The sequence below is a fragment of the Hordeum vulgare genome, chromosome 2H, assembly GCF_904849725.1.
Source record: "Hordeum vulgare subsp. vulgare chromosome 2H, MorexV3_pseudomolecules_assembly, whole genome shotgun sequence".
Classification (NCBI taxonomy): domain Eukaryota; kingdom Viridiplantae; phylum Streptophyta; class Magnoliopsida; order Poales; family Poaceae; genus Hordeum; species Hordeum vulgare.
This window is the reverse complement of record NC_058519.1, coordinates 606,402,244-606,474,332: the sequence shown is the minus strand read 5'-3', so window position 1 is coordinate 606,474,332 and position 72,089 is coordinate 606,402,244. Positions and strand designations below refer to the sequence as shown.

The 72,089-nt window shown below is 44.7% G+C and overlaps 1 protein-coding gene across 1 annotated transcript; it reads right to left on the bottom strand.

Moving 5' to 3' along the window:
- Positions 1-52,381: 52,381 nt before the first annotated feature.
- On the bottom strand, positions 52,382-53,749 carry LOC123430757 (xyloglucan endotransglucosylase/hydrolase protein 24-like). Its single transcript, XM_045114596.1, has 3 exons — positions 53,388-53,749; positions 53,086-53,285; positions 52,382-52,990 (listed from the first exon to the last, which is right to left on the bottom strand). Exons 1-3 carry the CDS (start codon positions 53,670-53,672, stop codon positions 52,636-52,638), a joined length of 840 nt encoding a protein of 279 aa, XP_044970531.1. The 5' UTR covers positions 53,673-53,749; the 3' UTR covers positions 52,382-52,635.
- Between the last annotated feature and the right edge of the window lie 18,340 nt (positions 53,750-72,089).

Below are 72,089 nucleotides of genomic sequence, written 5' to 3'. Positions count from 1 at the left end.
AACAGTTGCACACGCAGAACACTCGGGTTAAGCTTGACGAGCCTAGCATGTGCAGACATGGCCTCAGAACACATGAAATCGAAAGGTAGAGCATGAATCGTATAGTTGATATGATTAGCATAGAGATGCTTACCACTGAAACTATTCTTGACTCACGTGATGATCGGACTTGAGATAGTGGATTTGGATCATGTACCACTCAAATGACTAGAGAGATGTACTTTTTGAGTGGGTGTTCTTAAGTAATATGATTAATTGAACTAATTGTCATGAACATAGTCTAATGGTCTTTGCGAATTACGATGTAGCTTGCACTATAGCTCTAATGTTTTTATATGTTCCTACAGAAAATTTAGTTGAAAGTTGATAGTAGCAAACTTTGAAGACTGAGTGTGTAAAACCGAGGATTGTCCTCGTTGCTGCGCAGAAGGCTTATGTCCTTAGTGCACCACTTGGTGTACTGCACCTCGAGCGTCGTCTGTAGATGTTGTGAACATCCGAGATACACGTTTCTGATGACTACACGATAGTTCAGTACAAAGTACTTAATGGCTTAGAAGCAAGGCGCCGAAGACGTTTTGAAACGTCACAGAACATAAGAGATGTTCTAAAGAGATGAAATTGTGATTTCATGCTTGTGCCCTTGTTAAGAGGTATGAGACCCCCGACAAGATTCTTTGTTCACGAAGTAAAGGAGAAAAGCTCAATCGTTGAGCGTGTGCTCAGATTATCTGAGTACGACAATCGCTTGAATCAAGTGGGAGTTGATCTTTCAGATAAGATTGTGATGGTTCTACAAAGTCACTACCACCAAGCTGTGAGAGCTTCGTGATGAACTATAACATATCAAGGATAGATACAATGATCCTTGAGCGATTCGTGATGTTTGACACTGCGAAAGTAGAAATCAAGAAGGCGCATCAATAGTTGATGGTTAGTAAAACCACTAAGTTTCGAGAAAGGCAAGGGCTAGAAGGGATACTTTGTGAAACGGCAAAGCAGTTGCTGCACTAATGAAGAGACCCCAGATTAAACCCAAGCCCGGGACTAAGTGCTTCTGTTGTGAGGGGAACGGTCACTGAGGCGGAGCAACTCTAGATACTTGGTAGATAAAGAAGGCTCGCAAAAGTCAAAAGAAGTATATTTGATATACATGATGTTGATGTGTACTTTACTAGTACTCCTAGTAGCACGAGGGTATTGGATACCGGTTCGGTTGCTAAGTGATTCGTAACACGAAATGAAAGCTACGACATAAACGGAGACTAGCTAAAGGCGAGGTGACGATACATGTTGGAAGTGTTTCCAAGGTTGATATGATCAAACGTCGCACGCTCCCTCTACCATCGGGATTGGTGTTAAACCTAAATAATTGTTATTTGGTGCTTGTGTTAAGCATGAACATGATTGGATCGTGTTTGTTGCAATATGATTATTCATTTAAAGAGAATAATGGTTGCTCTATTTGCTTGAATAATCACCTTCAATGGTTTATTGAATCTCGATCGTAGTGTTACACATGTTCATGATATTGGTGCCAAAAAATACGAGGTAATGAGGATAGTACCACTTACTTGTGGCACTGCCGCTTGAGTTATGTTGGTACAAATTGCATGAAGAGGCTCCATGCTGATGGATCTTTATACTCACTTGATTTTGAATCACTAGTGACATGCAAATCATACCACATGAGCAAGGCCTTGTTTTCATTGAGATGAAACAAGATAGTAACTTGTTGGAAGTGATACATTTTGATGTATGCAGTCCAATGGGTGCTGAGGCACGCAGTGGATATCATTATGTTCTTACTTCAATGACGATTTAAGTAGATACAAGAGTATTTACTTAATGAATCACAAGTCTGAAATATTGAAAAGTTCAATTCTGTTTCGGAGTGAAGTTCGTCGTAACAAGAGGATAAACTGTCTACGATATGATCATAGAAATGAATATCTGAGTTACGAGTTTTGGTACGCAGTTAAGACAATGTGGAAATTGTTTCGCAATTCATGCCACCTGGAGCATCATAGTGTGATGATGTGTCTGAACGTCATAGCCACGCATTATTCGGTATGGTGCATGCTATGATGTCTCTTATCGAATTACCACTATCCTTTATGGGTTATGCATTAGAGACAACCGCATTCACTTTAAATAGGGCACCGCGTATTTCCGTTGAGATGACACATTATAGACTGATGTTTAGAGAAATCTAAAACTGTCGTTTCTTGAAAGTTTGGGGCTTCGACACTTATGTGAAAAAGTTTCAGTCTGATAAAGCTCGAACCCAAAGCAGATAAATGCATCTTCATAGGATATCCAAAACAGTTGGGTAAATCTCCTATCTCAGATCCGAAAGAAAAGTGTTTGTTTCTAGAAACGGATCCTTTCTCGAGGAAAGGTTTCTCTCGAAAGAATTGAGTGGGAGGGTGGTGGAACTTGATGAGGTTATTGAACCAATACTTCAACCAATGTGTAGCAGGGCGCAGGAAGTTGTTCCTGTGGCGCCTACACCAATTGAAGTGAAAGCTGATGATGGTGATCATTGAGCATCGGATCAAGTTACTACAAACCTCGTAGGTTGACAAGGTCGCGTACTACTGAGTGATACGGTGACCCTGTCTTGGAGGTCATGTTGTTGAGCAACAGCGAACCTCAGAGTTATGAAGAAAGCAATGGTGGGCCCGGATTCTGACAAATGGCTGGAGGCCATGAAATCCAAGAGAGGATCCATGTATGAAAACAAAGTGTAGACTTTGGAAGAACTACTTGATGGTCATAGGACTATTGAGTAAAGATGGATGTTTAAAAGGAAGACAGACGATGATGGTGATAAGTCACTATTAAGAAAAGCTCGACTTGTCGCAAAGATGTTTCCGACAAGATCAAATAGTTAACTATGATGAGACTTTCTCACTCGTAGCGATGCTAAAAGTCTGTTAGAGTTATGTTAGTAGTTGCTGCATTATTTATGAAATATTGCACATAGGATGTCAAAACATTGTTTCCTCGACGGTTTCCTTGAGCAAACATTGTATGTGATACAACTAGGAGGTTTTGTCGATCGTAAAGATACTAGCAAGTATGCAAGCTCCAGCAATCCTTCAATGGACTGGTGCAAGCATCTCAGAGTTGGAATATGCACTTTGATTAGATGATCAAAGATTTTGGGTTTGTACAAGGTTTATGAGAAACTTGTATTTCCAAAGAAGTGAGTGGGAGCACTATAGAATTTCTGATAAGTATATGTGGTTGACATATTGTGGATCAGAAGTAATGTAGAATTTCTGTAAATCATACAAGGTTGTTTGAAAGGAGTTTTTCAAAGGAATACCTAGATTGCGCTACTTGAATGTTGAGCATCAAAGATCTATGGAGATAGATCGAAAGCGCTTAATAGAAGTTTCAACAAGATGCATGCCTTGACAAGTTTTTGAAGGAGTTCAAAATAGATCAGCAAAGAAGGAGTTCTTGGTTGCGTTGTAAGATGTGAATTTGAGTAAGACTCAAAACCCGACCCCGGGAGAATAAAGAGAATAGACGAAGGTCGTCTTCTATGCCTTGGCCGTAGAATCTGAAGTATGCCATGCTGGGTACCGCACCTGATGTGTGCCTTGACTCAAAGTTTGTTGAGAGGTACAGAGTGTGATCCATGATTGAATCACTAGCAGCGGTCAAAATTTATCCTTAGTAACTGATGGACTAAGGAATTTTTCTCGATTATGGAGGTGGTTAAAGAGTTCGTCGTAAAGGGTTACGTCGATGCAAGCTTTGACACTAATCTGAATAACTATGAGTAGTGAAACGGATTCGTATAGTAGAGTAGATATTTGGAGCATTTCTGAATAGCACATAGTAGCAGCATCTATAAGATGACATAAATATTTGTAAAGAAGACACGGATCTGAAAGTTTTCACAACCGTTGACTAAAACCACTCTCACGAGCAAGACGTGATCAGACCCCATAACTATATGGGTGTTGGATTCGTTGGAATCACATGGTGATGTGAACTAGATTATTGACTCTAGTGCAAGTGGGAGACTGTTGGAAATATGCCCTAGAGGCAATAATAAATTAGTTATTATTATATTTCTTTGTTCATGATAATCGTTTGTTATCCATGCTATAATTGTATTGATTGAAGACTTATATACATGTGTGGATACATAGACAAAACACTGTCCCTAGCAAGCCTCTAGTTGGCTAGCCAGTTGATCAAAGATAGCCAGGGTCTTCTGACTATGTACAAGGTGTTGTTGCTTGATAACTCGATCACGTCATTAGGAGAATCACTTGTTGGACTAGACCCAAACTAGTAGACGTAGCATGTTGATCGTGTCATTTTGTTGCTACTGTTTTCTGCGTGTCAAGTATTTGTTCCTATGACCATGAGATCATATAACTCACTGACACCGGAGGAATGCTTTGTGTGTATCAAACGTCGCAACGTAACTGGGTGACTATAAAGATGCTCTACAGGTATCTCCGAAGGTGTTCGTTGAGTTAGCATGGATCGAGAGTGGGATTTGTCACTCCGTGTGACGGAAAGGTATCTTGGGGCCCACTCGGTAATACAACATCACACACAAGCCTTGCAAGCAATGTAACTTAGTGTAAGTTGCGGGATCTTGTATTACAGAACGAGTAAAGAGACTTGCTGGTAAACGAGATTGAAATAGGTATGCGGATGCTGACGATCGAATCTCGGGCAAGTAACATACCGAAGGACAAAGGGAATGACATACGGGATTATATGAATCCTTGGCACTGATAGTCCTTGGGGGTGGCGCACCAGCCCTTGGTGGGCTGGTGGGACAGCCCAAGAAGGCCCTATGCGCCATAGATAGAAAATCAAAGAGAAAAGAAAAAAAAAGAGGTGGGAAAGAAGAGAAGGACTCCACCTTCCAATCCAAGTTGGACTAGGATTGGAGGAGGACTCCTCCTCCCCTTGGTGCGCAGCCCTTGGGGCTCCTTGAGCCTCAAGGAAAGCCTCCCCTCCCTCCTCCTATATATATGGACCTATTAGGGCCGATTTGAGACAACTTTGCCAAGGCAGTCCGACCACATACCTCCACGGTTTTACCTCTAGACCGCGTTTCTGCGGAGCTCAGGCGGAGCCCTGCTGAGATTAGATCACCACCAACCTCCGGAGCAACGTCACGCTGCTGGAGAACTCATCTACCTCGCCGTCTCTCTTGCTGGATCAAGAAGGCCGAGATCATCGTCGAGCTGTACGTGTGCTGAACGCGGAGGTGCCGTCCGTTCGGCACTAGATCATGGGACGGATCGCGGGATGGTTTGCGGGGCGGATCGAGGGACGTGAGGACGTTCCACTACATCAACCGCATTTCTTAACGCTTCTGTTGTGCGATCTACAAGGATACGTAGATCGGAAATCCCCTCTCGTAGATGGACATCACCATGATAGGTCTTCGTGCGCGTAGGAAATTTTTTGTTTCCCATGCGACGTTCCCCAACAACTACTTCTCTGAAAAATATTTCCCTGCCATAAGAAGCAAGCTGCCTTGTAGGAAATATACAACTTTGCTCAAGCTGGAGAAGAGAGTCTCCCACAAGCTTGGGGGAGGCTCGTCCAGCTACTGAATGCTTTGCCTGATCACCCTCTTGAGAAGAATGACATACTTGATATATTCTATAATGGACTTACTGATGCTTCTAAAGACCACCTAGATAGTTGTGCTGGTTGTGTTTTTAGGGAACGAACTATAGAACAAGCTGAGATTCTATTGAATAACATCTTGTGCAATGAGAATGCTTGGACTATTCCCGAACCACCTCCTAAGCCAACTCCGAAGAAAAGAGGTATTCTATTCCTCAGTCCCGAAGATATGCAAGAAGCTAAGAAATCTATGAAAGAGAAAGGCATTAAGTCTGAAGATGTCAAAAATCTACCACCTATCGAAGAGATCCATGGTCTCGATAACCCGATACAGGTAGTAGAAGTAAGTTCTATGCGTAGGTTTGATGAGAGTGATATTCCTTTTGATAAACTTGCTAGCCTATGTTTGGATGAATTTGATAACTTTGTTGCCAAACAACAGAGTTTCATCGATTATGTTAGCAGACAATTGGAACAAAATGCTCGTATGCTTAGTCATTTAAGTGCTTGTGTGGATAGAAATGTCAGTGATCTTAAGCTTCTGAGTAAACATGCCTCTATGGTTACTACTCAGGTAGAACAAGTACTTAAAGCTCAGAATGACTTGCTCAATGAGTTGAATGACAATTCTGTCAGAGTCGTTACTAGAGGCGGTAGAATGACCCAGGAACCCTTGTATCCTGAGGGTCATCCAAAGAGAATTGAACAAGATTCTCAAGGAGTTAGCACTGATGCACCTAGTCATCCTAGAAAGAAGAAGAAAGATGATAGGAACCTGCACGCTAGCAACCCAGATGCTGATAAATCTGAGAATCCAAACGATGTCTTTGTTTCTGATGGTGAGACACAATCTGGTGATGAACATGAGCCTAATGATACTATCAATAGTGATGTTCATGTTAATGCTCAACCTAGCGGTGATAAGGATGTGGAGATTGAACCTATTGATCTTGATAACCCACAACCTAAGAATAGAAGACACGATAAGAATCACTTTGCTGCTAGGAAGCACGGTAAAGAAAGGGAACCATGGGTTCAGAAACCTATGCCCTTTCCTCCCAAACCATCCAAGAAAAAGGATGATGAGGATTTTGAGCGATTTGTTGAAATTATTAGACCTGTCTTTCTGCAAATGCGTTTGATGGATATGCTCAAAATGTCTCTGTATGCTAAGTACATGAAGGATATTGTTACTAATAAGAGGAGGATACCTGAGGTTGAGATTTCCACCATGCTTGCTAACTATACCTTCAAGGGTGGAACTCCTAAGAAACTAGGTGATCCCGGTGTGCCCACTATACCTTGCTCCATTAAAGGCAACTACGTTAGAACTGCTTTATGCGACCTTGGAGCCGGTGTTAGTGTTATGCCTCTCTCTGTTTATCCTAGGCTTGAATTGGATAAATTGACACCCACTGAAATCTCTGTGCAAATGGCCGACAAATCAACTGCTTTCCCTATCGGCATTTGCGAGGATGTGCCTGTTGTGGTTGCTAATGTCACTATCTTAACGGACTTTGTTATCTTGGATATTCCCGAGGATGATGCCATGGCGGTCATCCTGCAGTGTTTAAAAAGGGTCTTCCAAGGATGACCGCCATGGCATCGTCCTCGGTTGCGGAGATACACATCCCTATTGAGGTTACCTAGTGACTATTCGAAAATTCTCCGTTCTCTTTTGTGATTCGAAAAGGTTTGTCGAGGAGACTTGATCAACCTAATTGATGGGTTTCTTTCGATGACCATGAGATGGATGAATCAAGGAGTCACAAACCTCTGTTCCAAGCTTTCACCTTCGGTTGCTTAGAAGAAAAATGATAAGTTTAGTTTAGTTTTCCCTGTTTTCTGTTTTAGCGTCCAGTAGAAAAGTACCCCGAAAATAAAAGTTCTCCGAATGTCCTGAAAATCAAGTATGATTTTTTCTGGAATTTTTGAAAAATACTGAGACGAATAGCTAGTCTGGGGGATGCGCCAGTTGGCCACAAGCCCAGGAGGCCCGGCCACCCCCCTAGTCGGGGCTGGCAGGCTTGTGGGGCCCACATGCACCCCCTCCACTCATTCTAGCTCTCATCCACTTCTCCTACCTCCAGAAAAATTCATTTCGTAGCTCAAACCCGTGTTCTTGCTCCTCTTGCTGGGATTTTCGATCTCCTTGCTCAAAGCACCATTCTCTGAACTGTTTTGGGGAAATTACTCCTTGGTAAGTGACTCCTCCATTGGTCCAATTAGTTTTTGCTCTAGTGCCTTATACTTCACGTATTTTTGCTGCATTGGTGACCATGTTCTTGAGCTTTGCATGCTAATTCTAGCTGGTCCCAAGTAGTTTTGATGCATAATATGGCCTCTAGGCACTTGTTGGAGTAGTTGCTGCAAGTTTAGTTGAGCCTTATTCACTTTTCCTTAGAATCACTAAAAATTTCAAAATTTCATAGATAGAAAAGGGAAAAGGTGAGGAGGTTCTTAAGAGGCTCTTCAAGCCGTGACCCCCAAGGATGATGGAAGTGAGAAGAAGCCCAAGTATCCGGTCCCTAGAGTTGCAGAAGTTCGAGCGTGCGAGTGGCCAAGCAATGTGGTCTTACGCGCCGCCGGACTTTATGAGGACTTTTACTACTTGGTGGAGAACGCAGGCCTTACCGCCTTCGTTGAAGATAAGTGTCCGCAATACCTCCTCCTCACTAATATCTTCATACAAAGCTTTAATTTCTATCCGAGGAAGAATCCTCCTATGATTGAGTTCAAACTTTATGATATCCCCAGTGCATGTCACTCCAGGATTTTTGCAATGTTTGCAAATTACCTTACGTTGGGGATATTTATGAACCTCGTCCACGGGACTTAGAGGATTTCATCGATACAATTGTTGTAGGAGAGGAGAGAGGAGTGTCTTGCGCTAGAGCTGCTAGCATATATTTTCCCGTGCTTGAGTACTTCTCACTATTTGCGGGAAAATGTTTGATTGGCCGTGGGAAGGCTGGGTCCCTTAGCTCCCCAGATCTTGGGGTCTTGCGCGAAGCCCTTTATAATGATAAAACTTGTAGCTTGGGCGCTATAGTAGCTCAACAGTTGAACACTAACCGTTCTAAAGGCGTTGTCTATGGAGGTATCTATGCTACTCGTCTTGCTAGATACTTTGAGATACCTATTAGACTAGACGAGGAAGAAGAGATTCTTCTTCCTGAGAAATATCTAGATTATGATAGCATGGTTTGCCATGACTTTCTTGATAGAGATACAAATAGAAGGAATATTTATAACCTGGTATTTAGTCAGGGTACTCGTGAGAATATTACTTTGCTTGCTCCTTCTTTGTTCATCTTCATGCATGTAGGTACATTATTATGCCCTCGGACATCTACGCATATTGGGGCTTGGCCCAACCACAGGTGCCCATGCCCGAGCCACCAGTCAAGTACCAGACGCCGGTTTATCAGTGGGAGCGAGAGGACCTCACATAGCAGTGGCATCCTCAGTCCACTCTGGAGTACCCCGGAGCTGGTTATTTCCCTCCTTGGGAGTAGACCAACTTAGACCAAAATCCTAAGCTTGGGGGAGTACGTGTTTCTCACCGACTTTACATTCTTGCTTATGCTTTCACTTTGTTCGTCTTTGTTCACACTTTGCCAGTGTATTATCCATGCTAGTTTAATTTCTTTTTCTCGTTTTCTTTTCGTGTGTCTGTCTAGTTTGAGAAAACCCAAAAATATTTCCTTTTTGTTCTTTTGCTTGTTGGGAGCATTCCCATGTAAATAGTTTTCTTTTTCTTTGGGTCAAGGTAGAAGACCATGGTTACAATGTTTAGTGGCTCTCGCATGCATACCTGTTTATCTGTCAAAGAGCCATATTACTTTGTCTTCTCCTTTGTGTTTGCGTGCAGATTCTAGCTTTAGTCCAATGCACGAGCACTCTTATTATCGTTCACATTGTTTGGTCGTGCAAGTGAAAGGCAATAATGACGATATATGATGAAGTGACTGAGCTTGGAAAAGCTGGTATGAACTCGATCTATTTTGTTTTTGTAAATATGACTAGCTCATTGTGTCTGATTCAGCTTTGTTGTGAGAGAAAAATGTTTGCAATGACGACTTAGAGATCATAGTTGCTGATGCCATGCTTAATTAGCTAGGAGCTTATAATGGTTTGTCTTGGTTGCCGACATGAATTTTGAGATGACTATGATGTAGTATGATAGGATGGTATCCTCCTTTGAATGATTCAAGTGGCTTGACTTGGCGCATGTTCACGCATGTAGTTGAAACAAAATCAACATGGCCTCTATGATATTCATGTTCATGGTGATTTATGTCCTACTCATGCTTGCACTCAATGTTGGTTAATCTCAATGCATTTTGATGACTGTTGTCGCTCTCTAGTTGGTCGCTTCCCAGTCTTTTGCTAGCCTTCACTTGTACTAAGCGGGAATACTGCTTGTGCATCCACTTCCCTAAACCCAAACTTGTTCCATATGAGTCCACCATACCTACCTATATGTGGTATTTACCTGTCGTTCCAAGTAAATTTGCATGTGCCACTCTCTAAACCTTCAAGAAATAATCTGTTTTGCATGCCCGAACCGCTCATGTGGTGACAGGGGGCTATCAGTATCTTCCATGCTAGGCGTGTTATCCTCGATATGTGTTTATTCACTATCATTCACGAGAAAGGGGCCGATAATTGGAATGCCCAGTTCCATGCTCAAATCGAAAAGATAATTGCAAACAAAACTCCCCCTGGATTGATGTTGGTATGGACGGCACACGAGTATTCGGCTAGTCGTGGAGTGTGATTGATTGGTTGTGGGGGAGTCAAAACTTTACTTTTCTGTTTGGGAACCGCCAATAGCATGTGTAGCGTGGAAGATGGTGAGAACTCTTAGTAATTGCGTTGACAATGAAAGCATGCCACCCAAAATTATTATATCTATTTTCAAAGCTTGAGCTCTAGCACCTCTTTAAATCAATGCTCCCCTCTGTGAAGGGCATGTCTATTTATTTTCCTGTTGAATCATCCTCCTCTTATAAAAGCACTAATTAGAGAGCACCTCTGTCATTTCTATGCTTTGCTTTTAACTGTGTTGAGTATGACTGTGACTGCATCTTCTTTGTCATGAATTACAATGTTTAGTTGATACGTCTCAAACGTATCTTTAATTTTTTGTGGTTTCATGTCGTTATCTTGTCAACTTTGGATGTTTTATGTACCTTTTATATCTTTTTTTGGGACTAACTTATTAATTCAGTGCCAAGTGCCAGTTCCTGTTTTTTGTGTGTTTTTGACTCTTTTCATATCTGATTTTGGAACGGAGTCCAAATGGAATAAAATCCCTGAAATAATTTTTTCCCAAACGGAAGAAGATCAGGGGACTTGAGGGCCAAGGCAGGAGAGCCACAGGGGGCCCACAAGCGCTCTAGCCGCCACCAGGGGGGCGGCTACCAGGCTTGTGGCCTCCCTGGCGCCCCCTGACCTAGTTCCTTCGCCTATATATTTCCTAAAATACAGAACCAAATAGGGGAATCCACGAAAACACTTTTCCGCCGCCGCAAGCTTCCGTTTCCGCGAGATCTCATCTGGAGACCCTTCCCGGTGCCCTGCCGAAGGGGACTTTGGAGTTGGAGGGCTTCTACATCAACATCATCGCCCCTCCAATGACTCGTGAGTAGTTCACTTCAGACCTACGGGTCCGTAGTTAGTAGCTAGATGGCTTCTTCTCTCTCTTGGATCTTCAATACAAAGTTCTCCATAATCTTCATGGAGATCTATCCGATGTAATCCTCTTTGTCGGTGTGTTTGTGATCAGATTATCTATGATATATATTTGAGTCTTTGCTGATTTCTTATATGCATGATTTGATATCCTTGTAAGTCTCTTCGAGTCTTGGGTTTTCTTTGGCCAACTAGATCTATGATTCTTGCAATGGGAGAAGTTCTTGGTTTTGGGTTCATACCGTGTGGTGACCTTTCCTAGTGACAGAAGGGGCAGAAAGGCACGCATCGTGTTGTGGCCATCAAGGGTAAGAAGATGGGATTTTATCGTAGATATGAGATTTTCCATCTACATCATGTCATCTTGCTTAAGGCGTTACTCTGTTCTCATGAACTTAATACACTAGATGCATGCTGGATAGCGGTCGACGTGTGGAGTAATAGTAGTAGATGCAGAAAGTATCGGTCTACTTGTTTTGGACGTGATGCCTATAGATATAATCATTGCCATAGATAACGTCACGACTTTGCGCGGTTCTATCAATTGCTCGACAGTAATTCGTTCACCCACCATCTACTTGCTTTGATGAGAGAAGCCACTAGTGAACACTACGGCCCCCGGGTCTAATCACACCTATCGTTTCCACTTTTGCTTTTACTTTGCTTTGTTTCTTTTTGCTTTCAGTTCTCACTTGGCAAATAATCTATAAGGGATTAACAACCCCTTCATAGCGTTGGCTGCAAGCTCTTTGTGTTTGTGCAGGTACTTGTGACAATCCTTCATTGGATCGATACCTTGGTTCTCAAAACCGAGGGAAATACTTACCACCGCTGTGCTACATCACCCTTTCCGCTTCGAGGGAACAACAACGCAAGGCTCCAAGGCCACGGGGGAATCCTTTGCATATTTGCCAAGGAAGTCCCTAAAGGCGTACCCGTAGCAGAAGGATTCCTAGTGCCGTTGCTGAGGAGTATCAAGACAAGAATAGTCTCCCGTCATCACGCTTGTTTCTCGCGCCGTTGGAAGGTCTTTTGTTGCAGTAGCAGAAGTATTTCTGGCGCCGTTGCCAGGGAAGGAGAGATCTATCCAAGTAGGTCTCACAAACTCATCTCCTGCATTTACCTTTTTTGCCAGTTGCCTCTCGTTTTCCTCTCCCCCACTTCACATTTGCCGTTTTCATTTGCCTTTTTCCTTTGCCGTTTTCTTTTGCCTTTTGCCTTTTTGCCGTTTTCCTTTGCCGGTTTTCTTGCTTGCTTGTGTGCTTGTTTGTTTGTTGAAGTCATCATGGCTGAAAACACCAAACTTTGCGACTTCTCGAGTACCAATACTAATGATTTTATTAGTACTCCGATTGCTTCCGCCACTAGTGTGGAATCGTATGAAATCAACACAGCTTTGCTGAATCTTGTTATGAAAGAGCAATTCTCTAGCCTTCCTAGTGAAGATGCCGCATTCCATCTCAATACCTTCATTGAGCTTTGCTATATGCAAAAGAAAATAGATGTGGATAATGACGTGATTAAGTTGAAGCTTTTTCCTTTCTCGTTGCGAGATTGCGCAAAAACTTGGTTTTCTTCTTTGCCTAAAAATAGTATTGATTCTTGGGATAAGTGCAAAGATGCTTACATATCCAAGTATTTTCCGTCGGCTAAGATTATCTCCTTACGTAACGATATCATGAATTTCAAGCAACTTGATCATGAACACGTTGCACAATCTTGGGAGTGGATGAAGTTAATGATTAAAAATTGTCCCGCTCATGGCTTGAGTTTGTGGATGATTATACAAATCTTTTACGCTGGCTTGAATTTTGCCTCTCACAATATCTTGGACTCTGCCTCAGGTGGAACGTTCATGGAAATCACGTTAGGAGATGCTACAAAACTCCTAGACAATATCATGACCAACTACTCTGAGTGGCACACTGAAAGTTCACCTGCTAGCAAAAAGGTACACGCTGTAGAAGAAATTAACTCGCTTAGTGCTAAGATGGACGAGTTGATGAATTTGGTTGCTAGTAGAAATGCTCCTTTACATCCTAATGACATGCCACTTCTACTGCAACAAAAGACCTTCCAACGGCGCCAGAAACACGTGTTGACGAGAGACTATTCTTGTCTTGATTCTCCTCAGCAACGGCACCAGGAATCGTTCTGCTACGGCTACGCCTTTAGGGACTTCCTAGGCAAATATGCAAAGGATTTCCCCCGTGGCCTTGGAGCCTTGTGTTGGTGTTCCCTCGAAGCGGAAAGGGTGATGTAGCGCAACGATGGTAAGTATTTCCCTCAGTTTTGAGAACCATGGTATCAATCCAGTGAAGGAGTATCAAAAGTACCTGCACAAACACAAAAGCTTGCTCCCAACTCTATGAAGGGGTTGTCAATCCCTTATAGATTGTTTGCCAAGTGAGGACTGAAAGCAACAAAGTAACAAAGCAAAGTAAAAGAAAAAGTGGAAACGATAGATGTGAATAGACCTGGGGGCCGTAGTGTTCACTAGTGGCTTCTCTCATGAAAGCAAGTAGACGGTGGGTGGACAAATTACTGTCGAGCAATTGATAGAACCGCACAAAGTCATGACGTCATCTATGGCAATGATTATGTCTATAGGCATCACGTCCAAAACAAGTAGACCGATACTTTCTGCATCCACTACTCTTACTCCACACGTCGACCGCTATCCAGCATGCATCTAGTGTATTAAGTCCAAAAGAACAGAGTAACGCCTTAAGCAAGATGACATTATGTAGATGGACAATATCATATCTACGACAAAGCCCATCATGTTACCCTTGATGTCAACTACATGATGTGTGCCTTGCTGCCCCTACTGTCACTGGGAAAGGTCACCACACGGTATGAACCCAAAACCAAGCACTTCTCCCATTGCAAGAATCATAGATCTAGTTGGCCAAAGAAAACCCAAGACTCGGAGAGACTTACAAGGATATCAAATCATGCATATAAGAAATCAGCAAAGACTCAAATATATATCATAGATAATCTGACCACAAATCCACAATTCATCGGATCTCGACAAACACACCGCCAAAGAGGATTACATCGGATAGATCTCCATGAAGATCATGGAGAACTTTGTATTGAAGATCCAAGAGAGAGAAGAAGCCATCTAGCTACTAACTACGGACCCGTAGGTCTGAAGTGAACTACTCACGAGTCATTGGAGGGGCGATGATGTTGATGTAGAAGCCCTCCAACTCCAAAGTCCCCTCCGGCAGGGCACCGGGAAGGGTCTCCAGATGAGATATCGCGGAAACGGAAGCTTGCGGCGGCGGAAAAGTGTTTTCGTGGATTCCCTAATTTTTTTTCTATATTTTAGGGAATATATAGGCGAAGGAGCTAGGTCAGGGGGGCGCCGGGGAGGCCACGAGCCTGCTAGCCGCTTCCCCCTGGGGGCGGCTACACGGCTAGTGGGCCACCTGTATCTCTCCTGCCTTGGCCCTCAAGCCCCCTGATCTTCTTCCGTTCGGGAAAAATTTATTTCGGGTATTTTATTCTGTTTGGACTTCGTTCGAAAATCAGATCTGAAAAGAGCCAAAAACACAGAAAAAACAGGAACTGGCACTTGGCACTGAATTAATAAGTTAGTCCCAAAAAAGATATAAAAGGTACATGAAACATCCAAAGATGACAAGATAACAGCATGAAACCATCAAAAATTATAGATACGTTTCAGACGTATCAAGCATCCCCAAACTTAACTCCTGCTCGTCCTCGAGTAAGGAAGCGATAAAGAATGAATTTTTGATGCTTTCATGCTACCTAGCACAGATGTCCTTCGTAACTCCTCTTATGTGACGTGAATGTTTAGATCCATTAGATTCAAAATAATAGTTTGCTATTGACGTGGAGACAATAATACTTCAAGCAAACTAGCAAGGTAATCATGAACTTTTAAAATAACAAGGCCAAAAGAAAGTAATCCCTACAAAAGCATATAGTCTCGTTATGCTCTATCATCATTGCACAACGAATTTAAATCATGCACAACCCCGGTATTGGCCAAGTAATTGTTTTCACACCTTTACTTTCTCAAACCTTTTCAACTCTCACGCAATACATGAGCGTGAGCCATGGTTTTAGCACTATAAGTGGTGTGGAGCGTGGTGGAGGTTGCAAGACAAACAAGGAGAAGATGATCACATTAACTAGGCATATCAATGAGCTGTGGAGATGTTCATCAATAGATATCAATGTGAATGAGTAGGGATTGCCATACAAATGATGCACTAGAGCTAAGAGTATGTGAAAGCTCTTAAAGAAAACTAGTGGGTGTGCATCCAACTTGCTTGCTCACGAAGACCTAAGGCAAATTTGAGGAAGCCTATCATTGGAATATACAAGCCAAGTTATATAATGAAAATTTCCCACTAGCTATATGGTGGTGACAAAACGAGAGACTCTCAAACATGAAGATCATGGTGCTTAATAAGCACAAGTGTGGAAGGATAGTAGCATTGTCCCTTCTCTCTTTTTCCCTCATCATTTTTTTGGTGGGCTCTTTTGGCCTCTTTTTTTATTTTTTATTTTTTATATTTTGGTGGGCATCTTTGGCCTCTTTTATTTCCTCACATGGGACAATGCTCCATCAATGATGATCATCACACTTTGAACTCAAAACTTAGAGCAACGATGACTCTATATGGAATGCCTTCGGTAGTGTACCGGGAGAATGATCTAGCATGGCATAGACATTAATGGAAACATCATGCTAGCTATGTTACGATCATGCAATGGTAATGTAGAAGTGGTGGCACATGTCATGGTGGTAGTTGCATGGCAATATATCTCGGAATGACTTTGTAAAAGCCATAGTAGGTAGGTATGGTGGCTGTTTTGAGGGAGGCTAATGGTGGGTTTTGTGCACCGGCGAAAGTTGCACGGCACTAAGAAGATATTGATGGTGGAAGGTGAAAGTGCATCTAAACCATGGACTCAACATTAGTCATGAAGAACTCATATACTTGTTGCAAAAGTTTTAGTAGTAATCGAAACAAAGCATTCAACGCATACTCCTAGGAGAAGGGTTGGTAGGTATAAACCATCGCGCGATCCCGACCGCCACACAAAGGATGACAATCAATAGACTAATCATGCTCAGACTTCATCACATAGCGGTTCACCATACGTGCATGATACGAGAATCACTAACTTCAACACAAGTGTTTCTAGATCCACAACACCTTACTAGCATAACTTCAATATTACCACAACCACAACTCAAAACTAATTGAGATGAATCAAACTTCTCTAACTATTCAATGCACATGAAGGTGGAAGTTTTCATATCCCTTTGGATAACTACCCCTTTTGAGACTACTTTCAAATCATAGATCAACTACCAATCCACGCACCGCCGTGCTCTAAAAGATATAAGTGAAGCACATAGAGCAAAATCAACTACCTCAGAAGATATAAGTGAAGCACATGTGAGCTGAATTGTCTACCAAAGGATATAAGTGATGCTCGACAAAATCACGGTGAGTGCATGTCTCTCTATCTAGGTGTGCAGCAAGGATGATTGTGACACAACAAAAATAAAGGACTCCTACAATACAAGACGCTCCAAGCAAAACACATAACATGTGGTGAATAAAAATATAGCCCCAAGTAACGTTACCGATGGATTGAAGACGAAAGAGGGGATGCCTTCCCGGGGCATCCCCAAGCTTAGGCTTTTACGGCATCCTTGAATCTCTTGGGGTCCCTTGGGAATCCCCAAGCTTGAGCTCTTGCCACTCTTTATCTCTTTGTCCATAAGAACTTCACCCAAAACTTGAAAACTTCACAACACGAAACTTAAACAGAAACTCGTGATAACATTAGTATAAGAAAGCAAACTACCACTTCCTTAGGTACTGTAGCAAACTTAAATTCTACTTATGTTGATGTTGGGTTACTGTATCTTCAATCTTCCATGGCTAATACCCCCCGATACTATGCATAGTTTCATCAAAATAAGCAACCAACACAACCAAAACAGAATCTGTTAACAGCAGACGAGTCTGTAGAAATCTGTATACTTCATATACTTCTGGTATTTCCGAAATTCTTAAAAATTACGACAGTCTGAAGAATTTGCGTAGAAATCAGCATAAAAAAGAATCAACTCAAAAGCTCTTACAAAAACAAAATTAAAATTCTTTTCGTGAGCGGAAAGTTTCTGTCTTTTCCAGCATGACGAAACAATCATCCCCAAGACTAATCATAACGGTTTTGTTTGGCACAAACGCAAAAGGAAACACAAAAAACACAATCATAACAGAATTATGAAAGTGTGGAAAACACAAAACAGAAAGAAAAAGGATAGATTCGTTGGGTTTCCTCCCAATAAGCGCTATTGTTTAATGCCCTTAGCTAGGCAAAAGGTGATGAAATCACGTATAGTCATCTTTGGTTCTCAAACCATAAGTAGCCCTCATCATAGATTCATAAGGCAATATTATTTTCTTTCTAGGAAAGTGCTCCATGCCCTTCTTTAAAGGAAATTGAAATCTAATATTCCCTTCCTTAATATCGATGATAGCACCAATAGTCCTTAGGAAAGGTCTACCAAGAATAATGGGACATGAAGGATTGCAATCTATGTCAAGTACAATGAAATCCATGGGTACATAGTTCTTATTTGCAGCAATAAGAACATCATAGATCCTTCCCATGGGTTTCTTGACAGTAGAATACGCAAGATGCAAATTAAGAGAACACTCTTCAATCTCATGAAAACCAAGAATATCACATAAAGACTTTGGAATCGCGGAAACACTAGCACCCAAATCACACAAAGCATTGCACTCATAGTTTTTTATATTGATTTTGATAGTAGGTTCCCACTCATCATGAAGTTTTCTAGGTATAGAGACTTCTAATTCGAGCTTCTCTTCAAGAGATTTGATCATAGCATCTACGATATGTGCGGTAAAGGCTTTGCTTTGGCTATAAGCATGTGGACAGTTTGCAATGGATTGCATCAAAGAAATGCATTCAAACAAGGAGCAATATCATAATTGAATTCCTTGAAATCCAAAGTGGGAGTTTCATTACTACCCAAAATTTTGATTTCTTCTACTCCACTCTCCACACCTTTATCATCAAGATGGGTAGACTCTGAATTATTGGGGCGTTTTTCAACCAAAGTTGATTGATATCCAGCCCCTTCATCAATAGGTTTGACACGCGAAAACAAAGATTCAAGAGGAGTCACACCAAGCACTTTAAGATCTTCGTGATTTGCATCACTAGAACGCACCCTTTTAAACCATTCATGCCTAGCGCGAATTTTGGCGGTTCTTTCTTTGCTCTCATTGATGGAGACACGCATAGCTTTCAAAGTTTCATCCAAGTTGACATTGGGAGGAGCGCATCTAACTTTCAAAGCATCAATATCACAAGACATCCTATCAACGCTCTTAGCCAAATCGTCTATTTTGAGTAGTTTTTCCTCTATGGACGCATTGAAAATCTTTTGAGAGTTGATGAACTCTTTGATATTACTCTCTAAATCAAAGGGTAATTTGTTGTGATTTCCATAAGTGTTGTTGTAGGAATTGCCATAATTGTTAGAGGAGTTACTAGGAAAAGGCCTAGGAACATAGTTTCCTCTAAAAGCATTGTTGTTGCCAAAATTGTTCCTACCAACAAAATTAACGTCCAAACTAGCGTTGCTACTCTCAATCAAGGAAGATAGTGGCTGATACGTCTCAAACATATCTATAATTTTTGATGGTTTCATGCTGTTATCTTGTCATCTTTGGATGTTCCATGTACCTTTTATATCTTTTTTGGGACTAACTTATTAATTTAGTGCCAAGTGCCAGTTCCAAAAAAGATATCTTCCTTGATTGAGAGTAGCAACGCTAGTTTGGACGTTAATTTTGTTGGTAGGAACAATTTTAGCAACAACAATGCTTTTAGAGGAAACTATGTTCCTAGGCCTTTTCCTAGTAACTCCTCTAACAATTATTGCAATTCCTACAACAACACTTATGGAAATCACAACAAATTACCCTCCGATTTGGAGAGTAATATCAAAGAGTTAATCAACTCTCAAAAGATTTTCAATGCGTCCATAGAGGAAAAACTACTCAAAATTGACGATTTGGCTAAGAGCGTTGATAGGATGTCTTGTGATATTGATGCTTTGAAAGTTAGATGTGCTCCTCCCAAGATCAACTTGCATGAAACTTTAAAAGCTATGCGTGTCTCCATGACTGAGAGCAAAGAAAGAACCGCCCAAATTCGCGCTAGGCATGAATGGTTTAAAAGGGTGCGTTCTAGTGATGCAAATCACGAAGATCTTAAAGTGCTTGGTTTGACTCCTCTTGAATCTTTGTTTTCGCGTGTCAAACCTATTGATGAAGGGGCTGGATATGAATCCACTTTTGTTGAAAAATGCCCCAATGATTCGGAGTCCACCTATCTTGATGATAAAGGTGTGGAGAGTGGAGTAGAAGAAATCAAAATTTTGGGTAGTAATGAAACTCCCACTTTGGATTTCAAGGAATTCAATTATGATAGTTGCTCCTTGTTTGAATGCATTTCTTTGATGCAATCCATTGCACACTCTCCACATGCTTATATCCAAAGCACAGCCTTTACCGCGCATATCGTAGATGCTATGATGAAATCTCTTGAAGAGAAGCTCGAATTAGAAGTCTCTATACCTAGAAAACTTCATGATGAGTGGGAACCTACTATCAATATCAAAATCAAAAACTATGAGTGCAATGCTTTGTGTGATTTGGGTGCTAGTGTTTCCGCGATTCCAAAGTCTTTATGTGATATTCTTGGTTTTCACGATATTGAAGAGTGTTCTCTTAATTTGCATCTTGCGGATTCTACTGTCAAGAAACCCATGGGAAGGATCGATGATGTTCTTATTGTTGCAAATAAGAACTTTGTACCCGTGGATTTCATTGTACTTGACATAGATTGCAATTCTTCATGTCCCATTATTCTTGGTAGACCTTTCCTAAGGACTATTGGTTCTATCATCGATATGAAGGAAGGGAATATTAGATTTCAATTTCCTCAAAAGAAGGGCATGGAGCACTTTCCTAGAAAGAAAATAAGATTGCCTTATGAATTTATGATGAGGGCTACTTATGGTTTGAGCACCAAAGATGACTATACGTGATTCCATCACCTTTTGCCTAGCTAAGGGCGTAAAACAATAGCGCTTGTTGGGAGGCAACCCAACGAATCTATCCTTTTTCTTTCTGTTTTTTGTTTTCCACACTTTCATAATTCTGTTATGATTGTGTTTTTTGTGTTTCTTTTTGCGTTTGTGCCAAGAAAAACCGTTATAATTAGTCTTGGGGATAATCGTTTGGTCATGCTGGAAAAGACAGATACTTTCTGCTCACGAAAAGAATTTTTATTTTTTTCTGTAAGAGCTTTTGAGTTGATTCTTTTTGCTGTTGATTGCTATGCAAATTCTTCAGACAGTCGTAATGTTTCAGATTTTTTGAAGTACCATAAGTATACGAAGTATACAGATTGCTACAGACTGGTCTGCTGTTAACAGATTTTGTTTTTGTTGAGTTGGTTGCTTATTTTTATGAAACTATGGATACTATCAGGGGGTATTAGCCATGGAAGATTGAAAATACAGTAACCCAACATCAAAATAAGTAGAATTTAAGTTTGTTACAGTACCTAAGGAAGTGGTGGTTTGCTTTCTTATACTAATGTTATCACGAGTTTCTGTTTAAGTTTCGTGTTGTGAAGTTTTCAAGTTTTGGATGAAGTTTTTATGGACAAAAAGATAAAGAATTGCAAGAGCTCAAGCTTGGGGATACCCAAGGCACCCAAGATGATTCAAGGATTCCGTAAAATCCTAAGCTTGGGGATGCCCCAGGAAGGCATCCCCTCTTTCATCTTCAATCCATCGGTAACGTTACTTGGGGCTATATTTTTATTCACCACATGTTATGTGTTTTGCTTGGAGCGTCTTGTATCGTTGGAGTCTTTTATTTTTGTTGTGTCACAATGATCCTTGTTGCACACCTAGAGAGAGAGACATGCACTCACCGTGATTTTGTCGAGCTTCACTTATATCCTTTGGTAGACAATTCAGCTCACATGTGCTTCACTTATATCTTTTGAGCTAGTTGATTTTTCTCTATGTGCTTCACTTATATCTTTTAGAGCACGGCGGTGCATGGCTTGGTAGTTGATCTATGCTTTGAAAGTAGTCTAAAAAAGGGGTAGTTATCCAAAGGGATATGAAAGCTTCCACCTTCATGTGCATTGAATAGTTAGAGAAGTTTGATTCATCTCAATTAGTTTTGAGTTGTGGTTGTGTTAATATTGAAGTTATGCTAGTAAGGTGTTGTGGATCTAGAAATACTTGTGTTGAAATTAGTGATTCCCGTAGCATGCACGTATGGTGAACCGCTATGTGATGAAGTCTGAGCATGATTAGTCTATTGATTGTCATCCTTTGTGTGGCGGTCGGGATCGCGCGATGGTTTATACCTACCAACCCTTCCCCTAGGAGTATGCGTTGAATGCTTTGTTTTGATTACTACTAAAACTTTTGCAACAAGTATATGAGTTCTTCATGACTAATGCTGAGTCCATGGTTTAGATGCACTTTCACCTTCCACCATCACTATTTTCTTAGTGCCGTGCAACTTTCGCCGGTGCACAAAACCCACCATTAACCTCCCTCAAAACTGCAACCATACCTACCTACTATGGCTTTTTCAAAGTCATTCCGAGATATATTGCCATGCAACTACCAGCATGACATGTGCCACCACGTCTACATTGCCATTGCATGATCATAAGATAGCTAGCATGATGTTTCCATTAATGTCTATGCCATGCTAGATCATTCTCACGGTACACTACCGAAGGCATTCCATATAGAGTCATAGTTGCTCTAAGTTTTGAGTTGTAAGTGGGATGATCATCATTGATGGAGCATTGTCCCATGTGAGGAAATAAAAGAGGCCAGTGAAGCCCATATACAAAAAGAGGCCAAAGATGCCCACAAAAAAAGAGGCCAAAGAGCCCACCAAGAAAATGAGAGAAAAAGAGAGAAGGGACAATGCTACTATCCTTCCACACTTGTGCTTATTAAGCGCCATGATCTTCATGATTGAGAGTCTCTCGTTTTGTCACCACCATATAGCTAGTGGTAAATTTTCATTATATAACTTGGCTTGTATATTCCAATGATAGGCTTCCTCAAATTTGCCTTAGGTCTTCGTGAGCAAGCAAGTTGGATGCACACCCACTAGTTTTCTTTAAGAGCTTTCACATACTCTTAGCTCTAGTGCATCATTTGTATGGCAATCCCTACTCATTCACATTGATATCTATTGATGAACATCTCCACAGCTCATTGATATGCCTAGTTAATGTGATCATCTTCTCCTTGTTTGTCTTGCAACCTCCACCACGCTCCACACCACTTATAGTGCTAAAACCATGGCTCACGCTCATGTATTGCGTGAGAGTTGAAAAGGTTTGAGAAAGTAAAGGTGTGAAAACAATTACTTGGCCAATACCGGGGTTGTGCATGATTTAAATTCGTTGTGCAATGATGATAGAGCATAACGAGACTATATGCTTTTGTAGGGATTACTTTCTTTTGGCCTTGTTATTTTAAAAGTTCATGATTACCTTGCTAGTTTGCTTGAAGTATTATTGTCTCCACGTCAATAGCAAACTATTATTTTGAATCTAATGGATCTAAACATTCACGTCACATAAGAGGAGTTACGAAGGACATCTGTGCTAGGTAGCATGAAAGCATCAAAAATTCATTCTTTATCGCTTCCTTACTCGAGGACGAGCAGGAGTTAAGTTTGGGGATGCTTGATACGTCTGAAACGTATCTATAATTTTTGATGGTTTCATGCTGTTATCTTGTCATCTTTGGATGTTTCATGTACCTTTTATATCTTTTTTTGGGACTAACTTATTAATTCAGTGCCAAGTGCCAGTTCCTGTTTTTTCTGTGTTTTTGACTCTTTTCAGATCTGATTTTGGAACGGAGTCCAAATGGAATAAACCCCCGAAATAAATTTTTCCCGAACGGAAGAAGATCAGGGGACTTGAGGGCCAAGGCAGGAAAGCCACAGGGGGGCCCACAAGCCCTGTAGCCGCCACCAGGGGGCGGCGGCTACCAGGCTTGTGGCCTCCCTGGCGCCCCCCTGACCTATCTCCTTCGCCTATATATTCCCTAAAATACAGAAACAAATAGGGAAATCCACGAAAACACTTTCCGCCGCCGCAAGCTTCCGTTTCCGCGAGATCTCATCTGGCGACCCTTCCCGGTGCCCTGCCAGAGGGGACTTTGGAGTTGGAGGGCTTCTACATCAACATCATCGCCCCTCCAATGACTCGTGAGTAGTTCACTTCAGACCTACGGGTCCGTAGTTAGTAGCTAGATGGCTTCTTCTCTCTCTTGGATCTTCAATACAAAGTTTTCCATGATCTTCATGGAGATCTATCCGATGTAATCCTCTTTGGCGGTGTGTTTGTCGAGATCGGATGAATTGTGGATTTTTGGTCAGATTATCTATGATATATATTTGAGTCTTTGCTGATTTCTTATATGCATGATTTGATATCCTTGTAAGTCTCTCCGAGTCTTGGGTTTTGTTTGGCCAACTAGATCTATGATTCTTGCAATGGGAGAAGTGATTGGTTTTGGGTTCATACCGTGTGGTGACCTTTCCCAGTGACAGAAGGGGCAGCAAGGCACACATCATGTTGCTGCCATCAAGGGTAACAAGATGGGCTTTTATCGTAGATTTGAGATTGTCCATCTACATCATGTCATCTTGCTTAAGGCATTACTCTGTTCTCATGAACTTAATACACTAGATGCGTGCTGGATAGCGGTCGACGTGTGGAGTAATAGTAGTAGATGCAGAAAGTATCGGTCTACTTGTTTTGGACGTGATACTTATAGATATAATCATTGCCATAGATAACGTCACGACTTTGCGCGGTTCTATCAATTGCTCGACAGTAATTCGTTCACCCACCGTCTACTTGCTTTCATGAGAGAAGCCACTAGTGAACACTACGGCCCCCGGGTCTATTCACACCTATCGTTTCCACTTTCTCTTTTACTTTGCTTTGTTTCTTTTTGCTTTCAGTTCTCACTTGGCAAACAATCTATAATGGATTGATAACCCCTTCATAGCGTTGGGTGCAAGCTCTTTGTGTTTGTGCAGGTACTTGTGACAATCCTTCACTGGATCGATACCTTGGTTTTCAAAACTGAGGGAAATACTTACCACCGCTGTGCTACATCACCCTTTCCGCTTCGAGGGAACACCAACGCAAGGCTCCAAGGCCACGGGGTAATCCTTTACATATTTGCCAAGGAAGTCCCTAAAGGCGTAGCCGTAGCAGAAGGATTCCTGGTGCCGTTGCTGAGGAGTATTAAGACAAGAATAGTCTCCCGTCAGCACGCTTGTTTCTGGCGCCGTTGGAAGGTCTTTTGTTGCAGTAGCATTAGTCAACCCTTGGTCTTTGAAGGTGCTCTACATTTATGTTTTGCAGTCTTAGAAAGAGCTAGCGAGATACCATCTATTTGTGCTGCTACATGATTGTTTTGATTGAAGTGTTGACATTTGAGACTTATTATTATTTGCTCGCTAGTTGATTATGCCATTGATATGAGTTTACCGTGAGACCTAGATATCATTTGCTTTTGTGGTTTGCTTATGATCTTGCTGAAATTCTGGATATGAGTTTGTCAACTGAATTCGTCAAAGTTTTTATTTTGTCTCTTTCAGTTTGTCAACTGAATTGCTTGAGGACAAGCAAGGCTTTAAGCTTGGGGGAGTTGATACGTCTCCGTCGTATCTACTTTTCCAAACTCTGTTGCCCTTGTTTTGGACTCTAATTTGCATGATTTGAATGGAACTAACCCGGACTGGCGTTGTTTTCAGCAGAATTGCCATGGTGTTCTTTTTGCTTAGAAATAAATGTTCTTGGAATGACCTGGAAATCAACGAGGAATTTTTGTGGAATATATAAAAAATACTGGCGCAAGAATCAATTGGAGGGACGGAGCCAGGAGCTCACAAGCCCACCAGGCCCCCCCTTGGCCGGGGCTGGCAGGCTTGTGAGCCCCTCGGGACTCCACCGCCCCCAATTCCAGCTCTATATAACCTCTTTCGTCCGGAAAAAAATCAGGGAGAAGAGTTCATCGCGTTTTACGATACGGAGGCGCCGCCACCTCCTGTTCTTCATCTGGAGGGCAGATCTGGAGTCCGTTCTGGGCTCCGGAGAGGGGAGATCGTCGGCATCGTCATCATCAACCTTCCTTCATCGCCAATTCCATGATGTTCTTCACCGTTCGTGAGTAATCTCATCGTAGGCTTGCTGGACGGTGATGAGTTGGATGAGATCTATCATGTAATCGAGTTAGTTTTGACGGGGATTGATCCCTAGTATCCACTATGTTCTGAGATTGGTGTTGCTACTACTTTGCCATGCTTAATGCTTGTCACTAGGGCCCGAGTGCCATGATTTCATATCTGAACCTATTATGTTGTCCCCAATATATGTGTGTTTTAGATCCTGTCTTGCAAGTTGTAGTCACCAAATATGTGTTATGACCCGGCAACCCCGGAGTGACAATAGCTGGAACCACTCCCGGAGATGACCATAGTATGAGGAGTTCATGTATTCACCAAGTGTTAATGCGTTGGTCCGGTTCTTTATTAAAAGGAGAACCTTAATATCCCGTAGTTTCCATTAGGACCCCGCTACCACGGGTGGGATGGACAATAGATGTCATGCAAGTTCTTTTCCCTAAGCACGTATGACTACATACGGAATACATGCCTACATTAGATTGACGAACGGGAGCTAGTTACATATCTCTCCGTGTTATAGTTGTTACATGATGAATCACATCCGGCATAATCATCCATCACCGATCCAATGCCTACGAGTTTTTCCTATTGGTCCTCGCTACTGTTACTCTGTTGCTACTGCTGTTACTTTGCTGCTACTGGTTACTGTTGCTACTGCTGCTATCATACTACCTTGCTACTGATACTTTGCTGCATACACTAAATCTTTCAGGTGTGGTTGAATTGACAACTCAACTGCTAATACTTGAGAATATTCTTTCGCTTCCCCTTGAGTCGAATCAATAAATTTGGGTTGAATACTCTACCCTCGAAAACTGTTGCGATCCCCTATACTTGTGGGTTATCACATCCCAATGATACGGTGGACAGGTGTGTGTGTAAGCCATGTGAGTGAGGGACACTTGTGAGGTGTGTGCCTATAAATGTGGGTGTAGACAGAGAAGAGGCATGTGTGTAGTATTAGACTCTGAATCCTCACCAAGCTTTCTATGTTCCTCACCTACGTTTCTCTGTATCTCATCTACTTCCTTTAATAAAGAGGACACTGATCTCATTCTTTTTCCCTTGTACCGATCCTCTGGATCAACGGGTCGTTACACTTGCGTACATGTAGATTGATGCAGCCACGCTGAGCCATGTGAGGGAGGTAGACGCTGACCCCCAGGGCGCCATGCACACAAGGGAGATACCGGCATGGAAGATGCCACACACGCAGGGAGATGACGGCCTAAGCACGGTGGTGGCCGGGGGGAGGTAGCAGGGAATACGATGGCCTCGGTAAGATGATGGAGTGACGCGTCGACGCTGTTGCTCCACTTCTCATCCATGCTTCGTTGCAAGCTCCGTCATCGATCGTTCACCAGGCAAAGGGGATCGAGCTAGGAAACAAAGAGAGATAGACACAGCAGATGTGATGGATGTGATTTGTTTTCTGGAGAGAGAGAGAGAGAGGTAGTGATGAGGTGCTAGGGGTGGGTTACTCGCTTACGGCGGCAGGTGCAAGTCAGGGCGAAGGCGGCGGTGTTCGACACGAGGCGTGGTGGCGGCGATCGACGTAGGGGGCTGAGAGTGAAGGGCATAGAGGCAAAATCGACAAATTTGATCCGTGGCCGCAAAAAAATATCATAAACTGGACTGTGTTTGAAAAATTTCTCGCGGCCAACCCTTTTGTGTGGCGCCCGACACTTAGACGCCACACTACATTATGTGACGCTTTAGCCGTAGGCGCCACACTCCCGGCCACGCTGGCGTCCGACCCCACCCCTTCTGAGCAGTGTGACGTCTAAGTCACATGTGTTGTGCTCACCAGGAGATACCTTGACGAGATCCATGGCCTCGCCACTATGGCCTGAGCAGCAGCGAACCGGGAAGAAGCAGACCTGGAGGAGAGGTGGTCTTGTCTTGTACTGTACGTAGGTGGTGCGTTAGGCCTAACCGGAGGGTGAGTCCTCCCTATGCGTGGTCGTCCAAGGCGGTGGTTGCTGACCTCCATGGAGGAGAAGCACACACGCCCTCCATGGTTGTCTGCCTATTAGTGGCACATGGACAAGGATGGAGCCTACCGCTTGCGTGAGGAAGGGGAATCAGGCTCAATCGAAAAGGACAAGATGTCGAGGGAGGGAGTACCTTGACGATGGCACGACGGCGTCTCCGTCCGCTCTATCTGGCAACCAATTGAGGGTGTCAGGAGGTGACCAAGATACGTCCACGTTGTTGGCCGAGCACGAGCACGCGGAGGCGAGGTCGTCATCGTCTCGTTGAGTGAGCCACCAGCCTGCCTCATCACACTGTCGATGGATCCGAGATGCTAGCTTCGGCCAAGTTCTGCAAGAGGCTGTTGAGCTGCATCCAAGCTTCTTCGACGGTTGGATAAGTGGCAGTGTGACGCTGCGGCTAAGGCGCCATACTATTGGGGGTGGAGTGGAGTCGGACGTCAACGTGGTCGAGGTGTGGCGTCTACGGCTAAAGCGTCACAGAGTGTAATGTGACGTCTAAGTGTCAGGCGTCACATAAAGGGATGAGTTTTGTGAATTTTTTTCAAACGTAGTCTAATTTATAAAAATTGTACATCTTAGGATCAAATTTATCGACATTGCCGGATGTAGACGCGAGTGGATAGCAACAAACGCCAACGGTTGAGAGCCTCCAACCAGGAAGCAGCCCACACGTTCGATGAATGTGGCGGGATGGAGCGGCCATGAGCTGACCGCTCGTTGTCTCTAAATAAATATATGCGTATGTACTTTTTAGATATTAGGTTATAAATATAGGCACTGCTCTGCGTCCTCCGGCAGATGTCTAGTAAACATCTATCATCTCGATAGCCGTCGGATCTCCGCGTGTCCAGCCGTTTGATCTAACTTCTGGCATGTGGTTGTGTCGCCTCTCCCATAAACTAATTCCTGAAACAACAAATCAGTTGCAGAAACATCCATCGGGTGATTTTTTTTGATACGCTCCGCGTATCCCCTCCCCCACTTATTAATTCCAGAAACAACGGTCGCGTTGCAGAAACATCGACCGTGCTGCAGAAAGAGAGTGGCCACCGCGGCGCGCGGCGTTGCCGGTCACTTCCTGAAGCCACGCCTCCATTTCTGCAATGAAATGTGCACGTGCTTCCCTAACCCGGCCGTTCGCATCTCATAGGCCACGGCCAGCCTCTTGGCCACGAACCGGACAACGCCCATGCGCACCTGCATGGGAACCTCCACGGCGAGCTCCAGCGCCACAGCCTCCTCCTTGGACCCCCCCCCCTCGAGCGCCTTCTCAACCGCCTTGGGCGGCGCGTGGCCACCGCCATGCAGCAACGCGTTGTGCACAGAGAGCCTATCCATGGAGAAGCTTGGTGGGTCCGGCCGCAGCACGACGATGGAGAGCCAAACACTGGAGCTGAGGATCAGCACGGACATGGCCACTAGGCCGAGCGTCAGCAGAAACAATGTCTCCAATTCCTGAAACAATGATCGTGTTGCAGAAACAATGACCACGTTGCAGAAACTGGAGAGGGATGAATGGATGGAAGGTTAGAGGGAGGGGAGAGGAAGAAGAGAGGAAGAGCTATCTCAAGAGGGATAGATGGTTGCGAGGTTAAAGGAGAGGGAGAGGAAGGAGAAGGGAAGAGGGGGAGATGCAGAAGAACAGGAGGCGGGGCGTGGCTTCTCACCGTCGGGCGCTGTCGCGAGTGGGTTCTTGGGGCTCAGGACACGTGGCCATCGTAGAAGGAGGCGGACGGAGGAGACTGATCCGTCGGTTGAACACAAGCTTTTTCCATATTTATAGGGAAAAGCTTATGGTCATACGACAGATTCGCCTCTACGCATCGATCGTCTCTCTCGCCGTCATATATTTCTTTAATCGGACGACTTCAAAGCATCTATTTTTATAGCCTAAGTTTGTAACTGACCCATTGTTCCAATCTATTTTTCCCGCAACAAGTAGTTTGTTGTAAGATGTGGATTTCGATAGGGCATGCTCGCCCCACCGGGCGTGTCGGCATCGTGACAAGCAAGCTTTCCACCGTTGTCAGCCTTCCCTTCTCTCCTCCTTCTCTCCGCCTTCCTCTTCGCCTCTATTGCAAAAGAATAATCTAAAACGCAGTCTCTGTTGCAAATGTTTTCGCAACAAAATTTCTGTTGCAAAGGGTTCTATAACAAAACTTTTGTTGCATAAATAGAAAAGCACGCGTGAATACTAGATATGCCAGATCCAGGACTCACGAGGCAACAAGTCTTTTAGAAAGATTTTTTACAAGTGTTTCCGCAACACTATCTTTGTTACAGAAAATGTTTTATAGCACAGTTTGTTAAAAAAATCTACATGTGTTTTCGTAATAAGATCTTTGTTACAGAAAATATTCTATAATAAACTTATAGTAAAAAAAAATTATACATGTGTTTTTGTAACACGAGCTTTGTTGCAAAAAACATTCTATAACAAACTATGTTGCAAAAAAGTTACACAGGTATTTCTGCAACACAATCTTTGTTGGAGAAAAAATTCTATAGCTGTCCGCAGCTTTGTCGCTGCCGAAACAAAGCGGATGTTTCCATAACTGGTTTGTTGTTTCAAAAATTAATGTGTCGAGGGAGACGATCGAACCGTGTGTCAGGAGTTATATCGGACGTTTGCAGACAGCTGCACACGCGAAGATTGGTTATGATGGCGGCAGACGTTTACCACACATTTACCGATGAACGCATAGCGCTCCCATATTTATAGGAAAAAGCTTGTGTTCAACCGACAGATCACTCTGCTCCGTCCGCCTCCTTCTACGATGGCCACGTGTCCTGAGCCCCAAGCGACCACTTTCGACGCCGCCCGCCGGTGAGAAGACACGCCCCGCCTCCTCTTCTTGTGCATCTCCCCCTCTTCCCTTCTCCTTCCTCTCCATCTCCTTTAACCTCGCAGCCATTTATCCCTCTTCAGATAGCTCTTCCTCTCTTCTTCCTCTCCCCTCCCTCTAACTTTGCATCCATTCATCCCTCTCTAGTTTCTGCAACGTGGTCGTTGTTTCTGCAACGCGATCATTATTTCAGGAATTAAAGAGATTGTTTCTGTTGACGCTCGGCCTGGCGGCCGTGTCTGCGCTGCTCGTGGGTGCCATCGTTTGGCTCTCCGTCGTCGTGCTGCGGCCGGACCCACCGAGCTTCTCCATGGACAGGCTCTCTGTGCACAACGCGTTGCTGCATGGCGGCGGCCACGTGCGGCCCAAGGCGGTGGAGAAGGCGCTCGGGGGGTCCAAGGAGGAGGTTGTGGCGCTGGAGCTCGTCGTGGAGGTTCCCGTGCAGGTGCACATGGGCGGTGTCCGGTTCGCGGCCAAGAGGCTGGCTGTGGCCTACGAGATGAGAACGACCGGGTTAAGGAAGCACAAACGCATTTCGTTGCAGAAGTGGAGGCGCGGCTTCAGGAAGTGATCGGCGACGCCGCGCGCCGCGGTGGCCACTCTCTTTCTGCAACACCATCGACGTTTCTGCAACGCGACCGTTGTTTCAGCAATTAATGAGTGGCGGAGGGGATATTCGGAGCGTACCAAAAGATCACCCGACGGTTGTTTGTGCAACTGATTTGTTGTTCCAGGAATTATTTTATGGGAGAGGCGACACAGCCACATGCTAGAAGTTAGATCGAACGGCTGGACGCGCGGAGATCCGACGGCTATCGAGGTGATGGACATTTGTAGGAGGACGCGGAGCAGTGCCCTATAAATATTGCTCGTAAAAAGAAGAATCCTTTCCTAGTCCTCTTCCTGAATTGCTATACCACTCTTTCGGATCAGGGAGACAACAAGGAAAACTAAACCCTTCTCGGAGCATGCCTTCGTCTTCTCGTCGCCGCCACCTCCGCTGCCTCCGCCGTGAAGACTGGAGAGATTGGGCCGCGCTGCCCCTAGATGTCATGTGTGATATATTCAGCCAGCTCCCGCAAGCCGAGATCCTCCGCGGCGCAGGGGCGGGGCTCGTGTGCGCGTCGTGGCGGCGGGTGGCCGTGGATGAGCCCCTTCTATGGCGGCACATCGATCTCGCCTCACACGAAGGTTAAATTGGCGACCAAGTCACTGAAGGAAAAAAGGCCCTGGCGGGATGGGCGGCGATGGCGCGCGCGGCCGTGGACCGCAGTGACGGCCAGTGCGTGTCCTTCCGCGACCGCGTCGACGGTGATTTCCTGCACTACCTCGCCGACAGGTAACCCGTCAATCTTGTCTTGTCATGCACCGATCTAAATTGGCAACCAGTCTGCTTAGCTGCCTCTCATCATGATCGTCGTTGCCGTACGTGTGTGCAGGGCACCGTCGCTGACGAGCCTCTATGTGACGTGCTGGGTTGACTACGTAGAAAAAGGAGGCATGGAGGGGGCACTCCAGAAGCTCCCTCTGCTGGAGAAGGTCGTGATGTCTGGGGGTCAATAGCTCCTGTGCGACGTATTTGACGCGGAATGGAAGCAGTGCGACGCTGTTGATCAAAATTGCTCTAGTGCGACATCTTTGAAGCAAACAATAGCTGCAATGCGACATGGCTCTGTTTAACCATGAAATGCAAAACTCAAGGGGTTAAGTTATGACACGTGGAACCAACCAGTTATCCACGTCAACATGAGACCCACCACTTACTCGCATGTGTGCGGGACCCACAACTTATCCACATAAGCATGGTCGTGCTCATCCGCGTGCCCGGACCCGAGCCAGCCCATCCTCCCCCCATTGCTTGCCCTTCCTCCATTTCCCCCACCTTCTTCTTCCTCTTCTCCGGCGAGGAAGCGCGTCGCCAGCGAGTGATGTCTAGCTCGAGCTCGGCTTCCCGCCAATGGAGGAAGTACGGTCCAGTGCTGCTAACAAGATGCCCGATTGCCCACGCATGGAGCCTCTGAAGCGTCTGACTTGTATGAGGGAAGAAAATGGCAACCGTGGGCACGACTTCGTGAAATGCTTGACCAGGCCACAGCCGGGGCAGGTTAGATCTGTCTACTTCACCAATCGTATGGTCTATTTCTCCCAATTTTTTCTTTTTTCGTCAAATTTGGGCGATGGAGCTAGGGTTGGATCTAGAGTTCATGAGTTACGGACCCCTGTTTTTCAGGTTCTGCGGAAATGCGGGTATTTCGAGTGGCTCGATGAGTACGTTGAGAGGTTGAAATTGGAGGGATCAACCGAAGGGCTCAATTTTGGGGCACCGCTTGCTGTGGAACACGCCCCCCATTTGGCGGACAGATCAGGTCATTGTTATGGGCAAGCTGAACTGGGGTGTGAATTGAACAAAATGGGCAAGCAACTAAAGCAACATCGATTTGAAGCAGCAAGCAAATATGATGGCTCGAGCATTTTATTGATGTGTCATTGCTATGGGTTTGTTTTACTTGATGTTAATAAATCGCTAGAAATTGTTAGAGTTTCAGTCAGTGTGTCAATCTAGTTTCATTTGTTAGCTGAATTTGAATTTATGTGAAGCAAAACCTGCATGTGTTTGTAATGGATTATTTTAAAATGCAGCAATTAATGAAAAAATGCAGCAATTCATAATGTGCATCAATTCTTCAGTTAACAGAGTGGAGGTGCATCTCGTTCAAAAAAACAGAGTGGCGGTGCAGAGTTCATGGTCAAACAAAAAACGTTATTGGGTCATGGGCTATGATGGATCATTTTTTGAGACACACATGTAAACCGATTGTTGTTCATCCAACAACAGATAGCAGATAACATAACAGATAGCACCAGAAATTTAGCTTATAACAGATAGCAAATAGATAAAAAAATAGTTCATCCAACAACAGATAGCACCCCAGATAGCAGATAGCACAGATCGCACCAACAAATAACTGCAGCATTAGTTCGTACAGCCAACACCAGCAACAGTTCATCCAACCAGAGCTTACATCCATATACCAAAAGTAGTTCTAACTTAAATGCTGACATATAGCAGCATACCTAACCAGTAACAGCCCCTGACGGCGCACTTCAGGTGTTCTTGAGGTTCTTCAGGCGCTCTGAGCGGCGCACCACCAGCTTCTTCTTCTTGTTTCTGCCAGTGAAGACTGGCAGAATCATCTGGACTTCAGGGTCGAGAACGGTGGCCGGCAGCGCGAGGATAGCATCGGTCACCCTCTTCATCCTCGAGGCAAGACGGGTAGGATCCGGCTGCGGTGCCGTCATCCTGGATGAGCGGTACATCGACCACCTTGCGCGCTGCGTCGGGTCGATGGTACGCTGCACCTCCCTCATCGCCCAAAGGAGGACACAGGAAGGTGGGACGTAGTAGCCGGGGGGGAAGGCACGGAGCTTCTCGTCCTCTCGCATCACCTTGATCAGGCCACGTGCGTGGTTCCGCAACATCTCGATGCTTGGGAACGAGCCCGTGATTTCATGAAGCTGCTCACGGATCTCTTGGTTGTTGCCGGCGAGATCTTGGATGGCCTTCTGCCAGGCAATGCTCTGGTCCACAGCGCTAGCAGTTGCATCGTGTGGGAGAGAGGAGATGGGGGAGAGAGCGAAGAGACGGAGGGCGGCGGTTTCTGTGTAGGAGGAGATGGGGGAGTGGTGCGAAGAGACGATGGGTTGGTGTGTGATCTTTTCATCATTTACACCAGCCTGCCTCGGAAACCGAAACGGCCAACGCTTGCAAAACACGCTAACACTAAATACAGAGGGTACCCAAATACAGAAGTAGTATTTTTTTTACGGGAACGCGAGCATTCAGTTGCATGCACTAGATAGAACTAGATAGAACATATATGAACTAGATAGAACATAGATAAATGGGTACCCTAGATAAATAAGCACGACATAGATATATAGAACATATATGAACACGACATATAGTACCATTACATAGATAAATAAGCAAGACATAGATATATAGTACGATTACATATATAGATAGATAAGACCCTAAAGCCTAACTAGATAAATTAACTCCTCCTCCTCCTCCCCATGGCACCATCGGGTGCTCCAAGCTCCAAGGCCTCCTTCACTCGTCATCGCCGTCGGTGCGGTACGGGAGAGTGTGCATGCTGCCATTGGGGAAGATGTTGTCCAGATCCGTGAAGATGTTGTATGTTGTGAATGCGATAAACTCACATCCACACCAAAAAACACGACTGAGGAGGTTGTAAGCATCGACGCTGTTGGTGAACCTCATGATAAGGCCGATAGGATAGCCATTGTTGGTCAGCTCCTCCACGTGGAACATCACCGGAGAACCCCTGGGGAGCTGGCGGTAGCCGGCGGAGAGGAAGAACTCGGTGAGCGCCCTTGCACCCCTCCACCTCGAGATCACCCACACCCGTAGGGTGTTCTCCACCTGGACTTGGGGAGGCTAAAGCATCTCAGGGACGGTGTGCGGCACACGGTAGGTCATCCCGGTGTAGTAGTTCATATTCCGGCGTGAGAGGTGGAGAAGATGGACTAGGAGATGAAGAAGAAGATGGACTAGGAGATGAAGAAGAAGGAGAAGATGGACTAGGAGACGGTGGAAAAAGATGATGTTAGGGGGTGCTTAAAACCCATGCTTAAATAGGGGTGCTAGCCATGGTGTGCATCAGTGTGAAACGGCTACCGCATGGCATCGAGGGGGCATCGAGTGTGTACACACCCCACGTAGCACAGGGTCAATTAAAACAGGGTACACATCGCACATGAGCAATTAAAAAGAGCCGAAAGATGACTGCTGCATCGGTCGGGTTGGGCGACGAGCTTCTGCATGGCTGAGCCGCTGCGTGCCTCTGTTGCGTCGGTCGGGTTGCTGCTCTCTATGGCGTCGGGCGTGCTCCCGTTCGATCGATGCGCATGCATGCAGTGTCGGTCCAATGGGCGAGCGAGGGGAGGCAGGGCTATGGGTGAGCGAGGGGAGGCAGGTCTACGCGCATGCATGCAAGGCTGGTATGTGTCTTCTCGTCCAACGGATAAAAGCGTGGGCCGCTTTTAATTAAGCCCAACAACGCATGCATGCGTCTTCTCGTCCAGCAATAAAAAGAGGGCTAACAGGCCAGCCAATCAGAGTGAAGGCACGGATCGCTGCTGACGTAGCCCTAATGCGCGATCCAGACCGTCCATTCACGGCGATCCAATGGTCCGATGGGGTGCTGGGTTTTGAGAGGTTTGGACGGGGTTTTGTGGGGTTTTGATAGGGTTTTTAGAGGTTTTCAAGGGCTACGGTAGAGCATAACTAATTCAAAAAAAATTAAAAATATATAAAACTTTTGCCAATCATCATTATATGTGACTAGGTTGCTAGGAAAAATATTAAACTTGGACTATGAAGTTTTTCATGAAAAACCCTTCACAAAAGTGGCTATCACGTACGAGGTTATACGGTTTTCAAAACTTAGGGTTGGCTATAACTAATTCAAAAAAAATCAAAAAAATATATAACTTGTGCCAATCATCTTTCTATATGACTATGTTGCCAGGAAAAATAATAAACTTGGACTATGAAGTTTTTCATGGAAAACCCTTCACAAAAGTGGCTATCACGTACGAGGTTGTACGATTTTCAAAAGTTAGGGTTGGCTATAAATAATTCAAAAAAATCAAAAAAATATAAAACTTGTGCCAGTCATCTTTCTATATGAATAGGTTGCTAGGAAAAATAGTAAACTTGGACTATGAAGTTTTTCATGAAAAACCCTTCACAAAAGTGGCTATCACACACGAGGTTGTTCGAGTTTCAAAAGTTAGGGTTGGCTATAACTAATTCAAAAAAAATCAAAAAAAATATAAAACTTGTGCCAATCATCTTTCTATATGACTAGGTTGCTAGGAAAAATAATAAACTTGGACTATGAAGTTTTTCATGAAAAACCCTTCACAAAAGTGGCTATCACATACGAGGTTATACGGGTTTCAAAAGTTAGGGTTGGCTATAACTAATTCAAAAAAATCAAAAAATATAAAACTTGTGACAATCATCTTTCTATATGACTAATATGTCAAGTTTCATTTTTTGGCTGATTTGGAGAAGGTCAAAAAAAACTTGCTTACAAATGGGGCTTTGTAGGGGGCTTGGAGGGTGTTTTGGAGCTCATTTGGAGCACATTTTTCATGTTCAAAGTTTCACATAATAAAATTTCTCCGATTAATCACCTAACATGTGTAATAGTACATAAATCATAGTAACACCATATGACATAACAAATAACTTCAAATTTGAATTTTGGCTCAAATTTGAATTTTGTCTCAAACTTGAAATTTGTCTCAAACTTGAATAGTATTACACAAATACATTTCATATGAAAAATACAACACCATACCACATACCAAATAACTTCAAATTTGAATTTTGGCTGAAATTTGAATTTTGTCTCAAACTGGAAACTTGTCTCACGCAAAGTTTTATTCTATAGCATAGTACAACACCGAGTTCACTTCACTTCAGCTTCTTCTTCTTCTTTTTATCAGTGCTTCTCTTTACCACTATACCCAGTTCACTCAAGCTCTTGGTTTTCATCACTGCATCAGCTGGAATATCATCAAGCTCAGTTGGCAACAGAACTTCCAATATAGGCTTAGTTGGCACCACATCTTCTGGAAAAACAAGGTTAGGCAACACAACTTCTAATATAGGCTCAGCTTGCACAACATCAGCTGGAAGATAATCATTTGGCACCAGATCCATATCTTGCTCATTTTGCACCACATCTTCTGGAAAAACAGGGTTAGGCAACACAACTTCTAATATAGGCCCAGCTTGCACAACATCAGCTGGAAGATAATTATTTGGCACCAGATCCATATCTTGCTCATTTTGCACCACATCTTGATTTTGCGGCACATCCAAGTCTTGCTCATTTTGGACCACATCTTCATTTTGGAACACATCCAAGTCTTGTTGCTCATTTTGCAGCACATCCAAGTCTTGCTCAATTTGCTCAGTTTGCATTGTTTCACCATAACTTCTCTTTTTTCTACAACCATTGCCTCTTTTCTTTTTCTTTGGCCAGCAATCTTCAACAACAAGGGGCTCAGCTGCACACTTCCTCCTAAAAAATTTAAGCATGTCAATTGGTTTGTAATTGAAAAATGCAGTGTAGCGACCCGACTCAAAACGAGTCAAGCCTCTGTGTATCTATGCCATCCCTGGATCAGTATGCTGGCACACACAGTACATCAATGTATATATCAAAGTGCAATCACATGTAAATAGCGTAAAACTGATATATACCTTAAATATTTCAGCGGAAGCAGACAAGGGAGTGGAGTCCCAATAAACACGAACGGCAAGTTGAGTGTAGACCGTAACCCTGAATCGTACTCTTACTCGTCGAAGAAAAATATCCGCAACATAAGACGTTGCAGCCGTGTAGGTCAGCATATTGAATATGCCAGCAAGTCACATATGAGAGGGGGTAAAATGTCATCTATACTATATGCATATATGGCAGGTGGGGCTATAAGTTTTTAGCGGAAAGCAAGTTTTCTCCTACATCAAGAGAGGGGCTAAAAGCAAAATATTACTACATTGTTGGCTGTTAACGAGATAGTTCCACCAACCAATTCTCGTACCCATGTTGTCAATAATAGCCACATCAATATTATTATTTGTGTTGAGAATTTCAGATAACTTCAGTTCCTTTGGCTCAAGTTGTCCATGACCGTGGACACGGCTAATCGATTAGGTTTGAGTATTCTGCAGAGTTTTCCACACGTTCCCCACAAGATTTGATCGCCTCCGTGTATGTCCTCGCACTTCAGGGTGTTTGAAGACCGGATGATCAAAACATGGTCTTTCAACGGGTCCCTCTGAATCCCTGTCGGTGCCCATCCAATCCTACCGTTCTTCTACATCTGCTAGCACCGCCTGTCCAGAGTCGCCGCGTTGTCCAACCAAGCCAGAGCCCATAATGACTTGTGGCTGTGCAGGTAAGCCTTGGGTCTTGAAAATATCCGTCCGTCCCTTTGAGCCTGGGTGAAGCTTTCCGCAGGATGTCATGGCCTCTCCAGCATCTCGGGTCATCCACTGGGTTCTCTAGGGAGCCGATCAACCGTCCTTCACCCAGAGTTGCATTGCGTCCGAGGTCTTGAAAATCTTGTCTTAACCGGTCTTGATTATTTAATCAACCTCGCATCACTCGTGTTATGCACTCAACCGAAATCCCGTCTACTCAAGCATAGCAATATGAAATTTGTCGTCCCGGGGCCAAGTATCGGGGTTGTTGTGTGCCTACCACATGATACTACAATCTATACTAAAATTTTCAAGTACCTACTCAGCATGCAATTGGGCATAGGATGGTAGAACTACGATGCATAAAACATAGGTGATAGTATGATCAAAGTGACTTGCCTGGTGATGTTGACGAAGAAGAATTTCTCGAGAAATAACTTGATAGACTACTCGTCACACTCCGATGAAATCTATATAACAAACATATCATTTACATAAGCACTCATACTAGCAATCATTCTAGCAATCAAAACAAAGGAGAGAGCGAATAGGAATCCGAAAGAAACTTCACTAAAGCTAGGAGTCTTCTACTACATCAAACACTAAATAGTTCTTGTCCAACAGAAAATAATAACAAGGAACTAAGATATAAATTTAACTAAGATAAAATAAAGTATTTTTCACAAATTTTTTTTGAAAGTATTTCCAAACGGGATTTGAAACAGTGGAGAAACCAATTGCAAGTTATTAGGGAACTAGAATTGATTTCATGATAACATATAAAAATAAAAATCAAAACTTGTTGCAAACCTACTGTTATCTAACAGAAAACCAAATATAAACTTTCTAAAATATAAAAGAAACTAATTTAAAAACAAATATATAAAAAGAAATAGCTATAATCCTAAAAGAACTAAAACAGAATCTGTTTTGGTAAAAACCCCAATTAAAAATATTTTAAAAAAATTGAAACTTAAACTACTGAAAAATATGATCAATAGGAAGCATCAGCAAAAAGATTCAAATTAAAAGCTATTTTTAAACTCCCGGAATAAGAAAAACAAGCTTTAATTCAAATCTGATCTAACTCAATTTTTATAAATCCAAACATAGACAAATTATATATTTACAGAAATTACATAAAATTTGTGATCCAACGCAAAAAGAATCACCTAATTCGGAGTTATAGACTAATAGATATGAATTTTCTAAGATTGCAATTTTCTGAAAAAACTGCAATACGGGATTTCGTGAATCTCACCATGGGTGACACAGAGGAAGAACTCCGGCGAGGTAGCTGCTCCGGCGAGGTGGGGAGGTCGCCGGCGGGGAGGGGGAACGGCGGAGGGGGTCCCGGAGGCGAGGAAGGGGGCGTCAGAGGCTCCTGGGCGTTCTTCTGTTCGGCTCCTTGCAGGAACAACAATGGTGGGGGCGTCGTGGCTACGGGCAGGGAGAGGGCGAGCTGATGGGGAAAATGGAACGAGGAGAGGAGGGGCGTTCTTATAGGGGTGGTGGGAGGTTCGGGAAGGAAGTGTAGCCCACGAATCGGGGGAGGGAAACTTGCTCGGAAGCTTCTGTCGTGTCCACACAAGGAAGCTCGTGAGGAGGAAGAAGAAGGTGGGATTGGGCCAGATTGATTTCCTAACGTGGCCCAAGTACATTCCTAAAATAAGATATCTCTTTCCCTTTTTATTAAAACAGGAATTAATACGATTAAAAGGAAATAGAATATCCTCGGAATATAGGGGTATAATATATTAAAATTTTCAGAAAAATAAATCCAAAAAGATGGGCATTTTTCCACTACCAAAATAAATACTTCAAAAAAAATGTTTTTTAGAAAATCCCGAAATGTTTTATTTCTTTTTGGCAATTAATTTCTCGATATAACTTGGGTCTTCTTGGCTCAAAATATTTCAGAAATGCCTCACATTTTGGAGGGTCATTTTCCTCCGCTCTTTCTTGCGTGCAAGAATTTTGTCGGGGCATTTTCTCGGGGAAGAAAAATATAGAAGCAAGGGCACATATTTTGAAAGGATTCAAATGCAAACTCCGTTCAAATTCGTTATAGTTGAAGAAGTCATGTCATCTTCTCTCTTTGCTTTTAAAAGATTGAATTTGAATTCATCGGAGATGGGGAAAGTCATTTTATTCCCTCTCATTCAAAAGTTTTGAGAAGTTTTCAAATTTCACTCAAGCTTTCAATCACTCAAGCAAACAAACAAACGATCTAATAATTATTCTAACATTCCAAAATTTTATATTTTTGGGATGTTACATGCAGTCAAATAGTAAACATAAAAAACATTAGCACACATACTTTGGCCTTTTAGGAGTGTAACAACACTTGGAAGATCCAGCTCGGTGCCGAAGTTCCTGGCACAACTTGCATCTATTTTTGTTACCTTTCTGGGACCTTTTTGGTTTTCCATCCTTCTTTCCCTTCCCCTTTTTACTACTCCCACCTCTCTCAAACCATGCCTTGAATATGCTCTCTTTAGGCCTACCAGCCTTTCTTTTTGTTAGGTAGGACACATGGAAAATTCTATGTCCACTTCAGGCCACTGAGACTGATCTGTAAGTGCTGGAATTGGAGTTGCATATGCAGCCTTGAATTTTTCTACTGAGTAATATTCGTGCAAATAAGGGTGCATGTTTATCTTTGGTCGGGAGGCCAAGAAAAGTATGGCATGATCACATGGTTTCCCAGTGTGTTGCCAGTGTTAACAACATGCCTTCTATCACTTTTGGTATCTCTAACTTCAGCACCCCACACAGAAGATTTTTCAACAGATAAATGTGTAAGATTTCTGCTCCTGTTGACCACCTGTTGTACCACTGCAGGAAGCTTGTCCCCTTGCACACAATCACCAATCCTTCTTCTCAATTCCTAAAAGCGCATGATCATGATCCTGATTTGGTCAACCATGTCATGCACATGCAGGTTTTTCAACTGCTTCACCTTGTTGTTAAAACTTTCTGCCAAGTTGTTGTTGATATGATCACACTTGATGGCAGTGTTAAATCCTGACCTACACCATAATAGAGAATGGTAGGTGTTCACCCATGGACTAAATTCAGGGCATGTTGTCATTATCTTACCAAGATGATATGAATATGCCTGTTTAGTGTAAGATCTTGCTGCTGGCCACATGCGACCAAATTCTTCCCCTCTGAACTTTTTGATCAAATTCATCCACATATGGCCGAAGCACTCTCTCTGCTCACAATGGGGGAACACATTCTTGACTGCATTTTCTAGCCCTTTGCATGCATCTATGTGGACTGCCAAAGGTGACACTGGACCTATGCATCTCTTCAACTGCATCATGAACCATGTCCATGAGACCTCTGTTTCTGACTGAAACAAGCCAATAGCAACAGGGAACATCCAGTTGTGTCCATCTAAAGCATTGCAAGCTGTCAATTGACCATTCCACTTGCCGGTCAAAAACGATGAGTCTATGCTCAAATATGGATGACAACCTGCCTTGAAGCCATCGATGCAAGGCTTTTAAGCCATAAAAAACTTTGAGAAAAGGACTCTTCCTTCCTCTATTACCTCAGTATCTATGTCCACAACACTGCCGGTGACCTCTTCTCCACCTCTGCTTTGAAATTATAAAGCATCCTAAATGTATTTGCCCAGTCACCATATAATTCTTTCATTGCCCTTTGTTTTGCCTTCCACACTGTGTTATACTTCACCTTAATTGGGTACTGCTTTTCCAAGTCTACTTTAAGTTTCTTTGTAGTAGTATTTGGTTTCTTGGCTAAAATAGGAGTGATCTTTTCTGCAATCCAAAGCTGTGATGTCATGGTTGATACTCTCTGTGAACTTGTAATACAAGTATGTTGGTGTGGGATTTGATTGACCCTAATGGTACTTCCATCAGGTTGGCGTCTAGCAGATATGTACCACTTGCAAGGCTTGACACTTCCATCAAAACCTCTGCATCTTGCATAAAACTTTTTTCTGTCAGTCCACTTTGTCTTGGCATCAAACTCATGTTTGACGGCATAAGTCTTGAAACACATTCTAAATTCATCCATGTTTGGGAACAACTTCCCTACTACAATAACAGGGTTTTCCTTGTCATAGACATTTACCAACTCATCATCATGTGCATCATCAACATCATCTGCATCATCTTCCATCAGTTGTCCATCCACATCTTCACATATATCTCTTTGAGCATCAGTAAGCGGGTTAGTAGTTTCATCATTCTCTTCCTTATCTTCATCAGGTACTGGAATGCCAAAATTTTTGGCCATCTCAGTGTCATCCATTGGTGCAATGACTAAATCAGTTGGTTCATTTAATTCAACCAAATTCCAATCAACAGAAAGAACCCTTGCAACACCATCAGAGCCCTCTTGTGCATCTGCATCAGCCCCCTCATGTAATACTGTCACCTCACTCGTACACATGGGCATTATCTGCCTCTCTAAATCCCAATCATCATCTACCATATGTGCAGCCAATTTTGAGGGAACATATCCAACCTTAGAATCTGATTTCAGATCAACGAGCTCTGCACGAAATGTAGTTTGTTTGGTTGTCCAGCCATTTTGTCGATCGATTTCATCAACCATCTCTTCGCCATCCTCAATTCTCACATACTCTCCTTTCCAATTATCAAACCATAACAATGCTACCTCTTGCTCTGGACCCCAAAAAATGCTCTCCCCAATTTTTTCCACCACATTCCTCACGGCCTTCTCTTCCATGCTCTGTAGTTCTTGTGGATCAATCTCTGATAATTCAACCTCCCATTTCACAATAGTATCTCCCTCTATGTCCCGCAAGCTACCATCACCTAGCTTCGCCTTAGAAGGAAAGAATTCGATAGTGAATTCAAATGTCCGAGCATCATCGACCCTGTTTTTCAATGGCGCGCACTGTGAGCTAGCGGAAGCAGACGAGGCATCACATAGCATGGAAAGGATGCACAGATTACCTAGTCAACGTTGTTGTTGTCTGTGGAGGCTCCATCACCTTTAGCCCCCCTCCGCCCCACCCAAATCTGGATCAAATCGCCAAAAAAACAGAGGAGGGAAACATGAACTGCAGTGAGATGACATAGAAGGGAACGGGCTCGACAAGGGTTCCAGATTCACTCACCACAGCCGCCGCTGTCACCGAGATCGAAAGCTCCGCCGCTGCAACAAAAGCATCGCCGCCGTCTTCGGCTCACCACCGGGAGCAACAGAGCTTCATTCAGACAGGCCAGGCACGGGGACAGATGCACTGTCAAGTGGGGCCCTTTAGTAGATGCACTATCAAGTGGGGCCGTAAGTTGACGATCTGCGAAGTAGGACCCACATGTCTTAAACATAACCTCACTCCCGTTGACGACCATTTTAATCGCCCGAGTGGGACTTTGGCTATTTGGGCCAGCGAAACGTCGCACAGGATCCAATTCGCATCAAATGTGTCGCACAGGATCCAATTCGCATCAAATGTGTCGCACAGGAGCTATTGACCCGATGTCTAGCGGCTGCATCGGCAAGGCCCAGCTGGGCGCCCTCCTCGACCACTGTCCAAGCCTTGAGCTGCTCGATGCCGGCCGCTGTCGAGCCAGTTATTCGGCCCGCAGGAAGTGGAACGGCTGGTAGCAGGAGGCAAGAGAAGGATCAAGGATCTCCGGTTGCCACAACCGTTTGGCTGCCCGTGCTGCTCCTAGTTTCCATATGACGATTGATGATGAATGACCAGTGACAGATTGCCGAGTCCCAATTTTCTTATTTTGTCCACAAGCTTACTCGCTACTCAAGCAAGTTAGCTAGTACTCCCTAGTGGTTTAGAGGGTGCTTCGATACGTTTTAGTCCCATGACTAAAAGTAGTGGGACTAAAACTTGCTAGCCTCACCCATGCTTGGACTCAAATACTAAAGTGACTAAAATCAAGTTAATGAGCATTTATTATCCTCCATCTCTAGACTAGTAGAGAGAGTTAAATGAGAAGAGAGAGGACTAATCCATATTTTAGTAGGGGTTCCCCTGACTAAAAAGTTTTAGTCTCAAGACTAGTTTTAGCCCCTCTTTAGTCAGGGGTGCTTGGAACTTTAGGCTCTTAAAGAGACTCTTTTTACTCAGATTAAAATAAGTCCCTTGGATCCAAGCACCCTTTTATTAGTATTGCTCTTCGTGCCTTTGCTATGTAAACTTGGTTTCAACCGGTCTTTTAAGAAGGCAAAATGAAAATAAAAATTAACTAAACATGGCATGCATCTCGCTTGAAAGGCCTAAACTATTCGAAGGAGAACTCTGTAACAGATCCCGGGTGTGCCTAGGCACCTTCTTTAAACAGTAAAAAAATTAAAAATAGGAAACAAAATTTTAAAAATCTAAAACTTTGCAACATCAAAGATGATCAAACTTTATAGGATCTTGTAAGTTTTCATACCAAAATATCATATATAAAAAGGTAGCAAAGAAGTGACAGATTTGAGTGCTAAAAGTGCTCAAAACTTGAAGCACCAAATTTCTTGTGTAGAGCCCCTCGAATAATCTTTTTACATGAAAATTTACAAGCACCTAGAACGTTTGATCATCTTCGATGCTGCAAAGTTTAAGATGTTTTTGAATTATTTTTCTGTTACTCTTTGTTTTACGGTTCATAGAGTGTACCTAGGCATCCGGAAGCTGAAAATCCACTCTCTTATTCAAAGTGGGTAAGCTTGTGAAGAGGGCATTGGAAGTGCTCCAAATATGTTGAGGTATTGTGCGTGGATCTGCAATGATATGGAAATCAGAGACTTTGTGGCAATTAATGACAAGTTGTGTCATTTTACACAAAATAAATGTCGAGGATGAGGGTGAAGCTCGTGTGGCCGACGGCGGCGCCGGGACAGCGGATCCCGTCAGAAACCAGCGGTGGCGTGGGCGTCCATGGCCCTTGATGTCCACCGGCGTGGTAGCGCGGGGGAGGGGGTGTATGTGTCACCCCGGCTCAGAGAAAACCGGAACGCCCCGTATTCCAGCCCAGGAAGAAGTATTCTGAAATATGGTACCGTTGGCATAGAACAAATCAGCTCCTTCTTATTATGGAAAAGGTTACAAGGGTACTTGGATTACATCACCACGGCGATACTACGCCTTCCTAAGGTAATTCTACGCTAGCAATGGAACACCGGCGGTGGTGATAGACTCCACTCCGTAGGGACTCTGGCTGGAACGCGTATCCTAGCTCGCAACTCGGGATCCTCGACAAGCACGCAATCATGGCATGACGTGCAAACTGGCATGACACGCCAGGTGAGTACTTTGAATGTACTGGCAAGCTGACAACAAACATCAGCATTAAGGCAAGACAACATTATAGCAATCAAGATTAGGTAAAGATTTATCATCACCGAGGGGATTGTTGAAAATAACTATACCAGGCTACTCTCACCGTACTCTGGTGACCAACTCATGATTTCACCAAGAACCTTCAGGGAATATTCTCAAGACGGACACCAAGACTTGTCACACGCATGATGCCCAAGTGCTACCATACTCAGACAAGTTCTTCCATCATTATTAACACTACTATGGTCATGATTGATCACCTAGTGAGGTCTGGACGGGCTGTCCAATACCGTGGACGCGTCTATTCGAATAGATTTTACACTCTGCAGAGGTTGCGCACTTTACCCACACTATGGAGTACCTGGCCTCATGATCCCATTCGGGTGGACCAGCGTTGCTCCAATAAAACCTGTCTGGCCCGTGACTCTCCCATCGTACCACCGGCATTCATCCTCCCCCGGAGTCCTGCCCTGGGTGGGCGCTATGTCCTCATGATACCTGGCACCGTCGTGGTCAAACTAAATTGTCCCAAACGGGGACGGGCCCATACAACTCAACTGAGCTCACAAGGTTATTGCCGCCTATCGGGTAGCGCGCGCATAACCTTCCCCGTCTGGAGGTACTGGTGAAAGAGCACACAATCATACTAAGTCAAGGCCGTCCCATACTGGCAAATGTGGTTGCATGGATAAGCCTGGACAGGTGACTCTAGATCAACCAACTAATTATCTTATCCCTGAATAATATTTCTGTCATAGCTGACACTATGATATCATAGTAATCCAATAACCAATAAGCTCAAGCCACTGCTATTGATTCATATCCACGAATTGCCAGATGAAATCCAAAATAATCATAGACAATAATCTTCAACGTCATGGCATCAACTAGTGGGTAAAATACTAGTTACTAACAATCCCGTACTCAACATGGTAGTCACCTATTCAAGAATTTATTCAAACATTGCATAACCTAATCCATACTACAAACAATTATACTTGCGATTAAAATAACTGGTTAAACTATGATATTGCAATGCAATTATGCAAATGAGGGTTGTGGCTTGCCTCGGGGTGAAGGAACCATCAAGAAGAAGTGCGGAGAGTTCGCGGGAACAGTTCTCTATCGGAGGGGCTGTTTACGGACAAGGGCAAAATGGTTATTTTCACTGTGGGAACACATAGTAAAAATGATACCAACATGACAGGCTCGATGAGACGAAGACGTGGGCTTTGGAATCACCTCGATCGGAGTTACGGGCAAAAAGATATAAGGGTTTTTCTGCGAGGAACTGATCTGAAAAAGAAATAATTGCACATGGGCCCCTGTCAGTACTGCGGCTGGCACCTCTCTGAAAATAGGCTTTCCTCGAAGCAAAGCGTATTCATGGAAATATGTTTCCACTTATCCTTGTTGGCACTTCCTTCTCTCGCCGACAGGTGGGTCTCGCACCCCTTCTCTCTCCTCCCTCTATCTTCTTCTTCCTCCTCTCTCTTCTCCCCGACAAAGAGCAGTTGCGGCTTCGGCCTCTCCGGCACTGGCGACGGGAGGCCATGGCGGGCTTGTACGCCGCCGGGGATGGATGCGCCGCTCCATCCTGCGCCCTTGGGTAGCAGAGAGGGCGTCGGGGATGGCCCGAGTCAGCCACTACAACGGTGGCCGAGGGCGGCGACTCCACGGTGGAGGAAGTGCTTCGGTAGCTGCGGAGATAGGGGAACGGGACAGGGGTGGTCTCCGGTGACGGGTTAGTCCAATAGAGGGCTCGGCGGAGGCGGAAAGCGCACGAGATGGGCAAATTTAAGAGGAGACCGAGGGCGGCCATGGCGGCAATTCAAGGACAGGGGAGCTCCTCGGGCTCGAGGGAGTGGCCGGGGACGCTACTAAGAGGGAGAGGAAGAGGTTGAGGTGGCTGGGGATGCCTGGGGAGACTCGAGGTTGCGCCTTTTATGGCCGGCCGACGAGAGGAGATGAGGACGGACGCCGTGGCGATCCTAGCCACGCATTGGAGCCCGGGGATGGTGTGGATGGCTGGTAGCGGTGTCGAGCAGCTTCGAGGAGGGATGGAGATGGCTCAGGCGAGGTCGGGAAAGCTCGGGAGAGCTCATGCAACAGGACACAACGGCGACAGCGTCTGCAAGTCACGGGCGCGGTTGTCACACCGCGTAGGAGGAGACGTGAGAGGGAGAGAGGGGTCCAGAGCGAAGGAAGATGACGCGGGGAAGCCCCTGGACATGGCTAGGGGCGAGGGAGAGGAGGAAACCGACGACCCCGAGGGCCCCAATGCACAGAGCGCGCATATGGCACGCCGGCCGTGTGGTCACCGCGTGTACTTGCTCGGAGGGGACAAGAGAGGTTGGAACACCTTGTCTGGGGTGTAGTCCTTGTTCCCCAAGGCATCCCGGAGGAGAGATATCAGCAAATGGGTAACTCATGTGATGGTAAGGATCACTGCAAGTTTGCTGTAGTAAACTTGACTACACTATTGTGATGAACAGAGATAGGAACCAAAGCTTATGTCTGGGAGGTTTAGGTTAGGAAGGACCATAATCCTGGGAAGTTTGAGAACAAAATGACCAAGATTTAATAGGGTTGCTTTGCAACTGGCCAATGTGGTCCAGAATACAAATCTTGATGTGGCACTCACCTAACAACTGAGATGGAGCTGAAATTTGGAGGAGGCTAGTTATTTTGGCATATGAAGACACTATAGAAATTTCATACCATCTGGATAAACCAAAGTGGTACTTCCTTCACACAGCATCCTATTGATCAGAATCTTAGAGAAATAGCCGAGAAGAATTGGTTATATTGAATGAGCTCAAATTTGGTGGAGAGATATTTTATAGGGAGGAGAATGTCCTGGTAAAATTTCAGAAATTATGGAACAACATAGAGTACAGTTGCTTCACAATCCAAAATAATGACCAGAGACAAAGGTTTGATGTTGTGGTCACATATAAGATGGGGTGATGCTCAAATTTGCTGGAGAGTCATGATTTGAGAATATTGAGATCATGGAAAAATTTCAACTCATTTGAATACTCTTAGCTAGCACTTGCTTCACAAAGCTTCCTGTGGATCAGAAATTTTGGAAATTTGCCAAGAATTATTTACTAGCCAAATTGAGTTGAATTTTGTCATGATGCCTAAAAAGTTTGAGAGCAAGAAAGCACATATAAAGGGCACTTGCTTCACAACTTGACAGCTAGGGAAGAATCAGAAAAGGAATATTTGTCAAATATTTTTGAACACGGCAAGGAAGGATTTTGTCATATCCTAGGAGGATATGACCCAAGATATTTATGAGAATTATTTGGGAATTTTTGGAATGATAGAAATGTAGGTTGCTTCACAACCCAGAGCAACAGGGTTATTCCTTTAATAGAAAAAGAAATGTTCCCAGGGAAAATATTATTGGAATTGGCTCAAGATGGAAATGACAAGGTCTTGGGATGGTTTAAATGTTGGCAAGCCACTAGGGAAGAGAAACCAAGGGTGGTCCTTTCAGGTTCCAAGACTACCAAGCCACAGAAAAAGCAAAACCAGACCAAAATCAAAAGAAATAAATGGGTAAAATCGAGGGTGTTACAATGTAGGTGGTGGCGGAGGGATCGATTGTTCCTTCTCGGTGTTGTCCCGCTGCTTGGCAACGACACGCTGTGACGGCCTACAACGAGGTAGTGTTCTTCCCTCACGGGCGCTGCTAGGGGTATTCCTGGGACTTTCTTGGAGTACCAAAGATTTTCGCTCATTTTTTTAATAGGCATATTAGTCCAGCGATATAGAAGAGCGAGCCAGCGAGGACGTCCGGTAACCTGCGCGAGCTAGTCCGAGACGTAGAAACATCGATCTCTCCCCTTGGTCCCTCTCCTCCCGCCCAAGCCCTCAACACTAACCTACCCGTGGGCCACTGCGTCGGCGGTAATGGCAGCCGGCCCTCTCCCTCTCCATCTCCTCCAATACGGTCGGCCGCCCGACGCCTCGCCCTCTCCGGATCTCCCTCCCCGCCCCTCGGGCTCCGGCCTCCGCCTGACTGCCTCCCGGCGACCCAGCCTCCCCGATCGCCCCCCTGCTGCCGTTGGCCTGGCGGTAGCGCCCTCCACGGCTCCACCAGACCACCAGCAGGCACCAGTCGGCAGTCCACCCCCACCGCTCTAGTACTACGCTGCTCCAAGTCCAGCAAGGTTTTTCCCTCTATTTATTTAAGAAATCTAAAGATTCTTATAAATGCCACTGCCTATGATTGCTATAAGGAGTAGAAGCCATTCACATTGCCACTTCATTAACTTCTAGTTTTCTTATGTGATATGTTATGTAGATTAAGAAGAAGGATGTTAGCCTATTTGAATTGTGGGACAAGTCTTCAAAGGAAAGGAAATTAACTTCTACATCCACATCAAGTCCTCTTCCCATTGAGGTTGAGAGCAATATGCAGCTAGCACATGTATGTTACTAATGTGTGTAGAGATGAAATGTTTCAAAACTTGGAAAATCTCAGTTATGCTTGTTGAGACAAACAAGCATGAACAATATCATATTGTTTACAAGCTTCTTAATTTGGTATTGATTCTGCCAATCGCTACTACTTGTGTTGAAAGGGTATTCTCTTCAATGAGCTATGCGAAGAATAAGTTAAGGAACAAAATGGGTGATATGCTAGTGTTGTTTTGTCTATATATTGCTAGTGTTGTGTTGTTTGGTTCATATACTACATTTAGAGTAAAAAATATTGGATGAATATCCAGCCTTTATTTCATGGCGCCGCCACTGTCTGCCTTCCTTGTGCGGGCGCGTCCTCGGGAGCAGGAGGGGCAGCCTAGTGAGCTCTGGTGGATGTGGCGTGCTTGTGGCAGTGGTGCTCCGACGCTTCGAGTGGTGTCTTCTTCGAGTGGCGTGAGGTGTGCAGCGGGCATGTGGCAGTGTGCTGATCTACAATTGATCTGGCGGGGCGTCTCGACCTGTTGCAGTTGTGCTGCTCGAGGCCTCCTCGGTGGCGATGGGGCGGCACGACTATTCCGGTTCAGAGGCGGTATGATCCAGGTTAGTGGCGTCTTTTACAAGTGGCACAGATCTGGTTCGTGGTGGTGGACGACATCCGGCAGTGCGCAAGTTCGAGGGCTTACTTGGTCTGCATTGCGCCCTCTTACTTTCTGCCTGGTTGTCCCATCAGTCTAAGTCGAGCTTTCCATGTGTTGTTGTGCTGTTAGACAGATTGGCACCGAAGACCATGGACACGGCGGCATTCGAGCATGCTCGGCGATGGCCGTCGGTAGTCACTTGGTTGTATCCCCTCCCCCTGTCCATCGGGACCGGTTGGGACGCAGGTGTGGGCGCTTCCTACGGTCTGATTGCCGCCCTAGACCCGGTGGCTGATGTCGGACTAGGAGTGAAAGAAGATGCCTTCCACTCATCCTAGTGTGGTTAAGGGGGCATGATGTTTATGGTTGGCGATGCCTAGGAACCTAGATGCCAGGGCAGCGGTCCTAGAAGGCGGGCTTCACAGATGGCTTTCCGGCAGGCTCCATGGTGGCGGTGGTGGCTGTACCTCTTGGTCGTGTGAGCAGCAAGGGGTGTACTAACGGGAGGCTCAGGTCTGCTCTGGCATGGCTGAAATCCGGTGCAGATGGGTTGGCCCTCGTACATTGGTAATTGGGACTCGTCTCGGTGGTGTCGACGAGTTTCTGAGTGAAAGTTTAGCATCTTCGACGCTGGCGGTGACAATGCACGTTAGTGTCGCTTGCTTCTTGAAGACGTCGTCGTGGGTCTCGTTCTTGTGGGAGGGCTACGAGTAAAACTGTTGTCCGTTTTTTCGGACTCAACAACGGCGACGCTTCGTAATATTACCTTTTTGGGGGCGTTGTCATGGAGCTCACGAGTCTTTGATCGGGCCACGGTATGGTGTTAGGCTTGTTCTAAGTTCGTTGTATATCTCTTGATATGCTTTGTAAGGGAGCCTCTCCATCATATTGGATCATTTCGCCATGTACTTTGAGGTGTTGCTTTATATATAAAGTGAAGCGAAAGGATATTTCGAGAAGGAGGGTGAAGGGGACACGAACGCATAGTTTTAAAAAGCCCAGAGTACATGTCTGCTTCCCGGAAAAACATGCAACACGTGATCTTTCTAGAGATGCATCGACAACTCGGAGATCATCAGGTGCAGATGCAACTATATAAATAACCTTGTGGATCATAAATGGACTCACAATGAAAATCAAGCAGTTTAATGTTTGGATTATGCACTTTAAATAAATTTCATGTTTGACTATGTACTTTTCACTATGAATAAATGTTCTTTATGTATGATATTCATGTGTATGATTGACGTGCATGAATTTACATGAATTTAAGGTGTCCATATGAGTAGTACAATTATGAGGCAGGACATTTGAGGAGTGGACTGGCGGTGTTCGGAACCGCGCCTCTGCTGACATTTAAGGGATCGGGTTTGTCAAGCATGTCTGTAGATTTTCTAAGATATGACAACTGTAGTAACCTATGGCAAAGGTAATCACCAACCAAACAGGCCTAAAGATAATATGGGAAGTAGCATGAACATACCTGCCTATGTATATAGGCAGTATTTGTTTATCTTGTACAAAAAAGAATGAACAAATCTTGACAAGAAATGAGGTCAACGCTAGCATGTGTGTATACCCTGCCCTGGATCCCCCTAGCTCTAGTGCTCTGTGCTCTACCGGCATGTGTATGTGTAACCAACCCTGCACGCAAAGTAGTTTGTGCAACCGATGGAAGAAGCATCACCGGATCTCTACGGCATGTAGCACTCGGGCGGCGAGCCGTAGGGGAACCTCGTGCGGTCCGCGCAGTAGTTGTACACCATGTACGTGTCCCGCGCCCACTTCATGGCCTGCTGCGCCGTCGCGTCCATCTCCTGGTCGTAGTACCCGCCTCCGCCCGGCGACGAGGTGGTGGCGGTGAAGTTGCGGTACTGCGCGACGAAGGGCGCCAGCGACCAGTCCGTCTTGACGCGCCCCCCCTGCGTGGCCCAATCCTCGGCGTTCCACAGGCTCCCGTACAGCCGCATCCGCTGCCACGACGGGTACGCCACGCCCCTGTCCGCGTGGTTCTTCAGCTCCCGGACCGGCGTGCCGTCCACCAGCACACTGCAGAGCGTCAGGCGAGCAATTCACGTCGACCGTCGGTTAATTTGGTCATCCATGGTGCGCATTGTGGTCTGTGGATGGGATGGGGTGCTCACAGGATGTGCAGGGGAGTCCAGACGATGGAGTAGGTGTGGAAGTCGGCGGCGGGGTCGAACCAGAGGTGGAACTGCTGCTCCTTGCTGCCGGTGCCGTTGATGTAGACGTTGGTATGGAGCGTGTAGGGCTCGCCGGTGGAGTTGCCCAGGAACTCCAGGTCGATCTCGTCGTGGTTCGACCATGACCCCTCTGACAGGAGCTGCAGTATTTACATTGGCATATGTGAGCTCCCGATCGAACGAAAACAAATTCACATTGATCGAGCCTCAGAAAGGGTATTGTAGCCAGCTATCTTACGTACGTAGCATGTGGTGACCGTGCCGGCGGAGTTGCCGGGGGCGAGCTTGATCTGCAGGTCGGCGCGCGCGTAGAGGTACGTGTCCTTGGACCGGAAGCCGGAGCCGGAGTTGCGGTCGAGCGCCAGCGACAAGACCTGGCCGTCGCCCGAGACCGTCCCGTGGCCGCCACGGCCCCAGTGCACCTCCAGGCGGTCGTCGATTCTCCCCCAGGCCGCCGCCGTCCTCGCGGCAATGCAGAGCGCCACGAGCACCACGCGGGCATAGGCCTGCTTCGACCTCACCGCCATCACCAGCTCGTGAAAGGAGTCGTGCGATCAAATGAAAGGGATCAGTCGGCTGAAAGAGGGACGGCCGGTGGTGCGGTGATGGGTCGGTGTGTGTGTGTGTGTGTGACTGTTTCGAGGCTTATATAGAATTTTGATCACGAGGCGGTTTGGGGAATGAATGAAGGAAGGAATCGATCGAGGAGGAGGAGAATGACAGCCCGGACACAGCAGGTGCGCGCGACGACGGAGGCGCATGTGGGCTGCGGAGGTCGGCCGGGGAGCTGCGGAGGTCGTAGGTAAACACGGAATAGCCATAATTCGACAAGTCTCGGTTGATTTACACTTGGTTATATCTTAGTCGATGCTATATGCTAGTATATGCCTTTGGTCTTGCATCGGAATTTGTATAATTTTTTCTTTTCAATTTTTCAATTTTGTTTTTATATACTATCTCATTTGATTGAGATTTTGTTAAAACCTAGCCACACCCTCCGTAATTCAGTTTGTATTGTTTTTCTTGTTTTCTTTTTGGTAAGAGCATCTTTAATAGACCCCGTATGTCTATAGTTCGCTGCAGATCGTATTTACGAGGCGAATTCGTGAGCTGCAAATCAGACCCCACATATGAAACTGTTAAATTTGAAAAAACATCCGCATGAGAAACTTGCAAAGACATTCATCATACATGGTTGATCATCATATACATCATAGATAGTTCTTCATCAAACTACATCACAGTACTACATAGGAGGGATCTGCGGGCCATGCAACGTACCCAAACCTAGGCTACCAAAAACGTCGGATGCGACGGTGACGACGCGGCGGAGGAGCCGGAGGAGCTCAGTCCTCGTCGAAGTCGAGGTTGATCCAGACCTTGGCCTGCTCGGCCTTCATGACGCGCAAATCTGCCTCCTTGGACGCGTGCGCGTGCGATGCCGCGAAGCCCTAATCGAGGAAGATCTCCTCGATCTCGAGCTCGCGATGGATGCGCGCGTCGGCCTCCTCTGCCTCCCTCACCAAGCGCTCCATGATGGGGCGCACGAGGTGGCCTCCTCCTCCTGCCTCGGGGGAGGTAGTCTTCGGGGCCGATGACGCCTTGACGTGGCGGGTCCGCGTCGGCCTCAAGCTTGAAGGTGAGCTGCCCGAGCTCCTCCGGCTCTCTCTTGACCGGTGTGATCCACCGCGAGCTCGAGGAGCCAACGGAAGAGCTCCCAGCGGCAGAGGAGCCGGAGGAGGCGTGGCGTCGGATAGCGATCTGCCGCTCGTACTCATCGAGCTCGCGGCGTTCGAAAGCCGGCGGCGACCAGCTACCATAATTGAGCCACCTCCATGCCCCCCCCCCCCCCCCCCCGCTTGCGTGTGGCATCAGAGATGAGGCAGCGGCGGCGCTCCGTGTCATCCCCACCATTTACATGACCGTTCATGGGTCGGTACGAGGCGCTGGGTTTTTTTAGGCTCACCGACGGTGATAAATTGGGGCAGAGTGGGAGAGGAATCGCGGCGCACGGAGCGGCGGCGGAGGCGGATAGGGTTTGACCCGTATCCAAGCGGTGGAACCGTATAAATAGCGGTGGAGGGGTCTTTTTCGGACCACAGTAAAAAAATTACAGGCCGAATCTGCGATACGGTGTCTGTTTTGGCAAGAAAAACGGACTGAAACGTATGCTCGTCGGAATTATACGAGTTCAACCTTTTTACGGGTCTGCTAGAGAGATGCTCTAATGGTACTATTCAATCAATGTTCGTATTTGCGACGTTTTTCACGACAATTATGTTTTGTAGAACATGATAATTTCTTTACAGAAGTGGTACACCTACTTAACGGCTTATACTCTAATCATCTCCCCCCCCCCCCCTCCCTGAATTTGCCAGAGTGAGCCTGAGCCTTATTTTCTTCCAACGAAACTAGGCCACGTGAGCTCATACATAAAATTCGTAAGAGATTTTACGTAGATGTATCAAAGCTCAGTTGTATAAGCAAACATGACAACTTTTAAAGTAAATTCTTGTGTTTTCAGAAATTGTCATGTCTTTCTCAAGAAATTGTCACCCCCACAATGTAATTTGCCTGACAAATGACATCCCCAAAGGATCCTTTCTTCTTTCTATCCAATTACAACAAATTAAGTAAAACAATCAATAATCAGTTTAATATTATTACAAAGGGTTAATCCAAATACAATAAATAATCTCATTCTAAATATTGTTCAAGTAAAAATAAATGAATTGGAAAAGTTTAAACATACTATCTTCAGCGTTCTCAATGAGATTATCATTCATCTGATGATAGAAGGCATGGTCTTCAATCTATCAATACGCCTCAACAAATGATTGATTGCGATTCGTGTGTCTGCCAGGCCTGACGGTTGTGCCAACATTTTCATAGTCCATGGGTCTTGCATTTACCTTTCATCCTTGTTGATCATGTTGTACAAGACCATACAACATGTCATGATCTTCGTCTAGATATCTTTGTTTCAAAAACGAACAATCACAACACCACAAATGCTCTCACAATGTTCTCGCTCACTGCTATTTGCACATTGACGAAATGCTTAAGTTTTTTTTCTTTTGCCATGAGATTATAAAAAATTCTTCCATATGTAACCAAAATGAAGCCTTGGTCACATTGATGCCATTCGCCGTGAAGTTGCAAGATGGAGCAGTACAAACATTAACCACATTGCTTTGTGCACATGTTTTTTTTTAACTTTTTGGGAGGAAAAGAAGCACGCGTGTGTGTGCTTAGCTCGGAGGCCAGGCTGCTGAATTGCATTTCAGTTGCAAGCGTGTGTCTTTCAAAAAAGTTTCAGCCTGAAATTAGTGGGCTTGGGATGTGGGCGCTGTGGGCAGTCCACGTCCACTTGGAGTCTGAGTTTCAGGCGTGCATGGGCACTGAACCATGCACCGGGTTGCTATAGCATGGGGGCAATGCAGAGGAAAACCTGAACTGAAATTGTGTTGTGGGTATGGTTTCCCTCCCTCCCAGTCCTTGATGAGTTTGTACATGTGCTATGGACTTTTGGCGCACGCGGGACCGGCATATACGCCCAGCACAAGAGATGAGCTTCTATAGTTCTACACTAGCAAAAGTATATGGCAAATATGCATATTTTTACGTATGCATAAAGTACAGTGGTACAAGAAGAACAAAAGAGGCTTCCTTCAAAAACGACAAGAACATAGCAACAACGTGTGTGTTCTTTTGGACTCCCTCCGTTCCTAAATATAAGTCTTTTGAGCGATTTCAATAGGTGTCTACATACGGAGCAAAATGATTAAATGTACACTCTAAAGTATGTCTATATACATCCGTATCTAGTCCACTGGTGAAATCTCTACGAAGACTTATATTTAGGAACGGAGGGAGTAATACATAAATAATAAAAGATCCAGCATAAATGATATTCAATGATTTAGCAGCAGAGCAGATGAAACATTGTTTATCAAGTGATCGAAGTGGAAAAAGAGAAGATGAAAAAAGAAAGAAAACCCGGTGGATTTCCAAAGAGGCTCTTCAAAAAAGTTGCTCCTGCAAGGGGCCATAATTCAAGTGTTATCTTATCATCTTGATGACGTCCCTGATTCGCCCTTGAACGCATAGGGGTTGTTTGGTTCCCAGCCTAAGGTTGCCACATCTAACCTTCACTAGTAGAAAACAGGGCTATCGTTCGGCCCTGGCCAGCCCATTAGTCCCGGTTCTTCAAGAACCGGGACCAATGGGAGGTATTAGACCCGGTTCGTGAGCCCAGGGGGCCGGCCGGGGCCTCGTGGGCATTGGTCCCGGTTCGTGAGGAACCATTTGTCCCGGTTCGAGCCACGAACCGGGACCAATGGTCCTCGCTGCTGGCCCACAACCATTGGTCCCGGTTCGTGGCTTGAACCGAGACAAATAAACTTGCCTACATAGACCCACCGCCGCGGCAGAGCACTTCACAGTGCTCTGTTTTTGTCAAGCCGGCGAGGGGAGGGCATTTGGGTGCTCTAGTTCACCTCCTATGCACATGAGGTGTTCGATGAAATGCCCGAGCCGCACTAGTTAAGCTTTCTCCTCTCGAAACTCGACCTCCGAGCTCCATTTTCAACGAGATTTGTCTAGATTTAGCGGTCCGTCATGCCCCGTCCCCGCCCCGTCTTCACCGCCTCGATCGCCCGCGCCGATCTCGTCGCCGGCACCACCGTGGTGAGCCTCTTGTTCTTATCTTTTTTCTGAAAGAAAAATATTCTGACTTTAGATAGATACTTGTCTAATTTTCTTACTTTCATTATTCCTTGTTATTATATAGTGCGATGGTTTTGGTATCCGCCCCCGTCGGCCCTCGTCCTGTCTATGATTCAGATGTGGTATATATTATCTTTTCGTAACTATTTGGTTCATTTATTGTTATGACAATTATGCCGACCAATGTGACATAGATTTTATTTATCTAGGAGGTTGTTGAACCGGAAATTCCAACCGACCCTATAGTCGAGAGGTTAAATTTAGTTGAAGAAGAAAACAATTACTTGAAGGAAAAAATAAGAAAAATTGAGGAGGAGAATATGATATTGGAGTTGCATGTTGCGGATGTCGTCGATGATCACAAGATCAAGATGGATGCAATGCGGTTGAAGATTAAAAAGATTAGAAAATATGCCATTCATACCGAGGCTTGGTATCATTATGCAGTTGGATCAGTTGTTACCTTGGTTGCGGTTATGATCGCATTTGTTTTGCATTGAAATGTTTTACATCATTTTAATGTATGGTTTAATTAGATGCTCTCAAGAGCTATATGTTGTTCAATGAGAACTATGTATGTACTTTGGTTTTAATGCTCTCGAGAACTATGTATGTACTTTGGTTTCAGAGTTCATTTCAAATACTTTTCAACTTCATAGTCTTACAGCTTTGAATGGTGCATTTTGAACACAGAAAAACAAGGGAGTTCAAATAAGTTCAAAAAAATTGAAATCCCTTTGTAACAGACGAGTTTCCGTATGAAACTCTGATACTTCGAAGGAGATTGTTTGTTTTGTACACGAAGTGCATCCAGTTTTTGCCGTAAGCCTCTCTACTTTCTTGCACATGCTATGTGGGTGAAATGATGATACCATGCAAACTTGGAACCTTTTCAGAGTTCATTTCAAATGATTTACAATTTCATGGTCTTATATTTCAAAATAATCAGTAAATGCATGAAAAATAACAAATGAAGTCAGAAAGGGTTGTAAATTGATGATGTGGCTTTGAATGGTGCATTTTGAACACAGAAAAACAAGGGGGTTCAAATAAGTTCAAAAAAATTGAAATCCCTTTGTAAAAAACGAGTTTCCGTATGAAACCCTGATGCTTCGAAGGAGATTGTCTGTTTTGTACACGAAGTGCATCCAGTTTTTGCCGTAAGCCTCTCTACTTTCTTGCACATGCTATGTGGGTGAAATGATGATACCATGCCAACTTGGAACCTTTTCAGAGTTCAGTTCAAATGCTTTTCAATTTCATGGTCTTATAGCTCAAAATAATCAGTAAATGCATGAAAAATAACAAATGAAGTCAGAAAGGGTTGTAAATTGATGATGTGGCTTTGAATGGTGCATTTTGAACACAGAAAAACAAGGGGGTTCAAATAAGTTGAAAAAATTGAAATCCCTTTGTAACACACGAGTTTCCGTATGAAACCCTGATACTTCGAAGGAGATTGTCTGTTTTGTACATGAAGTGCATCCAGTTTTTGCCGTAAGCCTCTCTACTTTCTTGCACATGCTATGTGGGTGAAATGATGATACCATGCTAACTTGGAAACTTTTCAGAGTTCATTTCAAATGCTTTACAATTTCATGGTCTTATAGCTCAAAATAATCAGTAAATGCATGAAAAATAACAAATGAAGTCAGAAAGGGTTGTAAATTGATGATGTGGCTTCGAATGGTGCATTTTGAACACAGAAAAACGAGGGGGTTCAAATAAGTTCAAAAAAATTGAAATCCCTTTGTAACAGACGAGTTTCCGTATGAAACCTTGATACTTCGAAGGAGATTGTCTGTTTTGTACACGAAGTGCATCCAGTTTTTGCCGTAAGCCTCTCTACTTTCTTGCACATGCTATGTGGGTGAAATGATGATACCATGCCAACTTGAAACCTTTTCAGAGTTCATTTCAAATGCTTTTCAATTTCATGGTCTTATAGCTCAAAATAATCAGTAAATGCATGAAAAATAACAAATGAAGTCACAAAGGGTTGTAAATTGATGATGTGGCTTTGAATGGTGCATGCCTATGGCGGAAGGAGCTCATCAACCTTCCGAACTGGACGCCTCCGCCTCCTCCTCCTCCTCCGGTGAGTCAGGGCACTCCGCCTCCTCCGGCGAGTGATCAGGGCACTTAGCCTCCTTCTCCGGCGCGTGGCGGCACTCCGCCTCCTTCTCCGCCTGCGCCGACGCGCCCGAGCAGCCAGCTGCCTTCTCCTTCTCCGCCTCGTCAACAAGGGCGGAAGAGACCCGCCGCCGCTCCGGCTCTTCCGGTGCGTCGTCCTTCTCCTTTGCCTCGTAAGAAAGGAAAGACAGCCGTAGCCGCTCCGTCTGCTCCGGCGTCTAGCACTATAGCTAGAGGCAGGCAATACAGATACGGACCTTCTCTGAAAACTCCAGAGAAGTTACCATACGAGAGGAGCCAGGAGGAAATCACGAAGATCGTGGAAGCCGAAGTGAAGAACTTCTTTGAAGGGGTGAAAGCAAAAAAACATCCACCTCCGGAGGAGAAGATAGATCCGGTAAAATCAAAGCATACTCTGGCTGCCCTGAAGAAACCACCAAAGTCTCCGACGAAAGGCAACTATGAGCGCATTATTACAAAGTCATTTATCGAAGCGCAGCGGTCGGGAAGTACTGTTAGTGATCAAAGGTTAGCAGAACGACGAGCTGGGAAAAAAGTTGCCCAGCTCGGCGAACAAGCGAACCAATCGTCCCCCCCCCCCGCTCAAGGTGTCTAGTGATATCGTCGCTAATCATCCAGGGATCTTGTTGCGCGGTACCAATCCTGCAGATTACCTGCCCGATGATGCACATTTTGATTTATTGGAGGTAGACGAACACAAATACGTGTACGGGAAGCCTCTCGTCAAAGATGAAAGATCTCTAACAACGATGATGCGAAGATTTCATGATTGGTACATGAAAACTTGCAAAGAGTCTGGGGGAGTAATATTTTGACGCTGAGAGTTAGAAATGAGCATGACCTCGTTGGACTTGAACTGTTGATGGTTCCATTTGAGGAGTTCTTCCCGTTTTTCAATCTCCTGGCCCTCGATAAATTAATGATCACTTGCTACGGCCTGTAAGTAGTACTACTTCTGTCATTAAGTCTCTATATATAGGTCAGCTCTTTCATTGCATGTATTTTTAATTATCCTCACTATATTATATGCAGATTGAAGATAGTCGAATTGAAGAAAAGACAAATCGGTGATATTGGGTTCATTAACATAAATCTCATAGATGCATTTATGATTAAATATCAGGCCAAAGATACCGAGGCCAACCTGCTACAATCGTTTGTATTGAATCAAAACAAAGCTATAATACTCTTCCCTTACGAATTCCAGTGAGTGTTATTGTCTTGTGCATATTCGGTTTCCCTTATTAGTCAAGGTTATAGTAATGTAATTGATGAGTTATGCATGCGTGCGCAACTTCCACTATATTCTCCTAGAGATTAAGCTGAGCAGGGACTAGTAACCGTCTTAGACTCGAGACGAAAAGATCCCAACGAGTATGCGGACATGACTGAAATTCTAGAGAAGTAAGTTAAATCGATCATTATCGCACCATATTGGCAACTTTGTTCATTTCCTGATATCAAGTAATTGTTTTCTTTGTCTGAGAGGGTTTGGAAAAAATTCACCGCAAAAACTCCGGGATTGCCGAAGAAGCTGCAATTTAGACACCCGAAAGTAAGTACTATAGTAGCATGTTCCACGCATCTCCTAGTGACTCAAGCGCTAGTTTCATCAATACCATTTAGCATGCTTGCTAACTATCAGTTTGATTGACCTCTATTTCTTGTAAAGTGGTTGTGGCAGGAACCAGGGAATGATTACTGTGGATACTACATTTGCGAGTCCATCCGCCACACGACCTGTGAGCAGGGCTACTCTGACAAACTATATGACGTGCGTAAATAATAATATTCACAATTTTATTTTATTACCATCATTTATGTTCAGTTTCATTTATTCATATATATATATTGACCCCCTTCTTCAAATTAGATATATCGGATGCGGAATGAACTCCTACCAGCAGATCGTATGCGAGGAATTCTAGAGGAATTGGCGGCGTTCTTTCTTGACCACGTGATCGCTAAAGACGGAGAATACTATGTGAACCCTAATCAGTTGAATTTTAATTAGGAGATTATATTGTAAGAGATAATTATATTGTATATATGTAGCCAGTAGCGTCGGATAGATATACGAGAACTTGTTGTTCGACCAATCTCTCAGAGAAGGAGAGGTGGTCGATATCACTTCTCTTTCTTTGCATATGTTCATGACGATCTTCTGTTTCCTTCATTTGCTTACTAGCTAGTGTCTAGTCCTCTCTATACGTATAGTATGCAGCGTCGACCAAGCACGGAGATAAGAGAGGACACTTCTCTCTATTCATTAGCTAGCTAACACAATATATGAAACACCTAAATTAACCCCCCAAAAACCCCTACCCCCCCCCCCCTTTAAAAAAAACCCATCACCGGAAATGCTGACGCGTGGATGCCTTTTGGTCCCGGTTGGTGTCACCAACCGGGACTAAAGGCCCCCCTGCCCAGGCTCGCCGCACCGGCCACATGGAGGCCCATCTGTCTCGGTTCGTGTAAGAACCGGGACTAAAGGCCAAGGGCATTAGTAACGACCTTTTAGTCCCGGTTCCGAAACCGGGACAGAAGGCCCTTACGAACCGGGACAAAAGGCCCTTTTTCTACTAGTGCTTAGTCATGCCACAATACTTTAGGCATGTGTTTGGTTCATTACCACACGTGTGGCTTGCGACACTTTATAGGTATATGGTCTACATGTCATAGACTCAGGGGCTGTTTGGATTGTGACTATCCTTGCCATATCTTACCACATTATTTTTGCCACACTTGCCTTACTTGAGTTGCTCAAATTGTTAGCCACACATTGGCTTGCCTAAGGGAATCTTGTCATACTTTTTGTGTTTATGACATGTGGGGTTTAGTACTCATTAAAAAATGCTTGCCTTAGGTGTGGCTAGAACCAAACACCCACCTAACTTGGTCAAACTTGCCTAAGGTAAGTTGTGGCAAAGTGTGGCAAGGTGTGGCTAGGAACCAAACAACCCCTCAATTTTTTGCCAAATCTTGCCACACTTGTGGTCTCCATTTTGTTAGCCATACTTTTTGTGGCAGACACACTTTGCCTAAGGTTAGTCATGAACCAAACCTGCCCATAATTGTTGCGGTCCTGTCAAATATCCGAGGTGAAAATGATCATGGATTTGATTCCTTTGCTTGCTTCTCTTGGCACGTTGAGGTTTATGATGCAAGAGGCTGCCTCTGTTGATTGTTTGACATTGGCCCAAATTTCATGTTTTAATGCAGTACACCCATTTCAGTTGGCGGCCTGATTCCATATGGCCATTGTCCGAGTTGAATCCAGAAGATCTTAGGTACAGCAAGCTGGTGATTTTAGCTAGATGGTAAAAAAGACAAAGAGGGACACGATATTTTATCCAGGTTTAAACCTGGGCGTACACCGGGTCGGGCCGGGCTTTGGAAAGCCCGAACCAAAAATCTCAGGCCCGAGCCCGGCCCGGCCTGACTAAAAAACCCAAATATCAGGCCCAAGCCCGGCATGAACGAACTAAAAAGGGGATTTTCGGTCTGGGCCGGGCCGGGCCTCCGTGTAAAATGGCGATTTGTGCAAGCCCGAGCCTTGCCCGAATTGCTACCCGGGCTTGAAAGCCCGGCCCGAACTGCAAGCCCCAGACCGGACCGGCCCAGGTTTTTCGGGCCGGGTCATCGGGCCGGGCTGCCCATGCCCAGATTTACCAAGGTTCACGTCCTCTTGAAGAGGTTAAACCTTACGACCTGCTTTTATGGTGTTGATTGTGGATGAGGATACAAAGTATAGGATGCTCTTTCGCGAAATCGTACTTGAAGGACTCTAACCCTACGAACTATCCCCCTTAGATAATATAGACACCGTGGATACTTGGGGTTACATGTAGGTCAGTTACAAGGGATAAAAATGTTGATGATTCAAACGGATCTTAAAGTATGCGCCAAGTCTTTGGATGGTTCCATCTTGAATACACCGTGGGGCATGACAAACATGCCCCACTTGTCTGTTGCATGGGGGTCCTCGGCCCAACCAATGATTGGGGGACGATGCGGTTAATTATTATCCCCTAATCCATGACACAGTTAGTAGCCCCTGAACTGGTCTTCCAAGCCAAGGACAGGTGCTTGAACCGCTTGCCCGCTCTTACTGGTCTTCAGCTTTGCAAACTGGTTCATCATTTCTGCATCTTTCCTCAACCTAACCATAGTCAAAAAAGTAATATACCTCTCACATCCGAGGAGCTCCAACATAGCTCCCTAAGAAATATTTTTCTTATCATTGGATCTGAAGACCCTATCCATGCCAAGGTAGCTTACTAGTGAAGTCTCACAACAATGGCATAGTGGGGCGACTCGGTCGTGTTCTGACAACTTTTGACCGAAAACCGAAGTACCACTATACCGAGTAGAACCGAAAAGTCCCACAGTAGTCATTAGGTCAGATTTTACAGCGGCCCAAGGTTGTTACTATTGGAACGTCCTCCTATAAAGGGCCCATGCACCGGACTTCTAGCGGCATTATCAACAAAACCCTTCGACTCACATGCGTATATTATGCACGACGTGTTGGGAATCGATTAATTATCGCACAATATCGTACACTTTGATACTTTTTACTCATATATATAAGGATGTTGATTAATCTAATTTATCCCCACACCCTCATCTTTGCTTTCTGCGCCCAACACCCAAGCTCCAACGCCGAGAGAACAGAACTCGGAACCACCCTTTCCATCCACCGTGCAACTCCTTTCCCACCTCCGACAATGGCCGGAAAGGAAAAGGGTGTCGTGGTGGTGACGACCAAAGAAAAGGCAATGATGAAGAGGGGGATATGGCTCCCTGCCACCTCCAGCACTAACAACATCATTGAGGTCTAGGCGATCGACTACCACCCATCACATGACGAGGTCAAATGTCTCCCCCACCCCTAGTCGGGGTAGCTTTTTGTTCCGCCTCTCAAGTTTTAGAACATCAGGAAGATGAACACATTGTTGTCATCTCCCACCTCATCTGAGGTTCATTCTTTCCAGTCCACCCCTTCCTCCACGCCCTCGTGTTCTTCTAATGCCTCCAATTCCATCATATTCCACCCAACTCCGCCCTCCACATCGCCTCCTACATCATCTTTTGCGAGGCATTTCTCCGCATTGAGCCCCATTTTGGGCTCTAGCTCAAGTTGTTCTGTGTCAATCCACAGACCAATGAGGGCCAGATCACAAAGTGTGGAGGAGCTATGGTCAGCAAGCTCCATGACGTCAAGTGTCCGCGAGGCAAATTCGTTGACATGGTGAAGGAGTGGGAGGAGGAGTGGTTCTACATGGTCGACGTGCCATCGAGGACTCGGAGGGAGTCCCCACTTTATATGTGCCCCCTTGAAGTAGTTGCACTCTTGGGCATCCAAGCATCTTGACTGGGGGCTTGTCGGCGAGGGCTTCACTCTGGTGGACGTGATTCATGGCATGCTCCAGCACAGAGTTCAACCCCTCCAAGCTCGAGTACCCCCTCTATGGAGGTACGTTCCGAATAGCAAGGCCTTAGTGATCCGATTCCACTACATGGGGAATGACCTCGAACGGATGCTGGCAATCCTTTTAAAGCCCCCGGCCAAGGAGAACACTTTCTGGACACATCGGAATGACATCGGCTACAGCCGAGCAAATCCAGTTGTGAAGGTTTGTCTCTTATTTTTCTTTTATTTGCGATCAAACTTTTTTATTTCTTCACATTCAGCCAAATATTTGAATTCATAGACTATATTCCAGGATTGGCGATTCTCTGCTAGATCGGTCGTATCACATGCGCCTCAACACGGGTAGCCCGTGAGCGCTGAGTTGGAGAATCTGCTAACTGAGGACCCATACATGGTCACGGTCAAGACGTAGAAGACCAAGAGGATGAAGAATACCAGGGCTTCAAAGGGCGTGGACATTCGATACAAACTCCCTGAGCTCCCAATTGGGAGCCAGCTGAGTTCGGCATGTGACTTCAACTCTGAGCGGTAGGAGGAGTGCGGCGAGGCCCCACCACTCAAAGGAGGAAAAGGACCACATACGGTGTTGATTGATGATGAGGTAGTGCCCTTCCCCGTGGTTCTTAAGCGTCACATGAGTTCCCATGCTGCTGCAGCAGGTGGCTCCTCGCGCGAAGCGATGAGGACGCTAACTCGGCTTTCTACGGGAAGTCCTTGATACGTGGCCACCCTCACTGTACACATCCTGCTGCCTTTAGTGAGGTGATGCAAGTCACATGTCCCCACCTTTCTTTATTTTATTTTCTTTATAAGGAGCAATGTGACTCGGTCTCCGAGGACTCCACCTGTCTCCCGGGACCCAAGATGGCAGAGAGCTCGGGGGACTCCTCGAAGAGAGAGGTCAATCCCTCCCTCGCTCAAGACGAGGTAGCATAAACCTTGTCACACACCCTCCTCCGTTGACGTCAATTGTCGGGGACAGAGTCAACATCCCTATGGTCATGGTCCATGCCTCGGTCACGAAGAGTCAAGCCATGCATCACGGGAAGAACTTCCATCTATTCATGAAGAACCAATGATCATTCGCCCGACATCCCCACCTCACGTGGTTTGAGAACCACGTGATCAAGAGGAGATGCATCCTCCTTCCACAACTGGTGATTGGATGTCGAGCTTTTCACTTCCGTCCCTCGGCAACGAAGAGGCCGAGCTGGTGGAGCGTCGATGAGTTGTGGTGCTAGCCTTGAGAAGCTCTTCCATCCTACCCAAACAACGTGCTCTTCTTTGTGTTGCCTTAAGCCAATTTCGCTCCCTCAAGGCTAGCGTTATGGAGATGTAGGGGTGGTCCTCACTTCATCGACAAACGATACTATTAAGGCTACCACCAGATTGCAATCAATTCGAGAAACCCCACGGCAACATTACAGTATTAGAACAAATGGAAAGAGGACTTCATATTCCTGAAACATAGGTGGCAAAAATATTCGTTGACCTAGCCGCGCCGTTGATGGTTGATTTTGTAAAAACAAAAATGATTCACGAGTATGTGTATATCACTCTTCTTTTGTGGGTGATACATATCACTCCTGTTATCGGGATACAGCGTTCTTCAGCCCGAGCTTAAATGAGCTCGAACGAACAGTAAAATTCAAAAAAAACAAAAGAAAATTAAAAATCTGATTTTTTTTGGGACAAACATTGAAGAAGGTTTAAAGTGCTTGCAAAAATTCGTTTTTTCTTGGAGCTTTAAAAAAATCAATACTCTGAAAATGCTAATTTCAGAAGCATTTTGGAGCACTAATTTCGTTTCTTTTAGTCAGCCTTAAAACAATGTGGTTGCATTACGATTTTTTATAAGCACTCGAAACTTTTGTTGATGTTTTCTGGTTTTGCTGTACATTGAACTCATTTGAGCTTTCACTGTTACCGCTCATACTTGTATACAGTACACATAATAATCAAAAGATGATCCCCGCAACAGCAAAAATCCAAAGATGCCTTTAGATCCGCTTGTCTAGCCGTGACTGACTGCTATGTCGGCGGTTTGTCCATGTAACCGAATGTGCCATAGTACTGCCTGCTGCCTTTTGTACTCTCGTTGGTATATACGGCCATGTGGGACTGCATGTGGGTTTCAACTTCAAAGTTCAACTGAGGTATGTGCCACGATATATCTGATGGGTTTCAACTTCAAAGTTCACATGTGCCACGATATATCTGATATCACTAGCTGTTACTCCCTCCGTCCCATAATATAAGAGTGTTTCAAAAACACTCTTATATTATGAGACAGAGGGAGTACAACAAATTTCTCGTGCGGTAACTCTTTGTAGAACTAGCGATCAAATGAGAATGAAAGACTCACATGTGTTTAGGGTTTCGCTGCCTTACGCCGGCGTTGTTGTTGATCTCTCTTGTCTCCTGTAGCCTTTAGATCATGAACACATATGGTGGATTTCGACCCTTGTCAACGGAAGAGCTCTTCCTTTGTTTTTTAGGTATTCCTTTTTGTTTGTTTAGAGTTTGTGTCCTACTAAAAAAACAAGGCGATGACGTCTCACTAAAGATGGAATAAGATTCTTCTCGTCTAGTCTCCATCTTGGTAATGTGTCTCACGTCGCCGGAAAGCGTGTGGAGGTGACGGTGTCATGCTATCCGATCGGTGTTTTCATTCAATGGGCCTGCATGGATCTAGTCTTTGTTTGTTTGCTTCCATGTTTCTACAAGATGGATCACTCCGACCTAGTCTTCTCTTCATCAGTTGTGTTTGTTATTCTAGTCCGCTGGTCATCGGTGGCCTTAGCGCAACTACTTCTTAACTGTCTACTATAATAAGATTTGACCGGCTCCAGTAAGAAAGGGGACATGAGGAGGCATGTCTTCGGCACAGTCCAATATGGATTACTTTTGTGTTCTTCGTAGTATTATGGTGTTTGATGAATAGATCTAAAGATTTTATGGAAGAAAGACAATGACGCTCAAATGAGTAGATCTCTCAAATAGTTGAAGTTTTGTGGCGAGTGGTGCCAACGATATCATCTTTTTTTATCTTTGAGGAATGCACCGACATCGGCTGCACCATCGATGCGCCCAAGGCCCTCACCACTAACAAGAACAAATTGGTCCTTCATGGAGTTCAAACTTCACCGAGAATTCATATCGGAGGAGATAATTTTTTGGCCGAGAACGCTATCAAACCCGTCAATTCCTATTATAAGGAAAGTACTAGTTAAAGATCACTTCCAGCTCCCAAGGTTGCTATACAACAATAAATGTTTTTCCCTTTTCGAGAGGCATGTCTGTGCCCCTCGCGGAAAAAAAATTATGACATCATGAAAAGTAATCCTTGCCTCTCGTAGAACAAAAACCTGTTTTTTTTCTTTTGCAGGAGGCACGATCAAGCCTCTTGCCTAAGGAAATCCGTGCCTCCAATAGAAGAAAATTCGGGCCTCTTATGGAAGAAGAAAAAACACATTTTCTGGAGAGACATAGTTGTGCCCCTTGCAGAAGAAATCCATGCCTTTACGAGAAGTAAATCCGTACCTGTCGTGGAAGCAAATTCGTGCCACCACGATAAGTAAATCCGTGCCTCTCGTGGCAAAAAGATATGCGTTTTTTCCTTTCCGTCAGGTGTGCCTCTCGTGAAAGTAAATTTATGCATCTACGAGAGGTAAATTTGTGCCCCTCGTTGTTGGAAAAAATGTGTTTTATACATTTTGCAAGAGACACGTGTTGGGGAACGTCGCATGGGAAACAAAAAAATTCCTACACGCACGAAGACCTATCATGGTGATGTCCATCTACGAGAGGGGATTTCCGATCTACGTACCCTTGTAGATCGCATAGTAGGAAGCGTTAAGAACCGCGGTTGATGTAGTGGAACGTCCTCACGTCCCTCGATCCGCCCCGCGAACCGTCCCGTGATCCGTCCCACGACCCGCTCCGATCTAGTGTTGAACGGACGGCACCTCCGCGTTCAGCACACGTACAGCTCGACGATGATCTCGGCCTTCTTGATCCAGCAAGAGAGACGGAGAGGTAGATGAGTTCTCCGGCAGCGTGACGGCACTCCGGAGGTTGGTGGTGATCTATCTCAGCAGGGCTCCGCCCGAGCTCCGCAGTAATACAATCTAGTGGAAAAACCGTGGAGGTATGTGGTTGGGCTGCCGTGGCAAAGTTGTCTCAAATCAGCCCTAATACCTCAGTTGATATAGGAGGGATGGGGAGGACCTTGCCTTGAGGCTCAAGGGAGCCTCAAGGGGTCGACCGAAGGGGGGAGGAGGAAGTCTCCTCCAATCCTAGTCCAACTAGGATTGGAAGGTGGAGTCCTTCTCTACTTTCCCACTTCCCCTTTTTTTCTTTTCTCTTTGATTTTTCTTCTCTCCTCCGCAAGGGCCCTCTAGGGCTTGCCCACCAGCCCACTAAGGGCTGGTGCGGCACCCCTAAGGCCTATGGGCTTCCCCCAGGTGGGCTGGCCCCCCGGTGAACATCCGGAACCCATTCGTCACTCCTGGTACATTCCCGGTAATGCCGAAAACTTTCCGGTAATCAAATGAGGTCATCCTATATATCAATCTTCGTCTCCGGAACATTCCGGAAACCCTCGTGACGTCCGTGATCTCATCCGGGACTCCAGACAAAATTCGGTAACCAACCATATAATTCAAATACGCATAAAACATCACCGAACCTTAAGTGTGCACACCCTGCGGGTTCGAGAACTATGTAGACATGACCCGAGGGACTCCTCGGTCAATATCCAATAGTGGGACCTGGATGCCCATATTGGATCCTACATATTCTACGAAGATCTTGTTGATTGAATCTCAGTGCCAAGGATTCATATAATCCCGTATGTCATTCCCTTTATCCTTCGGTATGTTACTTGCCCGAGATTCGATCGTCAGTATCCGCATACCTATTTCAATCTTGTTTACTGGCAAGTCTCTTTACTCGTTCCGTAATACAAGATCCCGTGACTTACACTAAGTCACATTGCTTGCAAGGCTTGTGTGTGATGTTGTATTACCGAGTGGGCCCCAAGATACCTCTCCGTCACACGGAGTGACAAATCCCAGTCTTGATCCATACTAACTCAACGGGCACCTTTGGAGATACCTGTAGAGCATCTTTATAGTCACCCAGTTACGTTGTGACGTTTGATACACACAAGGCATTCCTTCGGTGCCAGTGAGTTATATGATCTCATGGTCATAGAAATAAATACTTGACACGCAGAAAAACAGTAGCAACAAAAATGACACGATCAACATGCTACGTTCATTAGTTTGGGTCTAGTCCATCACATGATTCTCCTAATGACGTGATCACGTTATCAAGTGACAACACTTGCCTATGGTCGGGAAACCTTGACCATCTTTGATCAACGAGCTAGTTGACTAGAGGCTTACTAGGGACAGTGTTTTGTCTATGTATCCACACAAATATTGTGTTTCCAATCAATACAATTATATCATGGATAATAAACGATTATTATGAACAAGGAAATATAATAATAACTAATTTATTATTGCCTCTAGGGCATATTTCCAACAGTCTCCCACTTGCACTAGAGTCAATAATCTAGTTCACATCACCATGTGATTTCAACGAATCCAACACCCATATAGTTCTGGGGTCTGATCATGTCTTGCTCGTGAGAGAGGTTTTAGTCAGCGGTTCTGAAACTTTCAGATCCGTGTGTTCTTTACAAATCTTTATGTCATCTTATAGATGCTGTTACTACGTGCTATTCGGAAATACTCCAAATATCTACTCTACTATACGAATCCGTTTCACTACTCATAGTTATTCGGATTAGTGTCAAAGTTTGCATCGACGTAACCCTTTACGACGAACTCTTTAACCACCTCCATAATCGAGAAAAAATTCCTTAGTCCATTAGTTACTAAGGATAACTTTGACCGTTGATCAGTGATTCAATCCTGGATCACTCTGCGTACCTCTTAACAGACTTGTAGCAAGGCACTCATCAGGTGCGGTACTCAGCATGGCATACTTCAGAGTCTACGACTAAGGTATAGAAGACGACCTTCACCTATTCTCTTTATTCTGCCGGGGTCGGGTTTTGAGTCTTACTCAAATTCACACCTTACAACACAACCAAGAACTCCTTCTTTGCTGATCTATTTTGAACTCCTTCAAAAACTTGTCAAGGCATGCATCTTGTTCAAAACTTCTATTAAGCGTTTCGATCTATCTCCATAGATCTTGATCCTCAACGTTCAAGTAGCGCAATCCAGGTATTCCTTTGAAAAACTCCTTTCAAACAACCTTTTATGCTTTACAGAAATTCTACATTACTTCTGATCCACAATATGTCAACTACATATACTTATCAGAAATTCTATAGTGCTCCCACTCACTTCTTTGGAAATACAAGTTTCTCATAAACCTTGTACAAACCCAAAATATTTGATCATCTCATCAAAGTGTATATTCCAACTCCGAGATGCTTGCACCAGTCCATTGAAGGATCGCTGGAGCTTGCATGCTTGTTAGTATCTTTAGGATCGACAAAACCTTCTCGTTGTATTACATACATTCTTTCCTCAAGAAAAACGTCGAGGAAACAATGTTTTGACATCCTATGTGCAATATTTCA

Bases quoted from the DNA above. Each gene is read 5' to 3' on its own strand.
- LOC123430757 (XM_045114596.1), bottom strand. From the start codon at position 53,672: ATGGCGGTGAGGTCGAAGCAGGCCTATGCCCGCGTGGTGCTCGTGGCG. The intron at 53,286-53,387 runs GTACGTAAGATA...TAAATACTGCAG, and splicing joins GCACGGTCACCACATGCTAC to CTCCTGTCAGAGGGGTCATG. The intron at 52,991-53,085 runs GTGAGCACCCCA...GACGCTCTGCAG, and splicing joins TGGACTCCCCTGCACATCCT to TGTGCTGGTGGACGGCACGC.